At 36.0% G+C, this 72,089-nt stretch overlaps 3 protein-coding genes across 6 annotated transcripts; all 3 read left to right on the top strand.

The window, feature by feature from the left end:
- Nucleotides 1-16,653: 16,653 nt before the first annotated feature.
- On the top strand, nucleotides 16,654-29,551 carry LOC113708499 (oxoglutarate-dependent flavonoid 7-O-demethylase 1-like). Of its 4 annotated transcripts, none has more exons than XM_072064193.1 (4): nucleotides 16,654-16,908; nucleotides 17,408-17,655; nucleotides 19,411-19,735; nucleotides 29,176-29,551. In XM_072064193.1, exons 1-4 carry the CDS (start codon nucleotides 16,669-16,671, stop codon nucleotides 29,263-29,265), a joined length of 903 nt encoding a protein of 300 aa, XP_071920294.1. In that variant the 5' UTR covers nucleotides 16,654-16,668; the 3' UTR covers nucleotides 29,266-29,551. The 4 variants fall into 4 exon arrangements, with proteins under 4 accessions (XP_071920294.1, XP_027086752.1, XP_027086755.1 ...); XM_027230951.2 differs by lacking the exon at nucleotides 29,176-29,551 and adding an exon at nucleotides 20,579-20,994; XM_027230954.2 differs by lacking the exon at nucleotides 29,176-29,551 and adding an exon at nucleotides 20,544-20,994.
- A 10,217-nt stretch (nucleotides 29,552-39,768) lies between these two features.
- Nucleotides 39,769-45,709, top strand: LOC140013978 (uncharacterized). Its single transcript, XM_072064192.1, has 2 exons — nucleotides 39,769-40,148; nucleotides 44,149-45,709. Exon 2 carries the CDS (start codon nucleotides 44,149-44,151, stop codon nucleotides 45,139-45,141), a length of 993 nt encoding a protein of 330 aa, XP_071920293.1. The 5' UTR covers nucleotides 39,769-40,148; the 3' UTR covers nucleotides 45,142-45,709.
- Nucleotides 45,710-46,016: 307 nt separating this feature from the next.
- On the top strand, nucleotides 46,017-48,659 carry LOC140004429 (uncharacterized). Its single transcript, XM_072065297.1, has 2 exons — nucleotides 46,017-47,260; nucleotides 47,543-48,659. Exons 1-2 carry the CDS (start codon nucleotides 46,017-46,019, stop codon nucleotides 48,657-48,659), a joined length of 2,361 nt encoding a protein of 786 aa, XP_071921398.1.
- Nucleotides 48,660-72,089: the final 23,430 nt, after the last annotated feature.

The following is a 72,089-nucleotide window of genomic DNA, read 5'->3' as shown; positions in this document are numbered from 1 at the left end:
TCCTTTCTTATTGGGAAGCATCTTGAAGTTCGCTTCTTCAGTTACAACGTTCGCCTTGGCCTTCTCTGCTAACTTCTTGGCCTTACTCCTTGTCAGAGGTGCCGTATACTGCGTCTCTTGAGTGGTTGAGACATCAGCAACTAAACCTTCGAGAGAAAAGTTCACCTTCTTGAACTCCATTGAATTTTGAGACTGGTAAGTTGTTGGAAGAAAAGAGATGAGAGGCAGAGATAGTCCCACTGGGCGTGCCAGAAATTTGTAAGCACAAATTTTGTTGCCTGAAATAAAAGACAAGAAAACTTGCACAAATATCAAATTGATTAAATCAAATAAAAGCGGGTTACAATCTCTGAAAATTCTTGCATCAAAGAAATTAATCCTCTGATTCTTTTCTTCGAATAGCTTCAATTGAAGGGCCGAAAAGACTTGTTCTCCAATCGACAGGGTGCTTCCTACAATTTTGGTGTAGAAAACAATTGATTTGATGATGGCGTCAAACACTTGGAACTTCAAGTCTTCAACACCGATAACAGGAGGATTTGTTTGATTTGAATTGGACTTGGATTTGAGGAAGAAAACTCTTGAGAAAATTTGACAGAGTTTCTCCGAAAGTTAGGGATTTTCCTTATGTCCTTGCCTTGAGGGAAGACCTCTATTTATAGCCAAAATATGTAGGCTAGGTCTTTAGGAAAACCCTCCGAATCTTCCTGCATTTTGGATCACTTGTTCCTCAAGAAATCCATTTAACTTGGGCTTAAATAATGGGCCAACCCAAATAGTCCATTGAGAATTAATAAATCAATTAATTCACTCCAACTTAAGCGGACATTATGGATTTAATTTGATTTAATAGCCCCATATAATATTGGCCCAATTTGCCAGTCCAAAACATAATGGACTTCTATTAAATTTAATTTAATTTAATCAAGATCAATTCAATTTATTTAATTTTGACTAAATAAATTAAATAAATTTTCTTTATCTACAAACATATAACTAACAAAATTTCTCTATCCCTAAATCTACATCATCCTCATTTTCTCTAACATATAACAATTCTTTATATAAAAAAATTCTCCTCTTGTTCTCTAGCTTTCTCTCGCAAACAAAACATCTTCCTCTTGGAAGGACACCAGTTAGTCTCCCTTCCTCCCATGATTTTCTTTCTTTTTGTTTTGCGTGCGTGTAATAAAGTGTCTTTTAGGATTTTCTAGTTAGAGTACCATCTCTCCGAAGGTTCTCTAGTGATAGTTTTCTCCTCTTCTAGCATTACATTTGTCGTCTCTTAAGAATTCCTAGTGTGAGTTTTTCAGTTTTTCTATTTATTTTATTAGACATAAATTTTTTTCAGATTTAGTTGTCAGGTTTAAAATTTTTTTAGGTCTATTTCCTTAGATCTTGACATAGAATATGAGTTTGAAACACTTAATTAGCAGGTTTGGGAGTTGAAAGTATGCATAAATGTTCTTGGTCTACTCGTATTTTAGTTGACTTTTGAGATTACAGTGTAATTTTTTTATTAATTTTCTAGGTCTATAGTATCTATTCTTTAGATCTATTATATATGTATACGTCTAAAATAAGTTTTACCATTAGGCAAATAGATGAAATTATGATATTTTATCAAAAAACTGAAGAAATAATTTTGTATTCATAGCGTCTGATGCATCAATTTTTGAAGCACATCTATGAATATAATTCTAATTAGTAATGTATATGTAGATGATAAAATGTTATCTAATGCCATGGTTGAATGGAAGAACTTGTGGTGATTCAGGTTTTAAATCGTTAGCCAAACTCCGTTGGACCAATTGGGAGTTCTTTTCCAGTTGAGATTTCTATTTCTCTTCAGCTCCGTTTGGGGTTGCAGTGTTTTTGGTAAAAAAGTATTTTTAGGTATTAAAAGTACAATTAAAGTGTTTAGTGAATCTCATCCCATAAAAATTAGGAGTGGAACTTGTGGTGTTAAAAGTATTTTTAGCAAAAGGTCAAATTTGATGCTTTTAGAATAACTTTTGTGATTTAAAAATTAAAACATCAAATTTAATCATTTTATCATATATTATGAATCAAATAAAAAGATAAATGCTTCTAAAAATTTTTAAATTACACATTATCCAATATAATAAGTACTTATTGAACTATGTTTTCAAATAATAAATTTAAAAGTAGTTAAGCAATTAATAAGTACTTTTATTAAAAATCTTATTAGAAAAGAACTTTTCAATAAACTATTGCAACTCCAAAGGAGCCTTAGTCTAGCATGGATAATTGCATCGACTGCCCAAAAAAAAAGATAAAATAAAAGAAAGCAGCTAATAATTTTCTAAACAAGAAAGTCAAGACGAAATTCTCTTCGCACCCTCTATGGAAATCTTAAAATTAAGGTAGAATAAATAAGAGTTCAAAAACAAGGAACTTCAGAAAGAGAGAATCGCGACTTTGTGGGGCACCTCATATATTTGTGGCGTCCAAACAGAAGAGAGAATCACGAGTTTGTGGGGCACCCATATCTTCCATTTCTGGTTTCCACACAGATAAAGAATCTGCACCATACTTAGCTCATACCTTTCAATTCTCAATTTCATAGGATTACTATTTTGGCCCAATTTTCAAAGGTTCTCGTACAGTCCAATTATCAATCACCAGCCTCCTTGGGCTGTAGGTGGAGAGTTCAAACTCCACCTATAGCAAAAAAATTCAAACGAGGTGTTATAACACTCTCTTGATCTAGTCAGGTCTACATATTTATCAGCTCCTGATATTTAAGTCTCCTTAGGCTCTCCCTACCTGTAGATTAGGATAGAATAGGTTATACAACTGTTATTATTGTCCGAAAAAAAATCACCAGCTATAATTTAGTCCACACAGATAAAGAATCTGCACGGGACTTAGCTCATACTTTTCAATTCTCAATTTCAAAGGATTACTATTTTGCATTTTGATTTTGAACCCCCCCCAAAAAAAGGATTACTATTTTGGTCCAAATTTCAAGGTTCTGCCTAGTATAGTCCAATTATCAATCACCACCTATAATATAGTCCAATTTTAATCCATAACCAAAGAAGAGAAGGATTATTGCATAGCATACACAGGAAAAGAACCCGGCCGTCCAGAAACTCCACTGCGGTTGGAATTCAGGGGCACTTGGTTCGGTTTTTAGAATTGGAATTGTAATTTGTATCATTTACGAAATGGCTCCGTTTGAATTAGTTATTTTTTGATAATTTTTTTGAAATATTTTACTGTAGTAATTTATATGAAAATTTTTACTTTAAATGATTTGGTGATGTTTTTGGAATATATTTTGGGATATTTTTAAAATTTAAAAATTTTTAGAATATTTTTTTAAAATTAACACTACCACCCATCACCACCACTGACCCTTCCCTCCTCCTCTCTAAATTTCCTCCATCCTCCTTTCTCTCTTTCTTCCTTCTCCTCCCTCTTCCTTCTCCCTCTCTCCCCTCCTTTCCTTCCCTTATCCTCCTCGATCTCCTCCCCTCTCCTTTCCGGCCACACCCCACCTCTCCCCTTCTCTAATACATGGCCTCGATAGTGTGGCAAGAAAAGGGAGGGGAATGGGAAGGGGGAAGGGAGGATGGAAGGAGGAACAAGGGAGGAGGAAAGGGGAGGAAGGGAAAGAGAGGGAGGAGGAAGAGAGAGCGAGAAAAAATAAAATGTTGCTGAAAATTATTCATGGAGTCTAACTACTGCTAAAAATTTCCTATGGAAGCCAGACCCTTGTTCAACCTTGCTTCTGTTTCTTGACCTGCTCCTTCAAAGACTTAAAACAAGTAGTTTCAGCCATGATCAGGGGGTATTCAAGCAGCCAGAGTCAACCGCTTCATACCAACAACTATCAGGGACTCAAACATTGGAGTCCAAATTAAGTATTGATTTGGGAGAAAAATGAACTAGAGAAGGAAAGAATTAGTTCAAGAATGAGGAATGATCAGAACGAGAGAAGAAGAAAGAGATGCAGAGGGAAAGATTGACTACAAGAAAGGAATGACAACCAAACTCCTTTCCTAACTAGTTTCACTAACTGAAGGAAATTAAACCAAGTTATCTTAGTATTTAGTTTCCTAATTCTTCTAATTTCTTGTTTTGGTGTCTTGTTTGTTTAGTTTTCTTATTAGTTTAGGAATTAGTTTCCTTCATTCCGTTTGTTTGTTTATAACTATTTCGCTGCCATGCTATTTCTTTGAGTGTGTGATTTGTTTTGATTATTTATCCTATGGGTTATTTTCCTACAAAGTATTAGAGGTCTGGACTTTGATTCTAGGGCTTGTTCATGAAATTGAAGCATGGATCAATGTTATTCATCACGTTGTGATGTTTTTATTTTTGATGGTATGAATGATTTTGAGATTTGGAGTTGGATGATGAAAAAAAGAATTTCAAGCTATTGGAATTTGGGATTTTGTCTAAAAGTGGTTCACAGAACCTATAGAAGGTACGAATTATCAAGCAGTTTAAGAGTTAGAGAAGAATAAATAGTTAGATTGCAAGGCATTCCAATATCTCAACACCCAAGTCCAATTGTATGTAGCCAAAAAATTTATAGATGTAAATACAGCAATGGAGGTTTGGAAAATTTTGATGAATTTCTATTGTCATGGTGGAGAAGAATTTTGCGATGAGGTAGGAGAAAAATTTTTTTTTTTTTGATGGGTCAAAGAAAGAAGAAATTGCAGAAATTATGGGTACACATGAAGATGAAAAATTTGTGGCCAAAAAAGAAATTTCACATGTGGTTGAGAAAGAAAGTGAAGTCGTTGGTGATATGGAAAATGTAACTAAAGATTGCGATAAGATAGAAATTTTTTATTTCATTGTGGTTGATGAATTTTTTGAAGCGAAAGATGCGATTGTTAAAATTGATGCAATTGTTAGTGTGAAAAATTAAAGGAAGAATACGGTGATGTTAAAAACATTGGAGGTGGCAACTATGATTTTCTAGTGTTGGGAAATTTTCTTGGTGACGTGGAGTAATGAATGGAGTTTGGATGAACATGTTTAACTTTTTTGACATAAGTGATCAAGGTAAGAAATTGTTAAAAAAATATATGTTTGTACCACTATTACATGTAAAGATGAAACTAAAAATCAATCATAAGTTGGAGTTAAATGTTGTGTCTACTGCAACTGAGGTTTTCATAAAGATTCAAGTTCTAAATGACATTGGAGGTGAGTACAATAACGAGCATGGCTTAATGAAGGCAATAAAGGAAATTAAACCAAACTATCTTAGTACTTAGTTTTCTAATTCTTCTAGTTTCTTGTTTCGGTGTCTTGTTTGTTTATTTCCCATATTGGTTTAGGAGATTTCAAATCAGTTCCAAATAAGTTTCGATTTATAATTGTATTTGTCTAATAAGTTTAGCTATGCATGAATACTACTAGAATAGTAGATTATTACTTGAAAAATTGAGTCAAGTTTTGAGAGTAAATTTGAGGGAAAGTCTCATAGTTTAGATTCGTAAGCGAAAAGTTACAATTTGATATTGCTATGATTGAATTTTGAGTTAATAAATAGTTAAATGTTTGTTTGTGTATTTATTCTCCTTCTGTTCCCATATACTTTTATATGTGTTAAAATTGCTTTTGTTTCTTATTTGTGCCCTATTACCAAAAAAAAAAGTCTTCCCCACTTATCTAAATGGGGCCAATGGGTGATAGAAAAGGCCTAAGGCCTAGGTTGGCCACCTCTACGGGTGTCAATGGGTCGGGTTTGGATCCGAACTCGGCTTAGACCCGATAATTTTTTCCGAATATGGGTTAAGAAATAATTCTGATACCCGGATCCGTTTACTCTAACAAAAAATAGGTCGGATACGAATACAGGATTCCGATCCGGACACGAACAATATATTAATAATTATAATATATAAATATTTCTAAATACATTCTTTTACCAAATTAACAATTTAGTAATGATTTTGTAGATTGATTTGTGGTTAGTTTTGGATTGACTATTGAGATATTTGTGATTTAGTTTTATAATTTGATTTGTTTAATTTTGGAGATTGGATTTATGATTGGCTTTGGATTTAATTTTGGAATGTGTAATTTTGGAATTTTTTTTCCTGAGTAGACCTAGATTCGACCCACAGCCTGTCAAACCCGATTCCAAAACTCTAAGATCATGACCCGTTGGGTGTATGGGTCGAGTCTGGGTTTACTACATAAAAATGAGTTGAAGTCAAAATTTTCAATTTCGATCAGAACCCCGACCCGTTGACAAACCAAGCCACCTCCATTGCACTTGGGAGGGGTACCTGCCTAAGGTCTGTCTAAGTGGCAGGGGCTATGTAATAATTTGTGATAACAAGGGTTTCCATTCGCAAACAAAAAAATAGAAGAGATTTAAAAAAAAAACTCTTGCCAAGTCAACATACTACATGTCTTTGGACTTAAGCCATTATTAAAATCACAAAAATGATGTCCAATGATTCATTCAACCTTTTTTTTTTAGGGTAATGACATTCAACTTGAATATCCGATCTATGTGGCAATACAAAAAGACAATTTTATTATGATATATTCCAAATACACTTATCCAACCTCATCCAGTCCATGGACGAAATGAGCTAGACCTTTGAAGTATCACTTCTAAGAGCATTATCTCTTCGCATGTTTTTAAACTCGGACCGGATCTGCTGGTTTGATCGATCAAACCGAAAATCGACCAAGTTTCTAGTCTGAGTTATCCTAAAAAACTGGATAGATAGAAATTCGGTCAAATCAGGTAAAAAATCGGATTTGATTGAGTTTGACCGGAAAAGAAATTTGTGGCCGAAAAGAAATTTCACATGTGGTTGAGAAAGAAAGTGAAGTCGTTGGTGATATGGAAAATGTAACTAAAGATTGTGATAAGGTAGAAATTTTTGATTTCATTGTGGTTGATGAATTTTTTGAAGCGCAAGATGTGATTGTTAAAATTGATGCGATTGTTAGTGTGAAAAAATAAAAGGAAAAATATGGTGATGTTAAAAACATTGGAGGTGGCAACTATGATTTTCTAGTGCTACGAAATTTTCTTGGTGACGTGGAGTAATGAATGGAGTTTGGATGAACATGTTTAACTTTTTTGACATAAGTGATCAAGGTAAGAAATTGGTCAAAAAGTATAAGTTTTGACCACTATTACGTGTAAAGATGAAACTAAAAATCAATCATAAGTTGGAGTTAAATGTTGTGTCTACTGCAACTGAGTTTTTCATAGAGATTCAAGATCGAAATGACATTGGAGGTGAGCACAATAACGAGCATGGTTTAAGAAAGGCAATAAAGGAAATTAAACCAAACTATCTTAGTATTTAGTTTTCTAATTCTTCTAGTTTCTTGTTTCGGTGTCTTGTTTGTTTAGTTCCAATATTGGTTTAGGAGATTTCAAATCAGTTCTAAATAAGTTTCGGTTTATAATTGTATTTGTTTAATAAGTTTAGCAATGCATAAATACTACTAGAGTAGTAGATTATTACTTGAAAATTAAATCGAGTTTTGAGAGTAAATTTGAGGGAAAGTCTCATAGTTGAGATTCGTAAGCGAAAAGTTACAATTTGATATTGCTATGATTGAATTTTGAGTTAATAAATAGTTAAATGTTTGTTTGTATATTTATTCTCCTTCTCTTCCCATATACTTTTATATGTGTTAAAATTGCTTTTGTTTCTTATTTGTGCCCTATTATCAAAAAAAAAAAAAAGTCTTCCCCACTTATCAAAATGGGGTCAATGGGTGATAGAAAAGGCCCATGGCCTAGGTTGGCCACCTCTACGGGTTTCAATGGGTCGGGTTTGGATCCGAACTCGGCTTAGACCCAATAATTTTTTCCGAATATAGGTTAAGAAATAATTCCGATACCCGGATCCGTTTACTCTAACAAAAAATAGGTCGGATACGAAATATAAGATTCCGATCTGGACCCGAACAATATATTAATAATTATAAACTATAAATATTTTTAAATACATTCTTTTATCAAATTATCAATTTAGTAATGATTTTGTAGATTGATTTGTGGTTAGTTTTGGATTGACTATTGAGATATTTGTGATTTAGTTTTATAATTTGATTTGTTTAATTTTGGATATTGGATTTATGATTGGTTTTGAATTTAATTTTGGAATGTATAATTTTGGATTTTTTTCCCCGAGTAGACCTAGATCCGACCCACAGCTCGTCGAACCCGATTCCAAAACTCTAAAATCAAGACCCGTTGGGTATACGGGTCAGGTCTGAGTTTACTACATAAAAACGGGTTGGATTCAGAATTTTCAATTTCAATCAGAACCCCGACCGTTGACAAGCCTAGCCACCTCTATTGCACTTGGGAGTGCTACCTGCCAAAGGTCTGTCTAAGTGGCAGGGTCTATGTAATAATTTGTGATAGCGAGGGTTTTGACAGGTTGTCGAAGCCTGCACAATAATAAAATTAAACCTAATTACCAGTTAAAATGACCAACACCCAATTCCAAGTACTGGAGTAGGGACTCTAGGTGTGCAATGGGTTACTTGATTCACTTTGTTCCCGAAGAGTTTGCTTGATCTGATATACGCGAATGGAATGGTTATTTTTCCACAAATAATTATGAATTTGTAAACAGGGCAAGTAGGGTCGTATCCTCAGGGATTGGGTATATTTGTTTCTTAAGAAATTCAAAGTAACACAGGGGGTAATTTTGTAGGAACGACGACAATCAAATAAATTCAAATAAGAAAATAAAAATAAATAACTAACTAGAAATTAAACAACAATTCACTGAACTTAGAGTAACAATAATTAAAGGTCTAAATCAATTAAAACAAGGAAACAATTAAAAACAAAATAAAGTAGGCAACTAAAAGTCGAATGGCAATTCACTAAAATCAAGGTAATATTAATTAAAGATCTAGCCAAGAAATAAGTTCAGCAATAGTTCACCTAATTGATCATCGAAGCAAAGGCAATTCCAATTATTTATCAATAAATAGGTTATAACTACCAGACAAGCGATGGCAGTCAACCCCTCCTTATTGGGTCGGTGATTAAGGTACGCCTGTTAATTACTGCTCTAATTAGGAAATAATCCTAGGTACGCCCGTAAGATTTAATTCCCCAATTGCCTTACGTATTAGAGGAGCCCTATTCTAACCAAATAACGCACTACCAGTGTTATTTCAGATTAGCCTGCATATCCCCCTGACGCGAATCTAATCGTGCCAGTTGTCACTATTTCAAGACAATTAAACAATTACGGATTTAATGCCCTAATTGACAATAGGTTACCAAATCAATTAATTATTCGGATCCAAGACAATCAATTAATTAAATAACCATAAGCATAGCAATCAAGGAATACACGAATACCAATAAATAAAAGAAAAAAATTAAATTAAATCGATCTCACAATTTTAGGTGATCCAAAGCATCCGTTGTTTCCTATTAGAGTGAAGAGATTAGTTCATGTTCGATGAACAAAGCCCATATAAAATTGAAGAGAAAGCCGCGGCCATCAATTGGGAAATGCACAAATTCAATTCGGTCAAAGGAATAAAGCAAAGCAAAGCAAAGTTGCAGAGTGTGATACAATGTCTTCCTAATTGCTTCTGCCATCCGCAGGAGAACTCCACTAGCAAGAAACCAAGGAAAAGTCAACAATCCAAAAAGCTAAGCTAGTGCTCCTCTGCCATGCGTAAGAGAAGCCAAAAGAAATCCTTATCAAAAGTCTAAAAGGAAAAATCTGATGCTAAGCAAAAAAACACCCTTTTTCTTCTTGCACAATTTTCCCCTATAAAGTCCTGCTCCTTGCGGCGGCTCCTAGGGAAAAGAACCCTTCGGCCAAAATGATCGAAAAGGGCTTGTGGCCCTTTTTTCAAAAATACCCTTGCAAGCCTTCTATTTAATTTCTTTCTTGATAACTGTCAAAATAGCATTGATTGTGGTATTTTGATCTACTCTCTGAAATAAATATAAATTACGAAAAGTAAGTAGAATCCAACAATTAATCCACATCAAGTTAGGTAATAGAGGAAATTAATAATAAAATAAATGATAAAATTGCGCGTTACCAGGTTTCCATTCGCAAACAAAAAAATAGAAGAGATTAAAAAAAAAAACTCTTGCCAAGTCAGCATACTACATGTCTTTGGACTTAAGCCATTATTAAAATCACGAAAATGATATCCAATGACTCATTCAACTTTTTTTTTTTTTTAGGGTTGTGACATTCAACTTGAATATCCGATCTATGTGGCAATAGGAAAAGACAATTTCAGTTCCCAATCTTAGTTTAATATAGCCCAAATTATGATATATTCCTAAGACACTTGTCCAACCTCATCCAGTCCATGGACCAAATGAGCTAGACCTTTGAAGTATCACTTCTAAGAGCATTATCTCTTCGTGTGTTTTTCATATGTGTTGTTAAACTCGGACCGGACCTACTGGTTCGATCAATCAAACCGAAAATCGACCAAGTGTCTAGTTTGAGTTATCCTGAAAAATCGGATAGATAGCAATTCGGTCAAACCCGGTCAAAAATCGAATTTGACTTAGTTTGACCAGAAAAACTGGGTTGGTGTCAAAGTTTTTTTTTTTAAAGGTCAAAGCATTTTCAATATTATGTTTTGACCCCTAGATTGTTAAAAATTATTAATATACCTCAAATATTTCATACTTTATAAATGTTGTCCTAAAGTTTGGTGTTATTTTTCAATCAAGTCCATAATTTTAATTCTAAACTTGTTAATGTTCATTAAATAATATAAATTGCTACTTGATCATTCTAATTTCTTTGTATTTTCTTGTTAAATATATATGAATATACATTTATTAATATTAACATGTGTTTAAATATTTTACATACAATATTTAAATTTTTAAATAAGTTTTATTTATGGCGTTTTCTGATTTAACCCTGATGGAATACATTAACCCCTGACCCCTGAATTCAACCGAGTCGATACTCGGTTCAAGTCTGAAAACATAGTTTTTCATGTGTTGACATCCACATGATGGCATCTATTTGTGGAATTACATAGCGTTAAAAACTATTGAAGGTTTCCTATAGTTATTGATCCAATTGAATTAGTGAGGAGAAAATGTATTATTTGGTCTTGTGTGGACTTTGGAGCAAAATATTGAATTTTACCCTTTTATGCTTGCTCGCATGCGCATTCACACATACACACACATTTATTTATAAACACACTAGCCTCTCTCTTTTACCCTTTTATGCCTGCTGGCACGTACACATGCACATACACATGTTCGCATGAGTATTGAGTACGCAAAGAGAGAGATTGGTATATACTATTGCTTTGTATAAGGCATGAGAGTGGGAAGGGACAACTTTTAGCAAACGCAAAAGAATTGTTATGTTTCTAAAGATTGTAGCCTTTGTGTGTAGAATTAGTACTTGTGATTGCAGGGGATCGATCCTGTGACTTAAACTATTGATGCCAGTTAAGTAACTATCCATTCGCTATTGTCATTCGGAAATTACTTTACAATTATCCCTTTTTCCTCAAAACAAAAAATTCCTACATGAAAGTCTTTTGAAAGTTACAAACAAGTGCATTATGTCTTATACGAAGTATGGATACTAAACTATTGAACAACAGGTAATCTGTCTAGCTTATTTACAATAATAGTTAGACTTACAAACCTTTTGCTTTGGTATGAAAGCAATTCTTGATTATTTTGTGTCGTCAACTTGGCAGATTATAACCAATGGAGCTTACAAGAGTGCGGAGCATCGAGCAATTGTAAACTCACAAAAGGAAAGACTTTCTATTGTTACGTTTACTTTCCCAAAATTGGATGGTGATCTAGGTCCAGCAGCAAGTCTCATCACTCCTGAAAATCCAGCAAAGTTTAGCAGAGTCCCCATGGTGGACTATTTGAAAAGACTATTTTCTCCTGAATTAGATGGGAAATCATACATCGATACCATGCGAATTTAAGCGAAGATAATGTCTACTATGTTGTAGGTGTGAATGAAAGATGTGGTTATGTATATGCTCCTTAAAAAAACTGTTGTTTGGTGGCTATCTGATCTTTGTTGGATAAAATAGCTAATCACTGTCATAAAAAACAATTATCAATTTGTTGGAGTCTCTCTAAGCAAGATCTTGTTTGCCTATTCGTTTTTTCTCTTTTAGTTTCTTTTTCCTCTGTGAATTATCCAAAGACATATTAGTTCAATTTTCCAGTCCAATGGCTTCATTTCTTTGCACACAATAAAATACTAGTTGGTTTCCTCTTAGTCATTTTCCCGAGAAATGAGAGCCCTTTCCAATCTGATGCTATCTAGCGGCCAATCAATTTTTTTTGAGCAAATAATGAGGATTTTATTTGATTACTGTGTTCAAACTTGTACGTGCAACGTGGTCGTATCTAGAGATACCTATGTAAACAAAGAAACTAGAAAAATAAAAATAAAAAAGCTGCCAATTAAATTATTGAAATCGTGTTTGGGACAAGGGGTGGACATTTTCAAAGTCAACAGTCTATAGGTTGGTGACAAAATTCGGAAATTACGATTTAGATCAAGCCACAAATTTTTGGACCAGGGGCATGCACGGTATCACTAACAACTGTTCGGGACAGTGTAAGAATTTTTGGGTTGTAATTCAAAATAAACAGCTCATACATTCTTACAACAAATACGCAATTATTATGTATTGGATCCACATGAGCGGTAATAAAATATTACATTTCGATCGTAAAAATGTACAACCTATTCAATCCGAACTACAATCGATTTAAAAATCTTTACACCATTTCAGACAGTTGTCGCTGACAACCTCCCGTACTCCTGGTCCCAAAATTTTGATAGAGTAGTACCTAAATATTCGCGGTTGCACTGGCAACAAATCCTATGGTCCTGCCTGTCCCTCGCCGCCACCCCCCCCACCCCCCACACAAACAACAGCCGCCCACGCTGGGACTCTAGCTTTGTTTCAGTAGTGACACTGAGCACAAACTTCATCTGCTTAAGCGGATTCTGCCTCACCCAAATTTAATCTATAATGTGTGTGGGGTTCTTTGTAGCTTTAGCTGCGTATGCTGACTACGTTGGCCTTAGCTGCCTAGAGGTTTTAGAATATGGAAATATTGTCTGCATTCGAGAATTTCATGGTAGGAGAAAAATACTTCTTGATAAAGTAACTCAGAAAGGAAAAGTAAAAGATTCATTGGAATTCTCCAGTGCCATACATTTGCTTTGTAAGATGCAGTTTCATATGAGCGAAAAATATAGGATGATTTAGGTCCAAGGAAAAAAAGAGAAAACCAAAAAAGAAGCTCCTACGATTAAGTTATTAACCAAATTAACAGGTTCCAAATCAGGAAATTTAGCTATGTGCAGTTCACTTGCCTCTGAACAGTTTGTTTCTAAATCTAATCCTTAACTAATCATTTGAGTTTTGCTGTTAAAACAGCCAGAAAAGAACTGAGCATACAAAAATTAAAATATAGCATTTACGATTGGAGCATTGGTAACATGCATGGACATACAATTCTACCGACACGAGATTCTAAGCAACCAAGTATAAAGTTTCACGTTATTTCTATTAGAACCCAATTTTCAATTTGGCAATCATCCCTCGTCGTACTACTATAGCTACAGTATTCAAACAACTAATCTATCAAACCTTTTCTTACGTAGCAGCAATAAAATAAATGCAGACCTTGGCACAAATCCTTTTCCCCAAACTAGTTTTGCCCAAGTCATCTTCTTTCTTGCGCCACTAAGAAGCTTCATGGCAGTTTTTGTATGGAATATACCAGACAAACATTTCTCCCACACAATTTGATCCTCAAACCCCACCAAAGGTTCGAAACACGCAGGTATAGCTTCCTTTAGCCTCCTCAGTTCAGCTGTATCTTTCCTGCCTACAGGCCATCTCCACTTACCATCCACTTTAATTTCTGATACAGAAGCATTTGGTTTGCATCCAAAACTGTAAAGTAAGTTGCCTATTAATTGTTAATATAATGGCCCAAGGGGATGCCATGTATCAAACCAGAAATTGGTGTTAGTCCCATTCCCCATAATATGTCTAATAAAAGGTTGAGCCAAATCTCTAATCTGCAAAATTTTCCTCCAAACCTAGGATGCTTCATTTGAAACCTTCACAGACCATAAAAATTTGTTCCTTAACGCCCAAACAGTTATATGTGCACGGAAGTATTTTGTTATTTTCCAAGACAATAAATGAACTGACTTTATATTTAAAACCTTCAACAACTTTTTCCCTATCTACCACAAGACTTGACCATAATTTTATCTAAATCGACACACATAAGGTTAACTTAAAGTAATGACTAGGAATTAATGAAAATAAATATCGATAACTGTGGATGTACCATTGCCTATAGGTTCGATGATATACAACCACCTAACAAAACAAAGGGTTAAATAATCAAAGCCCCTAACTTTTAGTGTAATTTGCACTTTTTCCTTAACATCATCTTAATTTTGCACTTTGGCACTCCTGGTAATGGAATTACTAATTTTACCAGTGCTTCCATCTTTATTCAAAGGGGCTAGAATAGTTGGCTTGCAGTTCTAATACTTTCAAAGCCCCTAACAACCAATAAGGTACTATCTGTTCATGCCTCTGATGTATACGTGTCATTTTAGAAGCAAAACAACTCCTAGAATCAAGCCAACCTATGGGTAATAATGTTAAATTTAAAATTCTATCCTAAAACCAATCCATTTATAGTTGAAGTGCAAAATTCCAAACTGTATATATATACGCAGACTGGGAAAAGTCTCAAATTGGGTGAAGATTCTCTACTATTGATAGAGCAATTGTTGATGGTACATTTTGTTGATGATTGTACTACAAAATGTAACTATTAGCACAAATATTTAACCATTAAGACAATTGTTGATGATATACCAATCCATTTTAGTATGAACGTTCACAATTTTTGATTATGATAAAACTTTCTGTATTATTAGGTACGTTGTTAATATTTGTATTTCATTGTCTTAATGGTTAAATATTTGTGCTAATAGTTACATTTTGTAGTACAATTGACACTGATATTTTGTGACAGGTTGGGCACTGATGTGCTCTCTTTTTTGGAGATGGACTAATCCAATTTTGATACAAATTGATAAAGGAATACATCACTCCAGAGACGTACCATGAAGACTTTAAGGTTACATTTTGTAGTATAATTGACACTGATATTTTGTGACAGGTTGGGCACTGATGTGCTCTCTTTAGGCTGATGTTGTCTACTTTACTAATGAACAATCGCCAGCTCATCTGCGTAGCAAAGTATGTGGATCCTATTTTGTAAGTCATCAATTTTTGGAGATGGACTAATCCAATTTTGAATACATCACTCCAGAGACGTTCCTTGAAGACTTTAAGTCGCCGACATTTTATCAACAATTTTGTAGAAACATTTATAACCGTAGCTGGTGCTTTCTCTGATATTACTTTTTCAGATGACCAATACCAAAGAAATTCCATTTAGTTGTACTAAACAAGCTTATTATTCAAGTGTCATTGATATTGAAAGTGAACGATAAGCACTTTTTCAGTTGAGAGAAAACTCGATAAACAAAATCAAATCGTCAGCCATGGTGGATTGTGTTGCGCATAAGTCATGAAAGGAGTTAGCTATAACAAAAAAACTAGTCTTGTCGTAAAACAAATCAAAAAATTTGTGTGTATTTATATATGAATTAATCTTTTCTATACATACATATATATATATATATATGTATGTGTATATGTATGTATGTATGTACATATGTATGTATGTGTGTGTGTATGTGGATTGTGTTTTGTATAATTCATGAAAGGAGTTAGCCATGACAAAAATACTGACCTTGTCATAAAACAAATTAGAAAATTTACTTTATATATATATATTTATGTGGAGACGTACATTTTTCAACCTAAACCTCTCAATGAGCCTTCAGCTCCCCATTTGTTTTTCTCAGATTTTAATTTATTTCATTGATCAAAATATCATTAATGCTTTTTGTTTGGGTTAAATCTAAAAATATTGTTTTATTAGTTAAGTTTAGTTTCTAAAAGCAGAATATTCGAAATGTGACATATCAAAAATAGGAAAGAGTGCCAATAATTGTGAAATCTAAATTTCATTTTTTTTAATTAATCTTCCCAAAGTAGCATATGATCAGGTTTGAGGTTGGCTAATTTACCAAAAATTAGAATATACAATTAAACGTTATGAACATAATATTAAGGAAAATTTCCAAAATTCCTTTAGTCTTTTATTAACCTTAACAAAAGTAAGTATGTTTGTCCAAGAACTATAACATGTCACTAAGGAAACATCTTTCGAATATCTAAGTATATAAAGTGTGATTTGAATCTGTGGTACTAAAATTTTGTGTCATCTTTTACATTATCTCTAAAAATTTCGGGGGAGGGTTGGGTTGGGTGGTACGGGGGGAGGGAGTGTAAGCAAGAGATCTCGGGTTCGAGTCCTCCCGCTTACATCAAAAAAAAAAAAAAATCTCTAAAAATTTCAAAATGTAAAACCAAATTTTAGTAAAATAACTTTTACACATATGACACATATAAAGTGTGCCTTGATCACGAATTGATATCAATTGCAACTTGGGGCTACGTGTATATATATATATATATAGGTAGAGATTTACACAAACCACAAACATGGAATCTGGTATGATAAATTTGGGAAGCTCTCTAAAAGTACCCTATGTTCAGGAGTTGGCTAAGGAGAAATTTGCATCAGTTCCACCCCGATACATACGACCTGATCCAACCAAACTTCATGGGGTCTCCACAGAGGAAATCCCAGTAATTGACATGCAAAGGTTGCTTTCTGATGAATCAGTGAATCCAGAGCTTGAAAAGTTGCATTTTGCCTGCAAAGAATGGGGCTTCTTCCAGGTTTGTCATTTCGTATTTGTATATGCATATATTAGGTACTGTTGTTGACCTAATAATGGAGTCTGATTGTAATAGTATTTGCTCAAAATCTACTAGTCATTTCAATTTGGTTTTTACCACAACTTTAACTTACTTTCAAGGGAATAAAATAATTCTGAAATATTTATTATGTTAATAACTATGACTTTTCAGGACTGTAGGTAAATGATATATCTTGCCACAAGTTTTTTTTTTTTTCATATTGAAATGTTTCTTTTCTTGTAATTATCCAGAAATTTTATGTCAAAAGCAAGCATGCCAACCCTAATATATGAACTCATTTGACTAGAATGTAATAGGAGTGATCTCCTTTTCTTTCCTGCTTTTCCTAGGATCTTCTTTGAATTGTTATACAAGGGCAATCATCTAATTTAGATGGATATACATGCCTGCTGTTAAAATGGAGAAGTGTTATAATAGTCAGCACCAAATAATTAGTGACTGTACAATTTGTCACCAGCTGATTAATCATGGAGTGAGCTCTTCATTAGTGGACAAACTGAAACTAGAGATGCAAAAGTTTTTCAATTTGACGATTGAAGAGAAGAAGAGATTTGCCCAGGAACCGGGCGATGTAGAAGGATATGGACAGGTCTTTGTTGTATCTGAGGAACAAAAACTTGACTGGGCTGACATGTTTTTCATGGTCACTCTGCCAACTCACTTGAGAAAATCTCATTTACTTCCCAACCTTCCTCTTCCATTCAGGTACAAAAAAATTTGCACACACATTCATATCATTGTATTTAGGATGCATTTGATAAAATTAAAGTTTGAAAACTGAAATTTGAAATCTGAATCCATTAAGTTATTGAATTATTAAGTATTAAATCAAATACATTTGAGTGTATATCACATTCGATGATAAGTGAAAAGTTTATCACTTATTTTTTATAGCAAGTTTTGCTTAAAAAATTTAATAACATTTAATTAATTCAGATATTCAATTTTTGGTTATCAAATGTATCTGAATATATTAAAATCTAAATACATTAAGTTTAAATGATGAATATTGTCAAACACATGAGGACTATAGTAACATCACATACAGTATAACTTTTGAAAGTCATAAGCATCTAAAATTCTTTACACTTGTCTAAAATTTTAAAATTTTGTGGGTGAAAATACTTAAAAGCTAGGGATAAGATGATCATAGAAGCCCCCGCGTGAATGGTCCAGCGGCAGCGCCTCTCACCAGTGAACCTTGAGGTCACAAGTTCGAGTCTCCGCTCCGCTGGATTCCTCCGCGCACTTAACGTGTTCGGGCCGGGTTGGGGCGCCTGGTCCGGGCCGCAGGGGATTAGTCGGGCCCCGTAAGAATTGACCCGGACATCCCTGTGTCAACCAAAAAAAAAAAAAAAAAGGGATAAGATGATCATAGACTAGTAATAGGTTAAGAAAATAAGTGGTTAGTAGCAGTCTATAACTTTGCAAATCATCTCTCTCTCTCTCTCTCTCTCTCTCTCGTACAGGAAAATATACCCTCTCTTGCTTTTCTTAAAGGTACAATTTCAAAAACCTCCCCTCAAGTTTCAAATAATTTCATTGAGCTCCCTCGAGGTTATAAAAATAACATTTACCTCCTTTGCCCACATAAAATGATAATATTAGTTTTAACATTTTAATAAAACTCTCTTGTTAGATATACTTTTACAAAGAATGGTATTAATAATTATTTTTCTTTTCTTTTTCTATTCTTATTCCCCCGTTTTTATATTTTTGCCAATAAAACCATAAAATATAAACATTGACAGCATAAATGGTTTACTAGTGACATTTTTTTGACTTTGAATGTGATCTAATTTTTACTTGCTGATTGTTTCTCGTACCAAAAGCAACATTAACTCAAAAAAAAAGCCCAACATTGCTACCAAGCTATGATAGTTCCACCGATCCAAAATTCTACAAACTCTAAAAGAATTATGACGGTATTTTCTTTTTCAAATTAAAAAATACATACCCTGGTAAATCACCATTAAAAGTAGTTTATTATAGTGATAGAACTATTGTCATCTTTGCTTATCAAATAATAAATATGGTGTTAAAAACTTCACACTCTTGTTGTATATTTGTGTTAAATATATTATGATTGTTCTGGAAAGTAATTCAAACGTTATAAGTTGAGGGTATTGTAGGATATTCATTAAAATTTTTGACCAAGTCTAAGGTTTGGTTACCAAAAGTGTCAAATTAGGGGAGGTAGGTGTAATTTTTGAAACCTTAAGGGAGCTCAATGAAATTGTTAAAAATCTTAGGGAAGATTTATGAAATTATCCCTTTCTTAAATCTTACCTTCTTAATTGTCTTTATGAGGAAATTTAATAAGCCATGTCACCGTGAGATGATGATAAAACATCCATCCTTGCATGCATCAAAAATTAGTTAACATCTAAAGCATTGTGCATTGTTATTATATATTGGATATTCTTTACTTTTTATTTACATTTTTTTTTAACATTGTAGAGAAACTCTAGACCAGTACTCAAGGGAATTGAAAATCCTTGCCATCAAGGTCCTTGAGCAAATGACAAAAGCATTAGGAATGAAGCTTGAAGATATGACAATGCTTTTTCAAGAAGGGCTGCAATCAATGAGGATGAACAATTATCCACCGTGTCCCCAACCTGAGCTAGTGATGGGCCTTTGCCCCCACTCTGATGCTGATGGGCTTACCATAGTGCTTCAAGTCAATGACGTGGAAGGCCTCCAAATCAAAAAGGCTGCAGCTTGGGTTCCTGTTGTACCACTTCGTAATGCATTCATAGTCAATGTTGGAGACATTTTAGAGGTAATCATGCTCAAAATCCTTTCTCCCAAGATGCAATGTGAATATGAACAATCTCTTCAAATTGCTTTTCTGTTTATATAATTACAACATCTATCTAGTTTTTGGCCTCCCTTATGAGATATTTTCAAATTGGTTTCTACAATTATGAACATATATGGAAATTAGAATGTCCTTCCCATATTTTAATCTTTCCGATTATGATTAGTATGCCTACACTAGGTTGATGTGTAAGACTAATTATCAACTTGCACCGCCCAGAAAATGAGGCAAGGTCAAAGTGTAGCTTTCATCCCAAAATTTAACTTTTGACAAATTTGTGCCTAAACTTCTAACTTTGGCTACTTTGTCAAAGTTAAACGAATGTTGTTTATTGGTAGAATATTGACTACTTTAATAGAACACGTATCTTTATAAAGTCAAAAAAAGCATAAAATATATGGATGAAAAGGTCTTATATTGAAAAAACTAGGGCATAATAACTTCAAAATTAGTATTGTACATGCCCTTACACCCCACCCTCCAAATTATTGCTTACCTGTGATGTATGAGTGGTAAAATTCAAACCACTTTCCTTTCATCGTTTTGAAAAAAGTACTTACTCTTTTCCCCAACAAATTTGTTTTGATTTTCAAAAAGGAATTTACTTTTTGTCTTGATTTCAACGCTAATTACACAAGTTACTTACAAATCATGTCCTCGATCTATCAGGGTATTGCTTCTGAATTCTATCTCCAATGTTTTTGGGGCATAACAGTAGTTATAGGTGGACTCACAAGATTACCCTATTAACCATATCCTATTATTACAGTTGGGAATAATGTGACATTTTTAACTGAGATGTAGATTGTGACAAATGGGATTTATAAGAGTGTTGAGCATCGGGCAACTGTGAATTTGCACAAGGAAAGGCTTTCCATTGCAACGTTCTTTTCCCCAAAACTAGATGGTGACATGGGTCCAGCGCCAAGTCTTATCACCCCTGAAAATCCGGCAATTTTCAGAAGAATTAGTATGATTGACTATTTGAAAGCATTTTTTTCCCGTGAACTAGATAGGAAATCATTCGTTGATGCAATGAGGACCCAAATCAAAGACTTTTAGGCTTTTAGTCCCTTTATGATTTTCTCTTTGAAACTTATGTACGCTGTTGATATGATGTCCCATCTCCCTCCCCCTCCTTCCCCAACTTTCATTCACCAAATTGTATAATGGTTTAAGGATTAATATTATATGCACTAATACTACTGTATATGTTATTAGATTCTGATGCATGAAAATTAATATTAATTTAAATTTAAAATTCCAAAATTGCACAAATAGTATGTATTCAAGCCTAATACTGTATACATTATTAATGTATAAAAAATTAATCTATTTTTTAAATATGAAAGAGAATGATGAGTTATTATATGTGCTATCAATGACCACGTATTAGAAGTCATTCTTTATGCCAAATCTTGATAAGGGGAATAAAAAAAACCAAAAAAAAAAACTCTTTGTTGTTTTACCTTTTTCCTACAGTACGTATTTTAGGCACAATTATAAATCTTTGAATATATTGCTATTCCGTAAATTTTTTTCCATTTATTTCATATTCTATTCACCGGCACAGCTTCGCTCCTTCGAATCTGACCCCATCTACATTGCGGAAATTTAGCCAGTTGAAATGGCCGAATGCATGATGACGAAGGGTCAAGCAAAAACATAAGCTTAAAAGCCATGAGAAATTAACCACCCTGCCGCCCTCCATCCACTATCTTCCAAACCAAATAAAAAGAGAAAAATATAATTAGAATAACAATATGAATAGTTCAAAACATTAACCTATTGTCCATATGCTAGTAAGTCCACTAACAGTTAAGAAGCTTTCTTTTTCACTTTTTGGGAGATTGAGAAAAATAATGACCTGCCAACAACTTCCATTTTTGTTTTGATCAACGATGAATTTTTTTTTTATAAAATATCATTTTTCATTAAAATCTGCACTTGTTAAAACAGATGTAGTGGAACGGAAGAACAAACAAGACCAAGCAAGAACAAATTTGGGGGAAATCAGATTTTTCTATATGGATTCGGAATGTATCAGATATTTTGTATAGAATGGATATAAGGTATACATATACAACCAAATAATCAAAATGGACTGGACCCAAAAAATTAGGCCTAAAAATCAAGACCCAAACAAAAACGGATACGGTATCTAATATATACCGTAAGTTTAGCGGAGGTCGAAGATCTGATTCAAGGCATTTCAACAAATCTCCACCTTGACTTGAATCTTCTTGGAAACAGATCTAACAGACGCACTGATGAAGTGCCAGACATACTCAGAGTCTTCTTTTACCATCAAAATTGTCTCTAAGTACCATCAGAATACCCATAAGGGCTATCAGAAACTTAGGACATTTAGCAAGTCCAAACAATATTTGAACTTACTATGAGGAACCGGCTTGGTGAACATGTCAGCAGGATTGTCAGTAGTGCCAATTTTCTTCACCTTGATCCTTGTCTCAGATCTCAAGAAGTGATATCGGACATCAATGTGTTTAGTCCTCTCATGATGAACTTGATCCTTGGCTAGACATATTGCACTGAGACTATCACAATATATATTAGCCTGATCTTGATGTAGGCCAAGATCTCCAACCAGTTCCTTTAACCAAATTCCCTCTTTAGCAGCCTCCGTCAGTGCCATATACTCTGCCTCAGTAGTGGACAGAGTCACTGTAGGTTGTAGAGTTGCTTTTCAACTAACTACAAAATGCCCAAGAGTGAAAACATAACCAGTCATCGACCTCCTACTATCAACATCTCCAGCATTATCAGAATCTAAATAGCCTATAACCAAACACTCTGTATCACCTCCATAGATGAGACCAACATCAGACGTACCCTTCAAGTACCGAAAAATTGGCTTAACGACCAGCCAGTGCTCCTTCCCAGGATTAGCCATAAATCTGCTAACAACACTTACTGCATGTGCCAGATCAGGTCTAGTGCAGACCGTGACATATATCAAACTGTCCACTGCACTAGAATAGGGAACCTTAGCCATATACTCTATCTTGGCTTCTGACTGTGGTGCGAGTGTAACTGATAGTTGAGCATTCGCTGCACTCGGAGTATTCAAGGGTTTTGCAGTAGACATACCAAATCTGAATAATACCTTCTCAATATAGCTCTTCTGTGATAAGAAAAGATTCTTCTGACTTCTATCTCTGAAAATCTCCATTCCCAGAATTTTCTGTGCTGCACCCAAGTCTTTCATCTCAAACTCTACACTGAGAAAACTTTTCAACTTCTGTATATCAGCTTTGTTCCTCGCAGCTATAAGCATATCATATATATACAGAATCAAGTAGACCATCGAACAATCTTCAAGTTGTTGTGATATACACAACAATCATACTGACTTCTGTTGTAGTCGAGCTCAATCATGTAGCCGTCAAATCTTTTGTACCACTGCCTTGGGGATTGTTTTAATCCATACAAGGATTTCTTCAACTTGCATACATAATCTTCTTTTCCCGGAACATGGAATCCATCTGGCTGAGCCATATAAATCTTTTCATCTAACTCTCCATGTAAGAAAGTTATCTTCACGTCTAACTGCTCAAGTTCTAAGTCCTGATGTGCAACCATTGCTAGTAGCACCCTGATAGAATGGTGTCTGACCACTGGTGAGAAAATCTCATTGTAGTCTATTCCTTCTCTTTGAGTGAATTCTCTTGCAACAACACGTGCTTTATACTTGATGCTCTCAACTAGAGAAATTCCTTCCTTTCTTTTAAAGACCTATTTGCAAGTCACAACCTTTCTCTCTGCTGGCCGTTTAACTAATTTCCAAGTGTCGTTCTTGTGTAACGACTCCATTTCATCACCTATTGCAGCAAGCCATTGAGCTGACTCACTGCCTGAAATAGCTTCTCTATAGGTAGAGGGCTTAGGAGAATCCACCTCCTCAGCAACCTGAAATGCATAACCTACAAAATCCCAATACTTGCTGGGAGGTCGTACTCATACTCTCCTCGCACGATCATAAGCAATACCGTGCTACTGAGTTTCTGACGCAGTATGGGATATAGGTGCCAACCTTTCTGCTGATGCAGGTTCTGGAGACTCTACTTCTGCAGGAGCTTCAGTTTCAAAGGATAGCTGTTGATGATCACCAAATTGCTCCTGTGATTCAAAACCATTTTGAATGATTTGTAGCACTACCTGTTTATCAACACTTGCACCTTCTTCAATAACAGTCTTCACAGGGGGGTTAAGTATAGAGTTTTCATCAAAAATTACACTTCTGCTAAGTATAACTTTCTTTTCTAAGGGTGACCAGATTCTATATCCTTTAACCCCGTCTCCATATCCCAAAACACTCCCTTTTTAGCCCTTGGTTCTAGTTTGCCCTCACTGACATGATAATACGCAGTACAACCAAAAGCCTTCAAATTTGAGTAATCAGGGGACATACCAGACCACACTTTATAAGGTATCTTGTAGTCTATACCTGTATGAAGTGCACAATTGATCAAGAAGCAGGCTGTGCTCACTGCTTTCGCCCAGAACCTCCGTGGCAACTCAGCATTGAAGAGCATACACCGTGCTCTCTCTAGAAGTGTCTGATTCATGCGTTCTGCTACACCGTTTTGTTATGTGTGTGTCGAACTGTGTGATGCCGAGTAATTCCTTCATCTTTGCAGAACTCATTAAACTCTTTTGAACAGAATTCCAGACCATTATCAGTTCTCAGCCTTTTGATCTTCTTTCCAGTTTGATTCTCCACTAAGGCCTTCCACTGCTTGAAATTCTTGAAAGCTTCACATTTTTCCTTCATAATGATTACCCAAGTCATCCTTGAATAATCATCAATCATGGATAAAAAATACCGACAGCCTCCCAAAGACTCAACTCGTGAAGGACCCTAACAGTCAGAATGGATGTAATCAAGTGTGCCTTTTGTCCTGTGAATTGCCTTCCCAAACTTTCTGCGATGTAGTTTATCGAAAGTACAATGTTCACAGAATCCAAGATCGGTGACCTTGTGGCCTTCTAGAAGATCACGTTTAGACAAAATCTGCATCCCTCTTTCACTCATATGACCAAGCCTAATGTGCCACAGCTTGGTCATATCAGACCTGCGATCTTCAGAAGATGCATGTTTTCAGACTCGGACCGGACATCGACTCGGCCGAATTCAGGGGTCAGGGGTCAATGGGTTCAACCGGGGTCATTCAGAGGTCGAATCGAATGACGTCATATATACATCATATATATGTGTATATATATCTTTTTCCTGCAAATCAAATTTACAAAATATAACCAAGAACCAGTGATCCAAATCCATATCCAATTCACCAAATTGCACATGTTTAATTTGAACATCCTTAATTTGCTTCCAAAGATCATTAAGCAATTTTATGGAAGACTTTGTAGTACATACTAAGCTATACTTAGATTGATATGTATTCAGCTGCAATACATAAAGATAAGAGAAAACAAACAAGTAAAAGTCAGTTTAATACATTCTCACTACATTTACATAATTTGATGACATTTTCAGTTGCATGGTCAATCAACAGAGTCTTCTACATGGTTAATCAACCTTTGAGCTGGCTTAGCAGTCTACTTCCGTCCTACCTCAGTTAAGCCAAAAGAGAAAAAGAAAAACAAGAATGCAAAAAAAGAAAAGAAAAGAAAAGAAAGTGATAAGTGAATGCTAAATATCAATCTAGAACACTGATTTCAACTTTCAAGCAACATAAGAGGTAGTTTTTAACTTCAACGTCTAAAATCTAATTAATGTCTATTACTTGTGCCAAAAATTTTTTTAAAAAAAGTAGTTATCTAGTTTCTACAATTCCAACTAAAAGTAGCCATCTTGATTTCTGCATCTCTCAGGAAGCAACAATGGAGTTACCAAAAGAGGTGCATCCCAAAATTTTCAGTAACTTTGACATTTCCTCAAACGCATAGAAAGCAACAAAGGAAATCCATTATTTCAAATAAAAGAATTAAAGAAAAAGTCCCCAACAAAGCTCTTGCACGTGTTTTGCCTGAAATTTAGCAAATAGATTATGTGAAATTAAATTATTAAGTGCTTCCACATTACTGGTCATTTACACTTTTCCCTTTCTTCTTATACTTTAACGAATCTGTACATCAAAATTAGATAGCATTTACCCCAATAATGCAATTCTGACTTTTAAAGGATGTATTTATGTAGCACAAGCAAATTTATCTTCAAAAAGTGAACATTTTAGTTTGCACCAAATTAGCCAGTTGCAGAACATTAACTTACTTGATTAAACAAAGATCACTCCAACCCTTTTTTTCAACCAACCTTCCCAACTTCTGCAACTCTGCCGAGGATCGGATGGAGAACTGGAGAAGACAGCAGGAATTGATTTAGAATATATAGGGAGTTAGGTTTGGACTCTTTGGACAAAGCGTAGGAGAGGAGACTGGAAATTGGTGTATAAAGCTTGTACTCTCTAGTAGGAACTTACTTAGGGATTTCAGATGCGCCGTCGGCAATGGTGATAAAGATCGACGGCGGCAAGAAAGTGGAAACAAAGTGACAGAGATTTTAGAAATTTAGGACTGGACTGAAGTGAAATCCGGGGTGTCAAATTAGGAATTTGGCTTGGGATAACTAGTGCAAGCCTGAAAAGTCAACAAAAGACAAAAAAAATTTTTAAAACCCGGTTCTTGCCGGTTTTGACGATTCACGGTTCAACCTGATTTTTGACTGAGTTTGACCGAGTATTAAACAGAGGGATTTTTAGAAGAACTCGGACCAGATGAATGGCTGGTTCGCGGTTCAATCGGTCGAACCGAACGGTCCGGTCCGAGTTTAACAACACAGACAGCAGCAGTGACAGAACCTGTTAGCATAGAACCCTGTAAGATGTACAGGGTGCCATGCTTAACTCCTTTGAGAGCCATTAATTAATCTTTACTGATGCACAACTCTCCACTTCCTCCGCTGAACCTGAAACCCTTACTGTCAAGAGTATTAAGTGATATCAGATTCTTCGTCATTTTGGGAACGTGCTTGACTTCGTTCAGCGTGGCAACTTTTCCAGCATGTGTCCTGATCTTGATAGAACCAATCCCAACAGCCTTGCAGACAGCGCTATTAGCCATCATGACATTTTCGCCATCTATCTGCTCATACGTTGTAAACTATTCCCTATTTGGACATATATGATAAGATGCCCCAGAATCAAGAACCCACACATCAGAGTGATGTGTTGGTTCGTTTGCAATTAGAGCCAAATCTTCATCTGAATTTATCGCTTCCTTTTCTGCAACTGAAACAGAAGCATGTTGTTTTTCCTGCTGCTTTTTCTTCTTAGGGCAATCTGATTTCCAATGACCCTTTTCCTTGTAGTAGTTACAGATATCATCCGGCTTGGGACCTTTAGAGAACTGCTTCTTGTTTCCAGACTTCTTTTTTCCAAATTTTTCTTTACCACTGATGACCACTAACCCAGCCTGATTATCTGTAACATCACCAGCCGCCTTATGGCAAAACTCTCTACTATGCAGTGCTGATCTTACTTCTTCTAGAGTTACAGTATCTTTGCTGCCAAGAAACAACTGAACAAAATTCTCATACGATAACGGTAGAGACACTAACAGAATCAACGCGGCATCCTTATCCTCAATTTTAACATCAATATTACGCAACTCAAGAATAATCGTATTTAATTGATCTAAATGTTCTCGAAGAGGAGTACCTTCCTGCATACGCAGACCGAACAAACGTTGTTTTAGGAGCAACTTATTGGTTAAAGATTTTGTCATATAGAGACTTTCAAGTTTAACCCACAAACCCGCAACAGTTTCTTCACCGACGACCTCAATGATGACATCATCTGCCAGGCACAGCATGATTGTCGAGTGAGCTTTTTCCTCCAGACTCATTGACTCTTCATCAACGGAATCTGATTTCTTCTTCGTCAGCGGACTCCACAGACCCTACTTCTTTAATAGAGCCCGCATCTTGATCTGCCACAGACTGAAACTATTTCTCTCGGTGAACTTGTCGATCTTGATGTTCAATGCAAACATATTGTTGCAAGACCCGAGCCCTAGGATGAAACCTAGAGCTCTGATACCAGTTTGTTAAAACAGATGCAGCGGGACGGAAGAACAACCAAGAACAAGCAAGAACAAATTTGGAAAAAATCAGATTTTTTTTCTGTATGGGTTTGGAATGTATCAGATATTTTGTACAGAATGGATATAAGGTATACATATACAACAAAATAACCAAAACGGACTGGACCCAAAAAAATTAGACCCAAACTAAAACGGATACGGTATCTAATATATATCGTAAGTTTCGGGGGTCTCGAACCCCCACCGGGGGCAACGCTACCCACCGAACTCCTAACCGGGACGCGTCACCCCGGGACCCCCGACTTACTCAGCGGAGGTCGAAGATCTGATTCAAGACATTTCAACAGCACTAATGACAGAAATTATATCATCAAATAGACACAGATATCAAAGAACATATCTGAAGAAAGGATGCTACAGATCTGAAGAATAATAAAAATTATATTATAAAGGTCGAAATTTAAAAAATGAGATAAATTAATTATAGCTCTACGGACATCTATGCATGTTTCTAATCAACAAATCTGGTAATTAACTAGTTCAAGTCCATATATTATGATGAGATCTGCCGAATAGATTCACGAAATTCCAGATCTGATAATTAAAATTTTTAAAAACTCAAATTTAATTAAAAAATAAAAAAATTAGCAAAAACTCACTAGGAATGCTTAGGAGAGAATAAAACTCTCATTAAAAAATTTAGGAGAGAAGAAAATTTTCACTAAATAACCCTAAGGAGAGAAGAAACTCTCACTAGAAAATTTTGGGAGAGATTTTATTCACACAAATGAAAAGAAATTATAAAGAGAGCTTCCTCCATGGGAAAAGATTAGAAAAATCTGATCTCTCTTCCATAGAAGAGTTGAAGAAAATTTTAGTTAGAGAATGTTTTCTAGAGAGAAGGAAGAGAGAAGAAGGATGGCCTAAGATATTTTAGGTCAAAATGTTACTGATATTATCAAAGATGAAGTTGAACAATAACAAATCACCAATTCACTGTGACAAATGGTTACAATGAACTCAAATTTATTGAAATATCTTGATTCAATGTGCAATTTGAAAATAAAACAAATCAGTTACGATTTTAAATTCAATATAATATACATCTAAATTTATACTTTGACTTAGGTATGCTAAGTTCTCCTTATAGTTTATTTGTATGTTAGTCAATCCAATAACACTGCAAAAAATGAAACTAACAATGAAGTTTGTGCGCAAATATTTACTTTTCTTTTCTTTTGTTATGATACTAAACCGATATTTATGCTAGTTATACTTATATTCCTTCAAATGTTCTTGGTTCTGGTACATAGGGAAAGTCTTCAAGAGTACTCTATAGAGCTCAAAAGTCTTGCCTTGAAGATTCTCAACCTAATAGCAGAAGGATTAGGAATGAAGCATGAAGAAATTGAAGTGCTTTTTGAAGAAGGGTTGCAATCCATGAGGCTCAATTACTATCCTCCATGTCCTCAACCGGAGCTGGTCACAGGCCTCTGCCATCACTCTGATCCTATTGGCCTCACCATTTTACTTCAAATCAACGATGTACAAGGTCTCCAAATGAAGGAAAATGAAGCTTGGGTTCCTATTCTTCCTCTTCCTAATGCTTTTATAGTCAACGTTGGTGATATCCTAGAGGTACAGATTTGCATAAATATAAGGCTTTATTGAGAATTGCCCCATTAACAAGTGCATGCTTTTCAATTTGCTCCATCGTTTTTTATTCTAAGGGTCAGTCACACTTTGCTCTGCTAAAAATGTGCCAAGCTTTGGGGGTAGGCACACTTTTGACTTTACTATTACGAGCCTTAAAATTGCATACTTAGTAACTTGAAGACTAGTCAAAGATATAAATATTAACGTCATAAGAAAAAAAGTGAGTATAAGGATGTTAATGCCCTTTCATTTCTAAAATGATTAATAATTTATTATTATTGCCATTTTTTTGCTAAAAATTTTACATCTTCTCTATAGTATCTAATATACAAAAAAATTAAATTAATAAAACCAAAAAAAAAATCCTTTTCAATTTAATATCCTTAAAGACTTTTCAAATTCATGTTGAATTAATGTTCTTTTATCTTATACTTTGTTTTCAATTTATTGGATTTCAAATCTAATAGTAATAATAAATAATGTAGTAATAAAAGAAAGATAGTAATAACAATAAATAAATGTAGCAAAATTTTGAAATCACACTATAATATTAAGCTTGTTACTACTTAACAGAGTAATATTTTATTCTTTTAGTTTATGTAAATTGTTAGAAGAATGCTTTTGTTATATTTTGTTTGTCAGATTAGTCAACTATGAATTAGTTAACTAAATCTATAATAAGGACTAATATATATTATATCTAAACTTAGAGGAGAATAAATAGAGATTAAATAAAAAAACATCACTTTCTTCACAAGTCAAAGGGCATTGACAGTAAACTATATATAATTTCACCAACCAAAGAGCAATGTTGTCATAACACTCAATTTTCTTGACAAAGTTAAGATTTCAAACATTCACTAGATTTCTTGAGGTGTGAGGTGTATATTTTTAAGGTTTAAGATTTAAGGTGGTATCTCCAAAGCTCAGGGGAACAAAGTGGTGAATAAGCTTTGTTTTGATTGGATCTGTCCTCTCCCCAGTCTTCCAATATTTACCTTTTTTTCCAATATTAATATGCCACAACAATCCCATAAAATCCCAAATTGTCATGCGGAATGCACTTATTCTCCGACTACAACTAGCTTATGTACCAAATTTTTAGTAATTTAGTCATCAGAATCTTTTGCTAAGCTGTGACTGATAAAGCTATCGGAACTTCCAGTGTCCACCAATACGTTCACTACTACAATTCCTATAACCTGCTGTAGAGTAATAGTCTTTCTTTTGAGCCCATAAGACAAAGCATGAAATGCCATGTCTACCACAACCCCAAGATTACAAGTAACCTCATCTTGCTTCCCTTGGACATCTGCAAACTCAACTTCCTCCTCTTCATCTTCTACCATCAGATATTCATTTTACTTCGATGTCCTGCACCAAATTTGTTGGCACACTTGAAACAAAGATGATTATTCCTCCTATATTGGATGGTGAAATTTTCTATGTGATGTTAGCACTAGCATTCTGATTAGCAGAAGCTCCTTTTTCAACTCGATAATAAGCAAGCCTATATATATTAGTTCCAATACCATGGCCAATTTTGATTTTATATAATTCAAATCTGGAATCCACATTCTATCTACCCCCTTTTCTAATCTAGCTGCTTCAAATGCTACTATTGAAATCTCAGGTTTGAACATCTTGACTGTGCCTAATTTCTTCTGTGACAGCCCCACCTCCCTCTAAGATAAACCAAAGGGTTCGGTGGACCGCCTGTCCAACTCTCGCCAGGACTCACTCACTCACTACAGTCCTCAATTAAATTACAATGCACATCTCAAATATTACATCAAATACTCCACAAATTTACATATCACAAGCGAAGCGAATACTAGTTCCCAAGCGTGGAACGTACACATACATTCGTTCCAATTCCAAACATTCATACAATCCCCACTATTACACAAGATGAATCTAATCAAACTGTACAGGAGATATTCCATCCAATCCCACGAATAACTTAATACAAGTGCTTCCTTTGCCTCGAGCCCTGTGGGGAGAAAATATGTTTTGGGGTGAGCTAGAAACTCAGCGAGTGTTCAGTAAAAATCAATAATCAAGTACATTTCACAATAATGCATTTAGATGATGGCATGACTCAGTAATCAAATGTAGGTTTATTGCTCTTATGAGCCAGTGAACTTCTTGCACTTAGAACTCTAACACTCAAATAGATCAATTAACAATCAAATAGTAAGAGGGAGCCATCGGTGCTGCAAATAAATAGTGGTGGAGACGTTGATTCTAAGCACAAGACTTCCCAAGAACTCATTGGAGCCAAATCATTTCATGAACTCACATGCAAGCACATATGATATGCAATTAAGTAAGCAATGCAAGAAATCGTTCAAGAGTAACTTTGGAAACAGTTTTGGAATCACTCACCAACCACAATTCATGAATCTCATCCATCATAAACCATTGCCTTGCTCAAGTCCAAACCCTAGATCACAAATATCATGTCAAACAAAAGAAATTCTAAAAGCATCAAGTTCCTATCACCTTTTGGCATTTTAATCACAATTGAAGCTACACTTATCGGATTGAAACAAATCTTAAGGCGTTTCGAAGCCAAGACATATGCCAACATTTCTTATGAAGACCTCCAAAGCCAAATCCTACATTTTCATGAACAAAATCGAAATCTTAGAGAAAAAAGGAAACTGTCCGTGAAACAATGCTTATGGGCAAACAAGGATATTTCGGTCATTTCACAAGCTACAGTACTCCAAATGATCTGAAATTTTGCAGGTTGATAGCTAACTCATGTCTCTACAACTTTCATGTTTTGTCCAATAGCTGGTTCGGTCTAAAACATGGATAAATTTCCAGTTCAAGTTGAGGCCAGTAAAAATTGAAATTACTCTTCTAAACTAATCTTTGCATATAATCATCACTACCATCACTAATATCAATTAAGGCTAGAAATTCCACCTTAACACTAGAATAATTTCTACTAATCATATACAAGCCAAATCAAAGATGAAATACTTAGATAAAGTCTAGAAATTAGTGAATATCATCATCCTAACTTCCCAATCACAAGAACCTCCATAAAATAAATCAAGATCAACTTATCCAACAACTTAATCATAAGATTAAAGGATACAAAGGAGCTTTTAAGAGTTATACCTTCCAACACCTTGAAATCAAGCAAAGCAAAGCCCTTTCTTCTGAAAACACTCCACTCTTAGCTTGCTATCAGCTTAGATGTGAAGTTAATCGGAGTAGATTTTGGAAATTTAAAGAACCCTCTCAAGATTTGGTGAAGGAATCAAAGGAAAAGAATGGAGTTTCTCTCTTTATTTTTGCTCCTAAGAAGTTCGGTCTATTTGAAGATGAAGAAAAGTGGGTTTTGAACCACAAATGAAATCAAAAAGTGAAGACTTAACCATTAAAAAAAGCTGTACATGACAAAATCCGGCCGGATTCAAGGCAGTAGCAAGGTCACCTTTTTTTTTTTCGAACGGCCAAGCCAATCCGGCCAAGAACTGGCCGGATTTGCTAAGAACACTGTTCACCAGAATTTTTCCTTTTCTTCTTCTTTCGGGCGTCACAAACTCCCCTCCTTAAAAGAATGTCATCCTCGACATTTCAACTTGTACTAATCAGATCAAAATAATCCTTGAACGTTAGTCAAGTACTAAGAATCACTCCAATCCCACTTATCACTTTGTAACGGACCAACAGATGGCTAAACAAGTAATCAAAGAGAACATGCAAAAGGCTCGATTCAACCAACTAGCCCTGAGTTGGAAATAAAGTCCTTGATATTCGAAAAATTTAGGACATGGCTTAGCCTCAGGTCGGAAGTTTTACTCCTGGCGGTGCTGGACAATACAACAAGCTAGCACGACGGCTATACTTCACCAAAGAGTCTCAGTTAAGAAATTTGTCCCTGGTGGTGCTGGACAATACAACAAGTTAGCACAACGGTTATACTTCACCAAAGAGTCTCAGTTCAAGAATTTCATCCCTGGTAGTGCTGGACAACACAACTAGCATGTCTCGCCAGACAAATGGCGGTGCTTGATAACACAATAAGCAATGCCCCACCAGAGAGGTTCAGTTCAAGCGCTATAGAGGAGTAGGAGCCGGTCTACAACCACACATAAAACTTACAAGTTCAAAAGCAGGGTTAATCACTTCAATTCAAGGAGCACGGGTACGAATAAGAACTCACTCGGCTAGCCTATGCCCAGCACTTAACCGAACTCATATCCACATACAGATCATATACGAATCAAGCTACTTGTTCGTGCGTAAAAGAGATACCATATATTTACTCAAGTCATGTCCATTAAGTGTACGCAAGAGCACACTCGCCTAAACAAGTTCAAGTCTCAAGTAAGCTCAGCCTAGTCGGTCTCAGGCAGTTCAAGTATTTCAAATCTCAACACTTCCAAATCGAGTGGTGCAAACCTTAATCAAATAAGAAGACTAGAAGAAGGATGCAAAAATCAGAAGTTTTCTCAATAAATCCGGACACCACCATGAAAACCCTAACCAAAATCTTATTGGACAAGTTCTAGATAACATTCATCATTTCAATGTTCTCATTCGGTTAAGTCTCGAGTACAATACGAAATCTTCTGTACTTCAACCTGTACCATTACAACTTATCTTAAACTCACTTATGATTTCTATTCACATCATCAAACACTAGACCATGTTCCTTCCAAATTCACAAGCATTTCCTCAAGAAAAGTATCGAGTACTCAAGTATAAGAATCCAAAACTAAGAAATTGTACAACTCAAGCCGTACGCTAGTACCAGAATCGGTTGATGTACGCTTGGGAGCAACCAAGTCATTTCTTACGCTTACCATTTTCACGATTCACAACTTACGCTCCAAAAGAGTACTTAATCCTTTACACATTTTCACATTAGAACCATTACACTGTGTGACCCAAGTTCACTCCGCACAGAGACCATGCGAAGCGGCTCTGGATTTTATCCTCACAAGTAGTCGCTTAACTTTCAAATCAATCCCACAGTCCGGCACCCTAAACTTTTAGCCTAGGATACACTACAGAGATCTGAAACTTAAACTGTAATACCAACTGTGACAGCCCCACCTCCCCCTAAGGCGAACCAAAGGGTTCGGTGGACCGCCTGCCCAGCTCTCGCCAGAACTCACTCACTCATTACAATCCTCAATTAAATTACAATGCACATCTCAAATATTACATCAAATACTCCACAAATTTACATATCACAAGCGAAGCGAATACTAGTTCCCAAGCGTGGAACGTACACATACATTCGTTCCAATTCCAAACATTTATATAATCCCCACTATTATACAAGATGAATCTAATCAACTATACAGGAGATATTCCATCCAGTCCCACGAATAACTTAATACAAGTGCTTCTTTTGCCTCGAGCTCTGTGGGGAGAAAATATGTTTTGGGGTGAGCTAGGAGCTCAACGAGTGTTCAGTAAAAATCAATAATCAAGTACATTTCACAATAATGCATTTAGATGATGGCATGATTCAGTAATCAAATGTAGGTTTATTGCTCTTATGAGCCAGTGAACTCCTCGCATTTAGAACTCCAATGTTCAAACATATCAATTAACAATCAAATAGTAAGAGGGAGCCATTGGTGCTCCAAATAAATAGTGGTGGAGACGTGGGTTCTAAGCACAAGACTTCCCAAGAACTCATTGGATCCAAATCATTTCATGAACTCACATGCAAGCACACATGATATGCAATTGAGTAAGCAATGCAAGAAATCGTTCAAGAGTAACTTTGGAAACAGTTTTGGAATCACTCACCAATCATAGTTCATGAACCTCATCCATCATAAATCATTACCTTGCTCAAGTCCAAACCCTAGATCACAAATATCATGTCAAACAAAAGAAATTCTACAAGCATCAAATTCCTATCACCTTTTGGCATTTTAATCACAATTGAAGCTGTACTTATCGGATTGAAACGAATCTTAAGGCGTTTCGAAACCAAGACATATACCAACATTTCTTATGAAGACCTCCAAAGCCAAATCCTACATTTTCATGAACAAAATCGAAATTTTAGAGAAAAAAGGAAACTCTCCGTGAAACAGGCCATATGGGCAAACAAGGGTATTTCGATCATTTCACAAGCTACAGTACTCCAAATGATCTGAAATTTTGCAGGTAGATAGGTAACTCATGTCTCTACAACTTTCATGTTTTGTCCAACAGCTGGTTCGGTCTAAAACATGGATAAATTTCCAGTTCAAGTTGAGGCTAGAAACAAGGTAAAAATTGAAATTACTCTTCTAAACTAATCTTTGCATATAACCATCACTACCATCACTAATATCAATTAAGGCTAGAAATTCCACCTTAACACTAGAATAACTTCTACTAATCATATACAAGCTAAATCAAAGATGAAATACTTAGATAAAGTCTAGAAATTAGTGAATATCATCATCCCAACTTCCTAATCACAAGAACCTCCATAAAATAAATCAAGATCAACTTATCCAACAACTTAATCATAAGATTAAAGGATACAAAGGAGCTTCTAAGAGTTATACCTTCCAACACCTTGAAATCAAGCAAAGCAAAACCCTTTCTTCTCAAAACACTCTATCCTTAGTTTGCTATCACCTTAGACGTGAAGTTAATTGGAGTAGATTTTGGAAATTTAAAGAACCCTCTCAAGATTTGGTGAAGGAATCAAAGGAAAAGAATGGAGTTTCTCTCTTTATTTTTGCTCCCAAGAAGTTCAGTCAGTTTGAAGATGAAGAAATGTGGGTTTTGAACCACAAATGAAGTCAAAAAGTGAAGACTTAACCATTAAGGAAAGCTGTACACGACAGAATCCGGCCAGAATCTGGCCCGATATCGAGCTGAATAGGAGGCCGGATTCAAGGCAGTAGCTAGGTCACTTTTTTTCAAACGGCCAAGCCAATCCAGCCAAGAACTGGCCGGATATGCGGCCGGATTTGCTAAGAACACTGTTCACTAGAATTTTTCCTTTTCTTCTTCTTTCGGGCGTTACATTTTCTCTAAGCCTGCTAATGAAACTGGAGACAGAATATCGTTCACTAAGTCTTATTACTCCTGAGCAGCATCAAAGTTTTCAACTGTTCAAACTTCTCTTGGTGTTCTTCTAAATTACCAATCTTTTGTGACTTATTGAATTGCTCCAAATTTCCTCTGTCAACAAATGTGCGCACGATAGTTCTTTAATTCCTTCCAAGACACACTAGCTAGGTTTTTCACTATTGACCCCTAGGAACTAGTTATCTGTTATTCCCTCATGATACATGTCAATCACATTCATTCTATTTTCATAAAAATAATTTATAAAACAAGAATAATTTATGGCATTTTCTGACTCATTCCCTGAGATTATCCCCAAAGAACATGGGTAATTCAACCTTAAGAGTAACTGGGAAAAGGAATCCTACTCCAATTCTCCTTAGTAGTCGCTTCAGGCGCATTGGTGGACAGCAACTTCTGTTGCTTCTAGGAGGTGGGAATCCCACAATTTTCTTCTTCGCAGATCACTTTCTGATTGTCTTTACAAGACCTCACCTTCATAGAGGAGCTGAATTTCTGATGCATATTATGAATCATGGATTCCATCTTCTCATTGGACCGGACTGGCCGGTTGAACCGCGAACCGTCCATGACACCGGTCCAGTTCTGTATTAAAGTTGACTTTGTAAGAAAACTAGTCAAAACCGGTGAACCAGATCGAACCGGTGGTTTTCGATTTTTCAAGTTTCCCCTCAATATTTTTTTAAGTTTTGCAAAACACAACTACCAAGGATTGAAACCCAATGTAGTAACCATTGTACCATCATATCCTATAAGTCTTTTTTGATAATTCATTTATATAAAAACAAACATCCATGTTTCTTTGCTCCATTTTCCTACAAAATCTCATTCTCTCATGATTCAGTCTTTCTAATGTTCAACTCTCTCTCTCTCTCTCTCTCTCTCTCTCTCTCCCCTCTCTTCTTTTGTCATTCCCTTTTTAATCAACTCTCTCTAGTTTTAATTTATCGATGTTTGCTTCCATCTTTTAATTTTTTTTGTCCATTAAATTGAAAAAAATTTTAAAAAGAATTATTTTTCTTTAACCCTAAAGACTAATTATTAAACGCTACAACCACTCACATTTATCTCATTTTTTGTTTCTTATCAAGTTTGCATTTTTATTTTCGATTCTCCTGATTTCCTTTAAACTCCAAATTTCTCTTTTTGTTTAATTACAATCTCTAAATCCCAAAAACGTAAATTAAAATTAAAATCACAATATCTAAATTCCCATAGACGTAAATTTTGTATAATTTTAAAATATTGTGGTATCTTTGGGTTGGATTTAAGATTATTTTTTGGTAGATATAATTGAAATTAAGATAAAATGTATTTGTTTCAACTTATAATTTAAAAAATTTATTTTTGAAAATCCAAGTTATTCAAAAATATTAAACTTTTCATCATATAAAGTTTTAAATTACTCCATTGCATGTCTTATTTTGAGCATATATATATTTATATAAATTATTTTTTTAAAAATTCGTTAAACCAGGGTTGAACTGGTCCGATCGGGATTAAACAAGGATTGTATATTTTGAAATTACGGGGGGCTTTTCTATATATTAGGTTTACCAAAGGGGCTTTTTGTTTTTTTTTACCATCATTTATTTAATTGGAAGAAACAAACAGATCAACCAATTATGCAAGAGAACTACCACTATTAAAAGTATCAATCATTCTGTTCTTTTCTTTTTCCATATATAAAGAGGTATAAATGATTATAAAATTACTAACAAATGCTTTAAATAAATTACTAACATTTAATACAGAACCGTAAAAAAATATGAATCAACACTATATACCACACTCCTATATAGGAGAAGTATACAATTTAACCAACCACAAAACAAGAATCTAACAAATACATCCATCACAGTTAGCGGGGCCAGACGAAACATAATAACAGTTAAAATTCTGATATCAATTACGTTCTTCAACGGTAAACTTCTCATTCTTTTCTAGGAATCAAGCAGAACAAATGCAGGTCGTTCATGATGGATGATTTCTTGTTTAAGTTTACAATTAGTAGGAGTGTTGAATCAAAATACTAGAACCGAGGCTTTCACCATGATTTTCAGAGACTTTTAGGGTATAAAAAAATTTTTTAAAAAAATTACCCGTGAAAGAGAGAGAGAGAGAGCTGGAAGAGCTGGAAAATGTCGCTTCTTTGGAGCTGCAACCATGACAGAGAGGGAGAAAGCGTGTGTCGCAGGCCTCGCTAGCTGGAAGAAGCGTTGTTTTAATAGGAGAAGAAGAGGTGCTCTGTTTTGATTCAGTAAGTGGGTTGGGGGCCGCACCTGGATAAGGGATGAGGAATATAGCTATAGGGTTTGACAATAATGATATTTATTTTGCAACTAAGTCCCTTTATTTTGATTTTATTATTTTTTAACAAGTAACTTAATCTCTTTATAGTTTTGCGCTTTTTAAATATAATTTCAGCCCCTTGTACTTAAAAAATTTATCTTTTCTAACCCAACTTATGGTTCTTTTCAACCTAATTGCACATTTAATTGAACTTTTTATTTTTAAAAAATACACTTTATACCTATGTTACATGGACTTGCCATTCGTTCCCAGCGCCAATAACGAGGGAGGATACAAAATTTTTGTAAAGTTACATGCTAGTGACCCTTTGGAGGTTACTAGCATATTCATTGGATAAAAAATATGGCTTTTTTTTTCCCCTTTTGATACCTATTGTAAAGTTACCAGAAGCCAGTCAATTATGGGTGACTATAATACTTCACCATGCTCTCTTCCACTTGTATAATAAAATTATACCTTCCAACTAATGCCAATTTCCAAGACCAGCCATTACTTTAACTGTGCTTAAGCATAATGCTAATTTCTAAGATGCACCATTAATTCAGTCTTAACAAGGCATTGATTGTGCTCATCCATGAAATAATATGATAATTAATATGTGCTTTTATTTTATTATTCATTTGATATATTAAATCCAACTATTATATGTTAACAATTGTAGACACCAAATTTTTGTCAAATTTTGTGTTTTCTCGAATATTTTCTATTTAATGAGCAAATTATTTTCTTGCATTTTTTTAAGTATATTTTATCTCTTTTTGTAGATTTATTTAAAAAAAAAACAACTAAATCCATTTGGCAAAGATCCCTTGGTTCCCTCCTTATTCTCGGGGGACAGACAAAAGGAACGGCGCTTTTGGGGGCTCAAAAAGACAGAAAAACGACTCCCTCAATTCACTGTCTCGAGACACACACACGAGGGAAAAATCAAACAAGCAAAGAAAGAAAAAAACTAACTCCACTCTGACTCTTCACTAGGGCTCTCCCTCTCACAACAGAAGACAAAAAAAACACTCCACTCTTTCTCGACAAAAAAAAAAAAACTCTCGGCTCTCTCCCTCAAAAGGGCAAGAAAAGAAAAAAAGAGAACAAAAAACACTCCAAGCCAATACATCTCTCGGACTTTTCTTTGTTCCCAACAGACAAAGCCATAAAAGAAGCAAGGGAATTAGCGGTCAGACCATTGGAATTCAGGAATCTCGCCACAAAAGCTCAACCAAGTGATTGCAATATCTTAGAGGTATTTTTTTTTCTTTTTTTTTCAGTTTTGTTTTTCACATTAAATTCATATTTAGTTGCTTATTTTCTCCTGCTTTTGCTACTTTGCATTGTTGTTGTGGTATTGCTGAAATTTGGGAAATGGCATGAACCAGATAAAGGAAAAGGAAATGTTTCTTGTGAATGCATGTTAATTGTTTGAAAAAATACCAAAAAGAATTCTAGGGGCTGTTTTGCTTTATTTTATCCATTTTATGTTGTTTTCTTGTCAAAATAAAATCATATTTGTATTGTAGGAGATGTAAGAGTGTTGTGGTATAATTTTTATGATTTTTGGTGAAGGGTATGTTGTTTTGAAAAATCAAAACTGGACTGATTTCTTGTCATTTTGGCCACTTTCGAGTCCTTTTTTGTTAAAACTAAGCCCAAAAATGGAACCTACGCGAAAAATCGAGTGAGGGGATGTATTTTGAGGATTTTTGGTGACCAGAGAGGTCACCGGCGGCGGCGCCACCGGCGACCACCATGGCCGCGCCTGGGAAGAAGAAGAGACGGAACGAACGAGGAAGAAAGAAAAGAAAGAAGAAGAAGAAAGAAAATGGTTTGGGCTAATGTTTTTTCTTCGGTTGGGCCAGGAGTTAGTTTTAGTTGGGTTTCGGAAATGGGCTTTGGTTTATTTTTTCCTTTGGGTTTCGGATGGGCTAGGAGGCTGGAGCCCATGTATTTCTGGGTTGGGTTTGAGTGATAAAATGACGGGCTTGCCTGCTCGTTTCTCTGGATTTTCGGTTGGGCTTAGGTAGTATCCGGCCCAAATAAATAAAAACAACGGCCCGATGGCCTTTCTTCTCCCAAATCAGAAACCGAATTTTGCACTTTGGCCCCTAATCTTTGGAGTATTTTCACTACGGCCCAGAATATTTTAGATTCCTTTCATCTAGGTCCTTAAATTAATTGCACTTTAGTCCCTAAATTTTAACTTTTATTTAATTTTGACATCTGAACTTTGAAAATATAATTTTTATCCTCGAAAGTTTTTCAATTTTTGCAATTCGGTCCCTGATGAATTTTGACTCTCTTTATTATGATTGTTTCTTTTCTTTAATAGCTAATTATGCTACTTTTGAATATACTTAATTTGGAATTTTTAGATTTACTTAAATTTCTTTACGTCTGATATATTAGTGTGAATTTAGTACTTGTATTATTATTTTCTTTTTCAATTAAATTGGTGTCATGATCCTTTTGTTCATTGTGAGTATAAATAGGATAATTTGACTCCATTTAGTCAGCACTTCAAACGGGAGGTACCCCTATTTTATTATTTCAATATCAATTACATGCTCTTATGTGCTCCTATTTGTTCCTATGTGTTTATATATTTTTATATGCTTTATTTATTTGATTTAAATATTCATTCAAATTTTCTTATATATGTTTTAGTTAATTTTTATAATGATTCGAATGGCATTTAAATACCTCAAAATGTAATACATAGGATAATTAGATTTGTTTTATTATATTTTTCCCTTCTAGATTGTAGTTAGGCGCTCCCCGATGTAATAGATAGGTTGCGTGTTTATGTGGCTTATGTGTTATGTGTTTTATTCGCTTTTCTTAGGATTTTGGCATCTAGATATTATGTTTACGTGTTATGTGCTACGTGCTCTTATGTGTTTATTTGTTTTAATTTATGTTTTATTTGTTTCACTATGAATTGTTAATGCATGACGTCACCACACTAGTCCAACGCTAGTTGTGGTTTCTCCCTCCGCTTACTTGCTAGTCCAACGCTAGTAAGGATTTTTAGAAATGGATTAGTCCAACGCTAGACCCTTTAGGTCATCTTGCGCTAGATTCATCTTTGTATGCTATTCACTACATTCTCATGCATATTTTCATTTTTAGGATCTTTTCTCATTTGTATGATATTCCCTATTATATTATCCCCTACCCGCTATAGGTGCTAATCATGTCATTTAGAATTGCATCTCATTTAAGCTAGTTCATTTGCTTGTTCATGTTAGGGTAATTATTTTTCAAACATGGGAAATGGGTGATTATAACTTTCTAGTTTAAATACCCTATTAATCCATGTATAAGAAAATTATGTCACGAGTTTTTTCGCCTCCCGTACCCTTTATGTTGCATTCCCTTTTTCTTTGATCACTTATATATATGTATATAATTTAATTTCTTTTATTTTATTTTATTTTATTTTATTTTTTTTCATTTGCATCCTCGTGACACCTTCAAGGATTCATTTTGGCCTTCGCAATAAACGTGATTGGTTCAATTAAACCCTTGAATGAACATTTTGTCCCTTTCGATATTTTATTTTTGCATTCATGTAGAAAACATTCAAATATGATAAAATTAAGGGTTAGATTAGGAAAATTTTGGGCTAAACCTCGCAACTAGTTTAGACTAGATTGAAAGGGTGCCTTAGGTTTGAGTTAATCGAACCTTTGCCTTCCCTTTCTTCAACCGTGACTCCCGAATCCATTTTCTCTTGTTTTTCAAAGACCTGGAGTTGTCGAAAAGGGTTTTATTTTATTTTATTTAAATACACTTTTTGAGTGACTTGGTACACCAAAACTCAATACCAAGTGGCGACTCCTCTTTTTTTTTAAAAAAAAACCCTTTTTGACTAAATTTTGGACCCAAATCGTCGCATTTTTCAAAGTCCCATTCTAGGTCCTTTTTCATTTATTATTAATAAATCACATTCTTTTATAAAACCTTTTTTATTTTTCATCACGAAAATGGGGCGCGACAACTTGGCGACTCCACTGGGGGCGTAAGAGAGTCCAAGCACTTGGTTTAGTCGTTTTTTCTCGTTTTAACCCTTATATTTATCATATTTGGATGTTTTAGGTTGCATATTTCTCTTTTAGGATATTTTGCATTTCACCCTCGTATTCGTTTATCGTTCCTCGTATATGTGATGAATGATTTATTTATTTACTTTTGTTTATTTACTTATATGTATCGCGCTTTGCATTTGGGGGTGGGGAATATTACCCTAGAGCCTCGCATTGGTTCTCGATCCCTCCCCTCCAAACCGAGAACTGGCATACGTGCATACGTTTTATTTTTTATCCCTTATTTATTTTTCTTTTAGTGGCTTGTCACGCCACTCTTCCCTGTTAGGATTAGGCGACCCACTTGGACGTGTGATCGCGACACGACGTGTGCGTAGCATGATCCGAGGGGTCACTCAATCTTCCATTTTAAGCTTTGGGTTGATAGCCTTTAGCTTTTAGTCGAAGATTGAGGATTTTTGATAGATTCACTTGGACATGTGGCCGTGGCACGACGTGCGCGTAGCAATGTCTGAGGAATCTCTCGAGCCACCGACAAAGAACTTTGGGGTTGATGACCTTTGGTTTCCAAGTCTGAAGGCTTGGGGACCTAAAACCTATCGAGTTTAGATGCATTAGTAAGCCAATACCTTATGCATCCATGATAGTTTACCTAAGGTAGAGTCTGTCTTACCCTATTAGGAATACTATTCACGAGGGGAGGGATCCAATCCCTCTTTTCTTTTTATTGTTTTATCTCTGTGTATTACTTTGCTACAATGTGTTATGTGAATTTATCTGATTGAACTAACTTTTCTTGATTTTTGTCTCCACTGCATTGACAAACCTTAGAAATAAGAGTCCTGACGTGGTATTCGTTAAGGCAGACCACCCTTTGTAAATAGCACGTTTAAATTTTGGTTTATCGCATTAATACTATATATATATATATGCATGTCATTCTAGGCCTACCCCGGCATCTAAATGGGGTACCCTTAGACCATGTTTCAATTATCGTATTGCATATTTATGCGTTTAATAAACCGACATCATGCATTAACCCTAGAGGGAATGCCATTTAGGGGATCCCATTTTAGGAATATACTAGCCTTGTTTTCCTTGGGTAACTAACCCTCTATGGGATATTCATGTTTAAATTCTTGTAAAACTGGAGAAGTGAGGCCTGTAGGTAAGGTATTTAATCGAGATTACATGCTTTAGATGGACAGACCTCAACAAATCAGTCAGCTGTTGACAGTTCCAATGGAGGTTCGAAGATGGCTAGGGCTTCTTTCATTTAGTGAGATCAATCAGGTTGCCTCCTACCTTGGACCAATTGGGGATTTCAAAGACATTGAATCAGATGGGTATTTGGTAGAAGCTTTAATTCAATTGTGGGATTCCGATGGTTCAACATTTCGGATAGGAAACAAGGAGTTGACTCCGACCATTGAAGAGGTAGCCGGTCTTCTGAATTTGCCAGTAAAGGGTACAGCAGTGATATTTCCGATTGCTTCTGGCAAGATTGAATTCTGTCATTTTGCTGGATTAAAAGAGTCTGTAGTGCAAGGATCAGATCAGAGCATAGATGTAAAATTTTTGTTTGACAGATTCGCAATGAAAGATGGGTTTGATAAGTATTCGAAGGATTTTTCATTTACATCTAAGGTAACATGGGAATGTAAGAGGCCGCTGGTGTATGGACTTGTGATGGCGGGGATTTATTTGTTTCCTAGAAAAGATAAGAAAATTGGTTTCAAAATCACTAAACTCCTGTCTAACTTGTTTTTTGGAATTAAGGATCGACAAGCCTCTATAGTATCGACTGTGTTAGCTGACATTTTTGTTGCGTGTACCAACTGCCAAAGGGGGTCAAAGTTCTTTTATGGATCAAATCGAATTTTGCATATATGGGCCATGGAACATTTTCGAAGACAGTTGCCTGCTCTTGATGGTCTGCCATTGATTGGGTATAATTGGATCTCTACCCATCATAAGAGAGTTGACCAAAGTAATTTGCCAAGAAGTGCATCGGAATGGCTGGACTTTTTGAGGGTATTGTCAGATCAAAAGATTAGATGGGTACTAGACTGGACCGACTGTTTTAACCATGTTCTACGCGCCAAGTCATCAGATTTGATACCGTTATTGGGAACTCAAGGCATCATGGCATACACTCCGAAAAGGTTTCTCAGACAGTTAGGACGCATTTAAGGAGTACCACTCACACCTGACTTGACCGATTTCACCATCAGTTTTGGCAAGGGGATCTGTCCAGACAAAATTCCGATGAAAGTATCAATTGTCGAAGCTTGGGAAACGCTGTCCGATGATGAGGATATCGCTTATGTTCCGCAACTTAAACAGATGGCTTTGGTTACCCCTCAATACGAGGAGTGGCTCAGAGAATCTGGTGCTAGGCAACCATTGATGGAACAGTCCGAGGAAGTCAAGAAACTAATGGCAATCATTGAGGCGAAAGACACAGAAAATGCACAATTAAGGCAATCTGTGGAAGTGAATAAGGGTCTGGCAGAGAAGAATAAAAGACTGTGTGAAGAAATGCAAGAAAGACACCAGGAATTGAAGAGAAAGTGTGGCAAGTTGTATGATCAAACTGAACGCATGCAGAATCCCTATTCCAGAGAGCCAAAAGATGCTGTGATAGATAGATTGAAAAAGTTTAATGATCTTGTACGAAATCAACTTCGAGAAATGATGTAGATGATGTATGATATTTTGAAATCCATCAATGAAATGATCCTTATCTGTTGCAAAGTTATTTTTCGAAACACAGGTTTGATAAACAGGTCTCACTTCAAAGGTGTTGCATCATGTTAGGCCTACCCTTGGCAGAAAAAAAGCTCCCCCATAGGACATGCATCCGAATTATTTAGATATCTACTAACTCATGTTTCTTTTCTTTTCTTTCTTTTTTTCTTTTTCTTGAATAAATCACAGCAATTTGACAGAAAATCCAACCCTAAATGAGTTTCTTTTCTCCACTATCAGGTATGTTTCACAATTGCTACCCAAAGAAGCCCCATCATCACCAGGTTCCGAAGTAGACCTTGAGATAGTCTGTAAACATGAGTTCAGCGCCTGAAGCTTCGGAAAGATCTGCTATGGTTACATCACCGGACTTCACAGCATTAGGAGCTCAGTTAAGTGAGGTACTTGCCAAGTTCAATGAGTTAAGTGCTGAAATGGCCGCACAAAGGCGTGTAATTGATCAGCTGGTCGCCAGCAACAATGGTGGTGATGTCCCAAACGACCAAGAACCTATCGATAATCACCCAACTGCACAAGACTATCAACCACCCCACACATCCAATACTCAAACACCTTTCTTTCCTCCTTTCGCTAACCCTGTTGAAAATACCTTTGCCCGATTAAATTCAGACTTTTCCTATATGCATCCGAATTATGTATTGGTGAACCCAACCAATAGTCAAATCCCTCAAACTCATCCACAAACCATTCTGAACATTCCTCCCAACCCTCAGGGACCGCACCACCACCTTCCGGAGCCTTTTGTACTGGATACGGCATCTCAAGGGAAGGCGGCAATGGAAGAACAACATACACCCGTTGATAAAGATTTGTTAAGAAGGTTGGATCGATTCGATGACTTTATGAAAAAGAATCAAGGGTTGAGCAGGCATGGTGGTTTAGATTACGATGAATTGTGTCTTTTCCCGAATATTCAGCTACCGTTGGGATTCAAAACCCCTAAATTTTGCAAGTATGATGGAACTGGAAATCCAAAGACGCACCTCAAGATGTTTGCCAACAAGTTAGGTAAGCCTGTGGATGATGAGAATTTGCCTATGCGTCTATTTTCGGAAAGTTTGGAGGGAGATGCTCTAAATTGGTATTCAAATTTGAAGTCTGGAGAAGTCAAGACCTGGTTGGATCTATCAACTGCTTTTGTGAAGCAGTATGAATTTAACTGTGAGTTGGCACCAACACGAACCACGCTAGAGGGTACGAAAAAAAAGCCGTCGGAAGATCACAAGACCTACGCAAAACGGTGGAGAAAGTTAGCTGCCAAAGTGGAGCCTCCTATGACTGAGGAGGAGATTGTTCGCACTTTCATCAAGGCTCACGATCCACCCTATTTTGAAGAGATCTTCCGCATGACTGGAAGTCCATTTGCTGCTATCATTAACAAATTGGAGGAGTATGATGAATTTGTAAAAGCAGGAAAGATTGTTAATGTTTCTGCATTAAAGTTGCAATTGGATGCTTTACAAAATCAAAACAACAATGGGAAAAAACCCCAATTCAAGAAGAAAGAAGGTGATACTGCTTTTATATGGGATCAAGGCCCGTCTTTCAGACCCAGAAACCATCCCACCTATTCTTTTCCGTACCCGTATTACACCAATCCTCAACCAGTCTACCACACCACTACCCAATTCCATCATTCTCGACCAAATCATTTGAATACCTCGCCCTTACCTCCAACTCCACAACCTGTTTTTCAAAATCACTCTCGTCCCATTTACCATTCCAGACCAACCCTGCAAAACAATAACCCTCCTCAAAATCCTTTGCAAACCAGTGGAATTCAAACTCAGAAGTAATTTCGAGCCTTCACCAACTTGGGCAGACCTATTGATCAGTTGTATGAGCAATTAAAAGCAGTTGGGAAAATTGGCACTGTTCCTCTCAAAATCTATCCCAGAGGTCCTCCTACCGGTTATGATCCGCATGCAATCTGTGCTTATCATTCTGGAAGTCCAGGTCATACCACTGGCAATTGTTGGGCTTTAAAACATAAAATTCAGGACATGATTGACTCTGGAGACATTCTTCTCAGAAGAAAGGGAGAACAAGGACCGAATGTTAGTAAGAATCCTTTACCTAAGCATGGGAGCACTGTAGGGGTTATCATCCCGGATGAAGATTTTGTCGACCCCAATCAGTACATTGTAGATGAAATCGAAGTGTTTGGCGTGATAGAGACTGACCATGCAGAGATAAGGAAAATGTTGTCTGTTGAAGAGTCCATAACTAAGGATAATGCTGAGGAAAAGTTAAAATCTTTTGTGTTTGAGAAAGAGGAACCGTTTATGATACAAGGAGGGCCTTCCGAGACTGACAATTCTGAAGTTCCTTTTATTTTGGATTTACCCTCTTTTGAATGGGATATATCAGAGCCTGCCATTCTCGAATTTCCAGAGCAAATGCCTGTTAATAACTTGCAAGAGGTACCGTGGAACTACGAGGAGTCTAGTCTGTTAATTGGAGACAAACATTGTTTGAAGGAGGAGGTATCTAATATTACTAGGCCTGGAAAATTTATGGGAAACCCCGAAATCGATGTTCAAACCAAGGCCAAGATTAAATCCCTGACGCCCAAGTCTCTTGTCTCTGAAAAGGAAGCTGTGGATTTTCTAAAGATGCTGAAGAGAAGCGAGTACAAAACAGTGGAGCAGTTGGATGGGATGCCTGCTCAGATCTCTTTTTTGAATCTTCTCTTGACCTCTGAATTACACAGAGAAGCATTGCTCAAAATCTTGAACGAAGCCCATGTCCCTAAAGATATTCCTGTGGATAAGTTTTCTAACATTGTGGGTAATGTACTTGCCGCTAATTATATCGCCTTCTCCGATGATGATCTGACTGCAAAAGGGATTGGACATAACAGAGCCTTATATATATATCAGTTCGCTGCAAAGGAAAGATGCTGCCGAGGGTTTTGGTGGATAATGGGTCGGCGCTGAATATCTGTCCATGGAACACTCTCACTAAACTTGGATTTCTTGATGTTAAACTCCGTCCGTCCGCAACCGTAGTTAGGGGGTTCGATGGTTCAAGAAGGGAATCCATGGGTGAAACAGAGTTGGTATTAGAGATATGCCCTGCTCAATTTCAAGTTACTTGCCAAGTAATGGACTTCTCCAGTGTTTACAACATTTTACTTGGAAGACCTTTGATACATGCTTCCAATTCAGTGCCATCTTCTCTGCATCAAATGCTGAGATTTATTGTGAATGATCAGCTCATTACTGTGTTTGCTGAGGATGACTGTACCATGATCGTTGATGCAAAGTTTAAGGGTGAAAACAGAAAAAGGACTCCAATCTCGTCTCATCACGTTGCTGACATCGTCTCTGTGGGATGGGCATCCAGGGATAAGTCGCTGACTCAATCAGATTTGCCAGAGGCCAGTATTATGATAGCGAGAGAGATGATCCGAGGCGGATATGAAATAGGAAGAGGTCTTGGGCGAGAATTGCAAGGAATTTTGGAGCCGATAGAGATCCCGACGCAAAAGGATACATTTGGACTAGGATTTCATCCAACTGCTAAGGACAGAAGGGAAATGCAAGCTCGAAAACAAGCTGAAAAGAAGGGCAAGCAAACTGTCTTAAATATCCCTCCGTTATACCACACTTTTCCTCATCCATCAGAGGTAATTATGCCAGAAACGAAGAATCCTGTGGAGGAGATTGAAGTGGACCTGTCTCAGCTATTTGTCGGGGTTACTTGTGAGGAGGGGCCATCAGAGAATGCAGAATTTTTGCCAATTACCGAAGGAGCTATTCAGAATTGGACTGCTGATTATCTTCCCTCTCGAAGGGAATTTCGGTAAATTTAAGGGGATTGTCTTTTGTCTAGATCACATCCAGATAGGACAGTAGTCTGGATCTTTTGTTAAAAGAAATTGATTTCATCTTTTAAACCTTTATTCTTGTTTCAATTAATATAACTTGCTTTGTTCAAGAAAATTGCTGAAACGAAAATAAAGGTTTGGGTTAAATATGTCTTTAAATAGCAATCATGGCTGTATATTCATCTTTTTGTGAAGTCTCGATGCATTTTGAATTTAATGAAATGAAAGACTTCTCCAGTATTTGCTATTTATTTATTACTTATGTTCTATTCTATTTTCAGATGGCCACAAATAAAATCCTTTGACCCCTTGGATGTCACCATTTTGGAATTCGATGGCTGCAATCTCGATATCTTTCATGAACTTGAAATCATGCAATCTGAAATTCAAAGCGAGAGCGATACTGATGAAGAATTTGAGTCTATTTCAAGGGATTTAAAACAGTATGAAGAGAAACCCAAACCCAACTTAGAAGAAACAGAAATCATCAATATTGGCACTAAGACGAAGGTTAAAGAAGTTAAAATCAGCATTCATTTGAATAGGAAACAAAAGAAGGAAATGATTGAATTCTTAATGTTTTTTCAAGATGTGTTCGCATGGTCATACGATGATATGCCAGGGATCTCTACAGACATAGTGGTTCACAGGTTGCCAACCGATCCAAATTTTTTACCTGTAAAGCAGAAGCCACGTAAATTCAAACCAGAAATGAGTCTCAAAATAAAGGAACAAATTGTGAAGCAGCTCAATGCTAAGATAATCATGGTGTCTCATTATTCCATCTGGTTATCGAATCCTGTGCCAGTGCCTAAGAAATCTGGGGAGGTGCGAGTATGTGTTGATTACAGAGATCTGAATAAGGCCAGTCCGAAAGATGATTTTTCTTTGCCAAACATTCATATTCTTTTGGACAATACTGCTGGACACGAAATTGAATCTTTTGGTGATTGTTTTGCTGGGTATCATCAAATTTTGATGGCAGAAGAAGACAGAGAGAAAACCTCTTTTATCACCCCATGGGGAACCTTTTGTTATAGAGTGATGCCTTTCGGGTTGAAAAACGCTGGAGCTACCTATCAGAGGACCATGACTACCCTGTTCCATGATATGATTCACAAAGAGATGGAGGTCTATGTGGATGATATCATAATTAAATCCAAGAAGGTTGAGGACTATTTGGTTGATTTAAAGAAGCTGTTTGAAAGATTGAGGAAATATAATTTGAAGTTGAACCCTGCGAAATGTGCTTTTGGAGCTCCGACTGGTAAGTTATTGGGTTTTATTGTCAGCAAAAAGGGTATAGAGATAGATCCTGCGAAAATAAAAGCAATTCGAGATATGCCCATTCCGAAAAGTCAAAAAGATGTGAAAAGTTTTCTTGGAAAGATCAATTTCATTGGTCGATTCATTGCACAGTTAACCTCTACCTGTGAGCCTTTATTCAAATTGTTGAAAAAGAATGCGCCAATGGATTGGAATGAAAATTGTCAGCAGGTTTTTGATAAGATCAAGAATTATTTGTTAAATCCTCCGGTCTTAGTGCCACCTCAGCCAGGGAGACCTCTGATTATGTATTTGTCTGTTCTTGATGAGGCTGTCGGATGCGTTCTGGGACAGCATGATGAGTCTGGAAGAAAGGAGCAAGCCATCTACTATCTGAGCAAGAAATTTACAGCATATGAGGCCAACTATTCTTTCCTCGAGAGAAGTTGTTGTGCTTTAGCATGGGCAGCTCAGAAGTTGAGACATTATTTGCTCGGTTATACCACTTACTTGATTTCCCGTTCTGATCCTCTAAAATACCTATTGGAAAATTCGATGCCCACGGGACGTATGGCTAAGTGGCAAATGATCCTTTCCGAGTTCGATATTGTCTTAACAACACAAAAGGCAGTCAAGGGTCAAGCCATAGCAGATCATTTGGCAGAAAATTCAAGAGATAATGATTACCAGCCGTTGCATACCTACTTTCCTGATGAAGAAATTCTGTTCATTGGAGCAGTTGAGGACATGAGTGAGCAGTATCCTGGATGGAGGTTATTTTTCGATGGTGCGTCAAACTCTTTTGGAGCTGGAATTGGAGCAGTTTTAGTGTCGCCTGAAGGGAAACATTATCCTGCTACAGCCAAATTACGATTTCCTTGTACCAACAACATGGCTGAGTATGAAGCTTGTATTTTTGGATTGAAAATGGCATTGGACATGGAGATCAAGGACCTGATAGCATTCAGTGATTCTGATTTACTTGTGCACCAGACGCTTAAACAGTGGGTAACTCGGGATTCAAAAATTATGTTGTATCATTGTAACTTGCTTAGTTTGGCCAGCAAATTCAGGAATTTGGAACTCAGACATATTCCCCGCACTCGTAATGCATTTGCTGATACTTTAGCTACTCTGTCTTCGATGATCCAACATCCAGATGAGCTGGTGATTGAACCTATACAGATCCAACTTCAGAATAGGCCAGCGCATTGTCTGGTTACAGAAAGGGTCACGGATGGTCGCTCCTGGTACAAGGATATTAAGGAATTCATGAAAACGGGATCCTACCCTCCTGATACTGATTCTGTTGCAAAAAATTTCTTACGCAGAATGTCATCAAGATTCTTCTTGAATGGAGAAGTGCTATACAAGAAAACATCTGATTTGGGCCTTCTGAGATGCATCAATGAAGAGGAAGCCGATTATATGATGAAAGAAGTGCATAGTGGGGTTTGTGGGCCACACATGAATGGGCATCTACTGGCTAAGAAAATCATGAGAACAGGATATTTTTGGCTTACCATGGAGCATGACTGTGTAGATTTCGTTAGAAAGTGTGTTAAGTGTCAAATGCATGGTGATGTTATACGTGCTCCTCCTACAGAATTGCATAGTATGACTGCTCCATGACCATGTTCGATTTGGGGAATGGATGTGATCGGAACTATTGATCCTCCTGCTTCAAATGGGCATCGATTCATTTTAGTGGCGATTGAATATTTCACCAAATAGGTTGAGACCGCGTCCTATAAGCATGTTACTAAGAAAGTGGTGTCGGATTTCTTGAGAAATAATATCATCTGTCATTTTGGGGTACCAGAGACGCTGATCACTGATAATGCCAAAAACCTCAACAATGATATGGTGGATGGATTATGTGAACAGTTCAAGATCAGACATCGAAATTCTGCTATTTATAGGTCTCAAATGAATGGAGCCGTTGAAGCTGCAAATAAAAATTTGAAAAAGATTATCCGTAAGATAACTGAAGCACACCGGGATTGGCATGAGAAGCTGCCTTATGCACTAATGGCATACAGAACTACCATCAGAACTTCTACTGGTGCAACTCCCTACTCTCTTATGTATGGAATGGAAGCAGTACTACCTGCAGAAGTTGAAATTCCTTCCTTGCACATTCTGATGGAAGCTCAGATAGAAGAAGTTGAATGGATCAGAGAACGTCAAGAGCAGTTGTTTCTGATTGATGAAAAGAGGTTGAATGCCGTGTGTCATGGACAATGTTATCAGCAACGAATGGCTTGGGCTTACAACAAAAAAGTCAAACCCCGCTTATTTGAAGTTGGAGATAAGGTTTTGAAACGGATTCTTCCAATGCAAGATGAGGCTAAAGGGAAGTTTGCTCCCAATTGGCAAGGACCATTCATTATTAAAAAGGTGCTATCCGGAGGAGCGCTTATTCTTATGGAAATGGACGGTCAAGTTTTTCCCCAACCAATCAATGCAGACATGTGCAAAAAGTTTTTTATTTGAAAAAAAAAAAATACTGCAAGAGGCGGATTTCAGGCATATTTCCTCTCATTTTTCCATTTCGATATTCTATCCCTAATTTTTCTTCTTTCCTTTTGACTTTTCATAACCATTTTCTTTTTCGCTTGGCTGTTCTTTAAGATCACTAACCCCATACTGGGGCAATTTGTTTTCAAAAAAAAAAATCGAAAAAAAAGAAAATAGAGATTCTGTCAGAATTAAACTGGGGCAAATTTTTATCTCTCTCTCACCCTAGATTGGGGTAAGTTTTGAAAGAATGCTATCTCAAAGGATTGCAAACTCATCATATGATCCGCTGTCAAGCCTTTCAAGCCTTAACCTTTCCTTTGCTACTCTATCCGATCCTAATCGCAAGAACCAAAATTGCCAAATTTCATCTTTTGCAGTATTTGAAAAAAAAATTTTAATCAACTAGCAAATGATGTTAATACAAACTTTTCTGAAACATGTCAGAGAAGATTGTCTCACTGATGCTACTCATTATCAAAGTATGACTGCATTGATATAGTTGGGGTTAAAATTGCCTTGTCTATGTCTCTAGGTGAAAACCTGAAAGGGCACCTTCTAAAAAAAAAACAAAACAAAACAAAAAAAAAACAAAAACGAAAAAAAAGAGAGAGAAAAAAAAAATGAAAAGGGTGGGGGTAACCTTAGTGAAAACCCGAAAGGGCGCTGAGGTAGGGGTTTGGAATACAAGAGGATTAACAACAAAGAAGAAGATGTTGAGGTCTGAAAGCTGGTGACTGTGTTGATTTGGGTCTCTTTCATACTGTTGTTCTTTTACCGACAATGAATTCCAAAATGGATGACGTCGAAGGGGTCAGTTGGAGCATTTTTCCTCATCAAAGGCCGTCCTCTAAATATGAATCCAACTTTTGATCATGGGACCTATATTCAAAAAAAAAAAAACAAAAATCACTAATTTTGTTTTACTATTCTATTTGCTATTTCATTTGTTTATTGTGTATCATTGTTTATTTCATATTAGCATTATTGCATGATGAATACTACCTTTTGCAATTGTTTATGTTCCCCATTTACTGCGTCTCATTCAAAAGACAATCCCCTATAATTTATCCCAAAGGGGTCCTGAGATTGAGGATCTTATGGTAACAAAGTCTGGATGACTGACATTTGACGGTTACAAAGATTCTGAAGAGGTTGTCGACCGGACCTAAAGAAGCAGTTTGGCGATATTGAAACTCATGTTTACATGACTCTCAAGGCAAAGGGATCACATGGTGGTGGCAATCTTTTCATCATAGTCACTTCTTTTCTTTTTTTTTCCCTTTTACAGGAAAGATTATGTGACAGACTACTGGCTTAGTTGAGCATGATTCACACTGGGGCAAATGGCAAGTTTCGATGTACATTCCCAAAGAAAGAAACAGAAGTCATTATTCCCTTTCTTTTAAAGTTAAAAAAAAAATCATCAATCAAGAAAGTTGTAAGTCCGCCAAGTAAGTTTGTCTTGATTTATTACTACTTGAGCAACATGCATTTTAATCTTTCAGTTTGATGGTATTGAACTTGCATTTTCATTTCTTTTAGTGTTTAATTGGGCTTGGGTCAATCCCACCAATCTGTTTAAAAAAAAAAAAATCAAATCAGAATATCATATTTAAATTTCTGTTGGTGAGTCTCAGCGTCCACCACGCACCCTTCTATCTCCCCTTCTTGACAAATTTAATTTTCTGCTGGAGCGTAATCGCGTCCCTCCGCGCATCTTTTTCAAAAATACAAATTTAATTTCCTGTTGGTGAGTCTCAGCATCCACCGCACACCCTTCTATCCCCCTTCTTGACAAGTTAAATTCCTGTTCGTGAGTCTCAGCGTCCACCGCGCACCCTTCTATCCCCCTTCTTGGAGCGTAATCACGTCCCTCCGCGTATCTTTTTCAAAAAGACAAGTTAAATTCCTGTTGGTGAGTCTCAGCGTCCACCGCGCACCCTTCTATCCCCCTTCTTGACAAGTTAAATTTCTGTTGGTGAGTCTCAGCGTCCACCGCGCACCCTTCTATCCCCCTTCTTGGAGCGTAATCGCGTCCCTCCGCGTATCTTTTTCAAAAATACAAATTTAATTTTCTGTTGGTGAGTCTCAGCGTCCACCGCGCACCCTTCTATCCCCCTTCTTGGAGCGTAATCGCGTCCCTCCACGCATCTTTTTCAAAAATACAAATTTAATTTTCTGTTGGTGAGTCTCAGCGTCCACCGCGCACCCTTCTATCCCTCTTCTTGACAAGTTAAATTCCTGTTGGTGAGCCTCAGAGTCCACCGCGCTCCCTTCTATCCCCCTTCTTGGAGCGTAACCGCGTCCCTCCGCGTATCTTTTTCTAGTTATGATAAATTACTTTTCTTGACTGTTTTAGTTAATAATTGTGCTTTCTCATTCATTTTATGTTTCATGTTTAGAAGTTCTAAGAAGCTCAAACTTTTTCAACTTTGCAAAGATCGCAGTTGGTCAATGCACTTGTTTCATTGTGGTTCACTTGATTTCGAACTACGTTTGACCTGATTCCCATGGTGGGATACGTAGGCAACTCTACATGAGTTCGGTCACATGTTTTACAATTTCATTACATCTTTTGTTCACTAATTTCAGCCAAGTGTTGCTTTTCTTTATTTTAGCTCAGGTGCGGCTAGAAGAGACAGGTAAGCAATTTGGTGTCTACATCTTTGTCTTGAGTTTCTTTGAAACTCTTGACAAAGAGGGGCAAGCTGTAGACACCAAATTTTTGTCAAATTTTGTGTTTTCTCGAATATTTTCTATTTAATGAGCAATTTATTTTCTTGCATTTTTTTAAGTATATTTTGTCTCATTTTTGTAGATTTATTTTAAAAAAAAACAACTAAATCCATTTGGCAAAGATCCCTTGGTTCCCTCCTTATTCTCGGGGGACAGACAAAAGAAACGGCGCTTTTGGGGGCTCAAAAAGACCAAAAAACGACTCCCTCAATTCACTCTCTCGAGACACACACACAAGGGAAAAATCAAACAAGCAAAGAAAGAAAAAAACTAACTCCACTCTGACTCTTCACTGGGGCTCTCCCTCTCACAACAGAAGACAAAAAAAACACTCCACTCTTTCTCGACAAAAAAAAAAAACTCTCGGCTCTCTCCCTCAAAAAGGCAAGAAAAGAAAAAAAGAGAACAAAAAACACTCCAAGCCAATACATCTCTCGGACTTTTCTTTGTTCCCAACAGACAAAGCCATAAAAGAAGCAAGGGAATTAGCAGTCAGACCATTGGAATTCAGGAATCTCGCCACAAAGCTCAACCAAGTGATTGCAATATCTTAGAGGTTTTTTTTTTCTTTTTTTTTTTCAGTTTTGTTTTTCACATTAAATTCATATTTAGTTGCTTATTTTCTCCTGCTTTTGCTACTTTGCATTGTTGTTGTGGTATTGCTGAAATTTGGGAAATGGCATGAACCAGATAAAGGAAAAGGAAATGTTTCTTGTGAATGCATGTTAATTGTTTGAAAAAATACCAAAAAGAATTCTAGGGGCTGTTTTGCTTTATTTTGTCCATTTTATGTTGTTTTCTTGTCAAAATAAAATCATATTTGTATTGTAGGAGATGTAAGAGTGTTGTGGTATAATTTTTATGATTTTTGGTGAAGGGTATGTTGTTTTGAAAAATCAAAACTGGACTGATTTCTTGTCATTTTGGCCACTTTCGAGTCCTTTTTTGTTAAAACTAAGCCCAAAAATAGAACCTACGTGAAAAATCGAGTGAGGGGGTGTATTTTGAGGATTTTTGGTGACCGGAGAGGTCACCGGCGGTGGCGGCGCCACTGGCGACCACCATGGCCGCCAGCTGAAGCTTCAGCTTCAGCTCGCCTGGGAAGAAGAAGAGACGGAACGAACGGGGAAGAAAGAAAAGAAAGAAGAAGAAGAAAGAAAAAAGAAAAAAAAAGAAAGAAAATGGTTTGGGCTAATGTTTTTTCTTCGGTTGGGCCAGGAGTTAGTTTTGGTTGGGTTTCGGAAATGGGCTCTGGTTTATTTTTTCCTTTGGGTTTCGGATGGGCTAGGAGGCTGGAGCCCATGTATTTCTAGGTCGGGTTTGAGTGATAAAATGACGGGCTGGCCTGCTCGTTTCTATGGATTTGCGGTTGGGCTTAGGTAGTATCCGACCCAAATAAATAAAAACAACGGCCCGATGGCCTTTCTTCTCCCAAATCAGAAACCGAATTTTGCACTTTGGCCCCTGATCTTTGGAGTATTTTCACTACGGCCCAGAATATTTTAGATTCCTTTCATCTAGGTCGTTAAATTAATTGCACTTTAGTCCCTAAATTTTATCTTTTATTTAATTTTGACATCTGAACTTTGAAAAATATAATTTTTATCCCCGAAAGTTTTTCAATTTTTGCAATTCGGTCCCTGATGAATTTTGACTCTCTTTATTATGATTGTTTCTTTTCTTTAATAGCTAATTATGCTACTTTTAAATATGCTTAATTTGGAATTTTTAGATTTACTTAAATTTCTTTACGTCTGATATATTAGTGTGAATTTAGTAGTTGTATTATTATTTTCTTTTTCAATTAAATTGGTGCCATGATCCTTTTGTTCATTGTGAGTATAAATAGGATAATTTGACTCCATTTAGTCACCACTTCAAACGGGAGGTACCCCTATTTTATTATTTCAATGTCAATTACGTGCTCTTATGTGCTCCTATTTGTTCCTATGTGTTTATATATTTTTATATGCTTTATTTATTTGATTTAAATATTCATTCAAATTTTCTTATATATGTTTTAGTTAATTTTTATAATGATTCGAAAGGCAGTTAAATACCTCAAAATGTAATAGATAGGATAATTAGATTTGTTTTATTATATTTTTCCCTTCTAGATTGTAGTTAGGCGCTCCCCGATGTAATAGATAGGTTGCGTGTTTATGTGGCTTATGTGTTATGTGTTTTATTCGCTTTTCTTAGGATTTTGGCATCTAGATATTATGTTTACGTGTTATGTGCTACGTGCTCTTATGTGTTTATTTGTTTTAATTTATGTTTTATTTGTTTCACTATGAATTGTTAATGCATGACGTCACCACACTAGTCCAACGCTAGTTGTGGTTTCTCCCTCCGCTTACTTGCTAGTCCAACGCTAGTAAGGATTTTTAGAAATGGGTTAGTCCAACGCTAGACCCTTTAGGTCATCTTACGCTAGATTCATCTTTGTATGCTATTCATTACATTTTCATGCATATTTTCATTTTTAGGATCTTTTCTCATTTGCATGATATTCCCTATTATATTATCCCCTACCCGCTATAGGTGCTAATCATGTCATTTAGAATTGCATCTCATTTAAGCTAGTTCATTTGCTTGTTCATGTTAGGGTAATTATTTTTCAAACATGAGAAATGGGTGATTATAACTTTCCAGTTTAAATACCCTATTAATCCATGTATAAGAAAATTATGTCACGAGTTTTTTCGCCTCCCGTACCCTTTATGTTGCATTCCCTTTTTCTTTGATCACTTATATATATGTATATAATTTAATTTAATTTAATTTAATTTATTTTCTTTTCTTTTTTTTATCATTTGCATCCTCATGACACCTTCAAGGATTCATTTTGGCCTTCGCAATAAACGTGATTGGTTCAATTAAACCCTTGAATGAACATTTTGTCCCTTTCGATATTTTATTTTTGCATTCATGTAGAAAACATTCAAATATGATAAAATTAAGGGTTAGATTAGGAAAATTTTGGGCTAAACCTCGCAACTAGCTTAGACTACGTTGAAAGGGTGCCTTAGGTTTGAGTTAATCGAACCTTTGCCTTCCCTTTCTTCAACCGTGACTCCCGAATCCATTTTCTCTTGTTTTTCAAAGACCTGGAGTTGTCGAAAAGGGTTTTATTTTATTTTATTTAAATACACTTTTTGGGTGACTTGGTACACCAAAACTCAATACCAAGTGGCGACTCCTCTTTTTTTTTTTAAAAAACCATTTTTGACTAAATTTTGGACCCAAATCGTCGCATTTTTCAAAGTCCCATTCTAGGTCCTTTTTCATTTATTATTAATAAATCACATTCTTTTATAAAACCTTTTTTATTTTTCATCACGAAAAATGGGGCGCGACAACAATATTTAAAAATATTTTTATATAAAAAAATGTCTTTATTTAATGAAAACCAGCTACATTACCATGTACTTTCTCTTTGATCTCACTAATACCAATTGCTAGCTAGCTTTTATGGGTGCTACTGCATGAGTTAATGATATCGTTAAAATGTTAGCCGAGTTTTTCAAAAATGATTTAGTGTATGTTGAGTTTAAACAAACAACTCAAAAAAAAAAGATGAAAACACAATTGTAATATATTAAAGAAATTTTTGTTTAATTATTTGGCTACTCACTATAATGGATTTTGATGTTTCAAACTAAAATATTGACTAAAGTTAATTGATTTCAATTAAAGATGATGGCTGGACTTTTTAAAAAACAAAAAGTGGTCATTGGACTTTTTATAAAGAAAATCACAAAATAACTAGAACTTTAACAAACTTTCTATGTTTGATACTGATAAACTAATCAAATTTAAGATATTTATATTAAAAAATGCATTGAATAGTGGTCCATATTTTGAATCTTATTCCAAACGGAAATTAATTAAACATTTAAACAAATTTTATTTGGTTGTGTATGAAAAAGAATTCAATTATCTATCTTGTTCAAGAAAATTCAGCTTTTCATTTTTTTGGTTAAAATGTTAATGACATTCAAAAAATTTAAAATTCAATTCTATACAAAATTTGGAAAAGATTAAATATAAGATAAATTTAGAAAAAAACTGAAATAGGACAAATACTGAAATTCTATGTTACATAGACTCGAGTATAAGTACTAGATATAGGTACATTTTTAGGTGTCAGATTCGGATACATATCTCTGAAATCCCTTCCAAAATACAAAATAGGGCAAATATATATTTGAATTATGCAGTGTATAATTTACTATCAAGATTAAAATACATATGAAGCGGTGTATCATTAACTAATGCATAACTGTTACCAAAATCGCAATGTGTAACTTTATAATCAATATCGCAAGCAATGTATAACTCTATGATCATTGATCACAAAGAATCATTAAGCTCGTAAATTCTTAAACAATACGTAATTCTATCATCAACATCATATAGAATCATTAAGCAATTTGTAATTCCATTAAAATGATTAACTCAATCATTAAGAAAAGTGCATAATTAATTATATTATTCAAGATCATAATTGATTATACAACTCTTCATGCACATTTATAAGTTTTTTCATGCACATACATATTATGAGTATACAATAATATATTATAGTGAATTGTAGAAACGTGTATAATGAATTATATTATGCAGTCTCTTATAATAATCATAATAATTCATGTATTATTAGTAAACTTACATGCACATGATACCAATATAAGAGAATACAATAATATACTAACATAGTAGGCGGAACGGATCTTCTGTCTCACACCCTGTGTCACATCCTGTCCCACTCCTTAGAATCTCGCCAAGTATCCCTTAATAAACCAAACCCTCAAACAACCCAACTCGGACCATATTAAATTAATTAATCGATTAACCGGACAGAAAACTTAAACCCATTCAATCTCTATAATCAAACCGATTAAAATAAAAACTCTTTAACCAAAATCATAATTTATCAAGAAAAAAAACCCTAAAACTGAAACAACCTCTGTCCTCTCTTCATCATCTTCACCATTCTTTATAACCAAACCGATTAAAATCAAATTGAAGAAAAAAGATACAATGGCAAAGCAGGAGCAGCAGCAATGGAATGCTTGTAGTAATGGTAGTGGGGGAGCGATTGATAATAGCAGTTGTATTAGCAGAAACAGCTGCAATGGCAATAGCAATAGCAATGGGGGTTTGCAATTGCAGTCTTTTTTCAAATCCATATTTTCCAAGACTAACGACGAAAACAGCTTCAGAGAACCGAGGAGTAAGAGCTTCTTTGTCACAGGACGTAGGATAGCGTGTGATGATATGATATCCATTTAATATGACTTTATAATTTGCACAGTCCCAAATTCCCAATAAGCACCGGTTCCCAAACTCATTAAAATTTCCTGGCAAGAATTCGGTGAGACGTTGTGTACAGCTTTATTGAAGAAAAGGCAAAGGATGTAGTTAAAGATGTAATTAAGCTTCAACGGGTTTTGAAGTGGAGATTGCCCATGAGAAATATGGGGAACGTAAAACCTTGGCGATGCTCAAAAACAAAGTGGATCATTTCTACTTTCATTAGTGGCTTGAAGAAAGAAATCAAGCCAATGGTTAAGATGCTCAGACAAGAAACATAATAGTTGTTCAAACTCCAGGAATATTCAATTAAGCCGCAAACGAAACAATTAAAAACAGAAAAAAAAATGTAGCTTAATGCGAACTCTTTATTTCTGAGTTTTCTGAGTACAGTGAACGATTTTCAATTTTCCAATACACACTTTTTGTAGCCTCTACAACTTATGGATACAGAGAGGTATAAGCATAATCACATGGAGTAGCTAGATTGAGTGGTTCAGATGATGCGAAAACAAAGAGGCATAAGCCCCATTAGCTATCTTTTTGAGCTCATCATGTCTACCTTTCTCAACAATCACGCCATTTCTCAGAAATGCAATGGTGTCACTCCCTCTAATTGCTGTCAATCTGTGAGTCACAACAATTGCTGTTTTGCTTACCATCACTTGGTTTAGTGCAGCTTGAACTGCTTTTTCTGACTCTGCATCTAGAGAACTTGTTGCCTCATCTAGTAATAGGATTTTTGGGTCCTTCACTATTGCCCGTGCAATGGCAATCCGTTGCTTTTGTCCACCGGATAATTGAGCTCCACATTCCCCTACATGAGTATTATAGCCCTGAGGTAATGCTGATATGAAGTTGTGTGCATTTGCTAATTTTGCAGCTGCAACAATTTCATCTTCTGTTGTATCTTCTTGCTTGCTATATGTTATGTTGCGACGAATGGTATCTTTGAAGAGTATGGGCTCTTGGCTCACCAAAGCTATCTGTTGTCGCAGCCATTTCAGGTTGTAGTTTCGGATATCAATGGCATCCAATGATATACATCCTGATTTAACATCATACAATCTTTCTACTAGACTTATTAATGTTGACTTGCCATTCCCACTTTCTCCAACAAAAACAACAGTCTGCAAACTCAAATTCCATTGCATCATATGTAAATTGGATAATAAGTGCCAAATAAATGAATATAGATTGAATGGTAACTTGAACCATTTTCAATGTAAAAGGGCGCTAAAATAATAGCAAAACAGTGTTGCAGCATCATCCCATGTTTCATATCCTTGGTTGAAACTTCCTCAGTATTGATTTGACTTATGTGGTTAAATTCCAATTAGTGCTGAGATTAACTGAATTAAACATAGTCCAATCCTGTTAATCCTTTTCAATAAGAGCGGGTTTAACAGAAATTTGTAGTGTACAACTCTGATACAATCCAAGTCCAGTTGGAGCCTAAAACCAACAAGAGTTAATAGAGTCCAGTGGATTGAAGCAGGTCTGACAACTATACACGTCTGTTGATTTTTCCAACAGCCGTAATGTTTGACTGTGGCATAATTCTTTCGTCCAACATCGCAGCTGACAACAGGCTTCGTTGGAGAGCCTATAAATAGAAGGGGTTTATGAAGGAATCAAGTGCACCACTCAAGAGAGCATTATATGGGCTATTAGTTTCTTAGGTCATCTAGTTTATTTAGTCAAATATTTTAGCTTCTCTTGTTTTGAGTTTAGCAATATTTCCTAAACCTTTTGTAAGTGCTATTTTGACTTAGGAACCACTTTCCTACAGCTTTTGTATTTCTTTTTCATAGTAGAAATATTGTTCCTCCCTCGCCCGTAGACGTAGGTCAATTTGATCGAACAACGTAAATTTCTATGTCATTTATTTTGCTTTGTTATTTGTCTTTATTGGGTTACCACAACCCTTTTATAGGGTCAGTTTTACCGCCTAATTATTATATGGCTGGTGTCTATCGCCTAATCATTATATAGTCAGTTATACCGCCTATTTTGTTCTAACTTTAGTTTGTTTATTCGTGGGCCAATCCTAACAAACTGGTATCAGAGCTGGTTGATATATTTTCCAAGACAGGTTCATCTCGTGGGGCCCATTCATCTCGTGGGGCCCGTCCATCCTGTGGGACCCACTCATCCTGTGAGGTCCGTTTATCCTTCGAACGCGTTCACCTTGTGGAGTCCATTCATCCCGTGGGACCCGCTCACCCTGTGGGACCCACTCACGAGACTTGCATATTTGTTTGACTAGTTTTTTCGAGACAAGTTTCAGGTTACAGATTTTGTGACAACAATGACGATAACAAAGACGGTTGTCGAAAAATTCAACAGGAATACCAACTTCGGGATGTGGCAGCTCAAGATGGAGGCCATTCTTGTTCAAGATGGAGTTGTTTTGGCAATACAAGGAGTTGAGAACAAGCCAGAAGATGTAAAGGATGCGGATTTCACCGATATGGATAAGAAGGCCAGATCCAGCATAATCTTAAATCTCTCTGATGAGGTATTGCATGAGATAGCAATGGAGACTTCGGCCAAAACTATGTGGGATAAATTAAAAACCTTGCATATGAAAAAGACAGTCGAGAATCGAGTATATCTGAAGCAGAGTTTGTATATGCTTCGGATGTCTGATGGTACATCTATACTCTCCTAACTTGATAAATTTGATTTAATTATTATGGATTTGAAAAATATAGATTCAAAAATTGATGATAAAGACAAGCCCTATTACTTTTGTGTTTCCTTCTCCAATCCTTTAAGTATTTCCGTAATACTATGATTTATGGAAAGGAAACAATTTCGTATCGGGAAATTAAATCTACATTAAAATCTAAAGAGCAGATAGATAGGGATATTACTGGAAAAACTAGTGGGAGTCAAACCGATGGCTTGTTTGTTCGGGGTAGATTTGAAAAGAGAAACACAGAAAATAAAAATAGATTCAAGTCCAGACATAAAAATGAAGTGTGCAACTATTGCAAAAAGAAGGGTCATGTTATCTCTGATTGCTTTAAATTGAAAAATAAAGAAAAGCAAAAAGGAAAATTTGTTGAGAAAAATACTGAATCCGCTGAAGCTAGTATAGCAGCTGATGAGAATGATGGAACCATTTTTTGTGCAACGAAAAATAATTTTAGGTCTAACAGTGCGTGGATTTTAGATTTGGGTTGTTCGTATCATATGTGTCCCACTAGGGACTGGTTTTCAACATATGAATTAACTGAAGGTGGAGTTGTTTTAATGGGCAACAACGCTACTTGTAAAGTTGTTGGCAAAAACACAATTTGGATTAAAATGTACGATGGTATTGTGAGGACGCTCACGGATGTTAGACATGTTCCAAATTTGAAGAAAAATCTCATCTCTTTAGGCACTCTTGAGTCTATTGGGTGCAGGTATTCAAGTGGAAATGGAGTTCTCAAAATCACTCGAGGTGCTCTTGTTGTTATGAAGGCACACAGATCTGGTATTTTATATATTTTACAAGGATATACTGTTGCAGGTACTGCTGCTGTTTCTACATCAACTTTGTCCGATTCCGATTTCACCAAATTATGGCACATGAGATTGTGGCACATGAGCGAGAAAGGCTTATCTATTTATGCAAACGAGGTCTTCTTAGTAGTCAAAGTATTGGAAAGATGAGATTCTGTGAACATTGCATTTTTGGAAAGCAGAAAAGAGTTAGCTTCCAGTTGCCAGCAGTTCACAGAACAAAAGGAACTTTGGACTACATTCATTCAGACCTCTGGGGGCCTTCTCGTGCTCCTTCTAAAGGTGGTGCCAGGTACATGTTGACTTTCATTGATGATTATTCAAAGAAAGTTTGGGTATATTTTCTTAAACATAAAAATGATATTTTCCTAACTTTCAAACAATGGAAAGTTTTGATTGAGAAACAAACGGAAAAACATATTAAGTGGTTGAGAACAGATAATGGTATGAAATTTTGTGAAGGTGAATTTAATGAATTTTGTAAGAATGAAGGCATTGTTCGGCATCGCACTGTCAGAATGATGACTCAACAAAACAGTGTAGACGAACGTATAAATAGAACGCTTTTGAAGAGAGCAAGATATATGATCTCCAATGCAGGGTTGACAAACGACTTTTGGGCAAAGGCAATCAATATGGCATGTTATATTGTCAACCGTTCTCCTTCTGCATTTCTTGATTTCAAAACTCCTGAGGAAGTTTGGTCAGGTACTCCTGCTGATTATTCCAATTTAAAAGTTTTTGGATGTTCAGCATACATGCATGTGAATGATGAAAAATTGGAGTCTAGAGTTAAAAAGTGCATTTTTCTTGAGTATACTTATAGGGTGAAAGGATACAGATCATGGTGTTCTGATTTCAAATTTTCAAAATTTATAATCAATAGAAATGTTACTTTTGATGAATTGTCTATATTATCTTCCAAGAAGGAGTTTTCTAGTCCTTGTACTACTGATAGTACACAGAAGCAGGTGGAGCTTGATATTGGCAGTTTCGATCCTTCTCAGTCCAAATCTTCTATTCAGCAAGAGCCAGTAGATGCACCTGAATCTACTGTTGAAGATAGTTCAGAAGAAAAGGAATATTCCATAGCCAGAAATAGAACAAGGAGAGACATTCGACCACCACAAAGATATGTAAATTTAGTTGCATATGCTTTGTCTGTTGCACAAGAAACTGATGTAGTTGTGAGCCTTCCACCTATTTAGAAGCAATTTCTTGTGATGATTTGCAAAGTGGTTGATTGCGATGAATGAAGAAATTGAATCTCTTCATCAAAATGAAACTTGGGTTCTTGTAAAGCCGCCGTCAAATAAGAAAATAGTTGGTTGCAAATGGGTTTTCAAGAAAAAGGAAGGTATTCCAGGGGTTGAAGATGCAAGGTATAAAGCATGATTAGTTGTAAAGGGCTATAGTCAGGTACAAGGTGTTGATTTTAATGAAGTTTTTTCACCTGTTGTTAAACATAGCTCTATTCGTGTTTTGCTTGTTTTAGTTGCCATGTATGATTTGGAGTTAGAACAGCTTGATGTTAAGACAGCTTTCTTGCATGGCGAACTTGAAGAACAAATTTATATGAAACAACCCTAGGGTTTTGAAATTGAAGGTAAGAAAGACCATGTTTGCTTATTGAAGAAATCCTTATATGGATTGAAACAGTTTCCAAGACAGTGGTATAAGAGTTTTGATTCCTTTATGTTGGGTCATGGTTATTTAAAAAGCATGTATGATAGTTGTGTTTACTTCCGGAAGTTAAATGATGATTCTTTCATGTACTTATTGTTATATATTGATGACATGCTCATTGCTGTCAAGAATTTGTCAGAAATTCACACTTTGAAACTGCAGTTAAATAGTGAATTTGAAATAAAAGATTTGGGAGCAACTAAGAAAATTCTTGGCATGGATATTAATCGAGATCGAGGAGTAGGGAAGTTGTTTTTGACCCAGAAAAATTACCTTGAGAAAGTCTTGGAGCGTTTTGGCATGAAAAATGCTAAACCAGTATCTACTCCTCTTGCTAGCCATTTTCGGCTATCGGCTGCTTAATCACCACAATCAGATGAACAAGAAGATTATATGGCACGGGTTCTTTATTCCAGTGCAGTCGGCAGTGTTATGTATGCAATAATTTGTATTCGTCCAAATATCTCACATGCAGTCAGTGTTGTTAGCAGATATATGTCTTGTCCTGATAAAGCACATTGGCAGGCTGTAAAGTGGATTCTTAGATACTTGCAAGGTATTTCAAATGCATGTTTGGAGTTTGGAAGAAATAATAACACTTTGACTGATTTTGTAGATTCAGACTACGCTGGGGATCTTGATAGAAGAAGATCACTTTCAGACTATGTATTTTGCATTGGCGGTTGTGCTATTAGTTGAAAAGTTACTCTACAACCTATCGTAGCTTTGTCTACTACAGAAGCAGAATATATGGTTGTGACCGAAACAATCAAAGAAGCCTTGTGTTTGAAGAGTTTATTTAGCGAGTTTAGTCTACATCAAGGTGTTACTATTATTCACTGTGATAATCAAAGTACTATACACTTGACTAAAGATCAGATGTATCATGAGAGGACGAAACACATTGATGTGAAGTATCACTTCATTCGGAATATCATTGCTGAAGAAAAGGTCCTTATTCAGAAAATCAATACCAAGGACAATCCAACTGACATGTTTATGAAACCTCTTCCAGTTTACAAGTTTAAGCAGTGCTTGGGCTTGGTTGGTGTTCGTTGTATGTGATTTGGCCCATTGGAGTTTATGTGAAGAAGGTAGAGCAATTTTACTATTGTCGATGGTAGGACTAGAAATTATGCCAAGGTAGAGATTTGTTGATTTTTCCAACGGGCGTAATGTTTGACCGTGGCAGAATTCTTTCGTCTCACATTGTAGCAGATAGCAGGAAGGCTTCGTTGGAGAGCCTATAAATAGAAGGGGTTTATGAAGGAATCAAGTGCACCACTCAAGAGAGTATTATATGGGCTATTAGTTTCTTGAGTCATCTAAGCCATTTAGTCAAATATTTTAGACTCTCTTGTTTTGAGTTTAAGAATATTTCTTAAACCTTTTATAAGTGCCATTTTGGCCTATGAACCACTTTCCTACGGTTTTTGTATTTTTTCTTCATAGTAGAAATATTGTTCCTACCTCGCCCGTGGACGTAGATCAATTTGATCGAACCACGTAAATTTCTGTATCTTTTATTTTGCTTTGTTATTTGTCTTTATTGGGTTGTCACAACCCTTTTATATGGTTGATTTTACGGCCTAATTATTATATGGCTGGTATCTACCGCCTAATCATTATATGGTCGGTTATACCGCCTATTTTGTTCTAACTTTAGTTTATTTATTCCTGGGTCAGTCCTAACAATATCAGATGATCTACTGCGCATGAATTCAAAGGTACTAGCAGGAATTAAGAAAGAGATTCAGTGAAACAAACTTCGTACCTTTCCAGGAGAAATGTTCAAGGACACATCTTTCAGAATTTGTACATTTGGCCGACATGGATAACTGAAGCTAACATTTTGGAATTCAAGGTCACCTCTTAGATTTTTCGGTGTCATGCCCGTTGTGCTCCTAGAACCATTTGTCTCTTTGCTGTCAAAAATGTTATACAATGAACTAGCCAAAGCAGAGACTTTATTTGCATCTAATGTCGTACCATTGGCTTGTGCTATTCCTGCTGCTGAGGCTATGAAAGCCAAGTAAACCTGCAATCACAGGCCAGAGCTCCGAATTTTACACTTAAACTTCAATGAGAAAAAGAAAGTATAATTGCGCTACCCACCTTGAAAAGTTCTGCCAGAGTTGCTTACTTTTGTTCAACAAGAACGGAACCAATGTAGAAACACAGGGCACTTGTGAAAAAGTATCCAAATTGAGAAATGCCAAAGTTGATACTTATAATTCCTAGTCGGATCCAGTGTGTCATTTTGGTGCCAGATTTTTTCCGATATAACTCCATCACCTTATCTTCTGCACAAATTGATGCGACTGTTCTTATATTTCCAATGGCATCACTTGCAACTTGACTTTGCTCAGTATAAATAAGCTGAAAACAAGTGAAAATTTTGTTAAGTTGGTATGCTGTACAATCCTTATTCATGCTGCACTGTGAATACAAATATCATCTGATCAACCTCAGCATCTGCAGCAAATCTTTTGAGGAATTTTGTTTGAATGAAGCTTAGCATTGCCAACGTGGTACACAATGCGATAAGTATCAATGCCAACATGCAGTTCTCCATTAAAGCTATGAACAATCCAGCAAAAACTGTTGATATATTTTGGATAAGGAGGGACAAGCCATCTTTCAGAAGGCTCTGCAACATTGCAGCATTGCAAGAGAGCCTTGCACCAACCGAACCACTGAGATTAAGCAATAAAAGAAGAAAATTTAGAAAAGTTCTCTACAACTTTGAAAAACGAGTAAGCAACTAAGCAATTTTCCTTGAATTTGAAGGATCATCAAACCAGCAAATTTCTCGATGAACAATCTTGTCAAATGATAGCAATGAAATTTGCTTTATCAGCTTACCACTTGCAGCTCCAAATGAATAGTTTTGGGATAATACTGCTAAGAATGTGATACTGCCTATAAACACATACATTTGTGCCCAATAACTTGAATCTTTTTCTTGCTGACTAGGAGGTTCATAAAAAATTGTTATAGCTGTTGCGCATAGGAACCCATATACTGGAAATGCTATACCATGAACTATTGCAGAAAATGTTCCAATCAGTAAAATTGGGACAACATCTTTGCATTGGTTAGCAAGCCACTTAATTGAAAAGGTTGAATGCTTTTGAAATTTGTGTTCCTTTTTTATTTCATTTTCTCTGCAACTAACCTGAGTACTAATACCAGTATATTTTCTAGAAGAATGATTAGTACTTGATAAACTTGCTCTCGTAATACTCTCAGTGGATGACAACAGACCCTCAAAATTTTCCATTGTCTCAGTGATGTACTTTCTTGTTTCTCCATTCATCCGTTTGGAATTCTCAACTTGATTTTTCCCTTGTGAGCTAACTAGTTTGGAATAGTGCCCATCTTGATTTCTGATTAATTCAGCATGAGTTCCTAAATAGAAGACATGAAAGAGTTAGTAATGTTATCAGATAAATATTTTGACATAGTTACCTTGCTCCACAATTTTTCCCTGATGCATAACTGCAATACTGTCAACGTTTCAACACTTGATAAACTGTGAGTAACGAAGATTTCATCATAGATTGCTTTTTCAGTTTTTGTGTCCAATGCACTTGTTATTTCATCAAGAAGGAAAACTGTAGGTCCTTTAGAATTATCCTAGCAATAGTAATTCTCTGCTTTTGCCCACCAGAGAGTTGAGCTCCGAGCTTGCCTACCACGGTGTCTAGACCCTGATAAAAATCTTACATGATATATTTCCATGTCCGGTGATATAAAATCAAATATCCAGTAACTTATATCAACATTAAGAGTGATCTAGTCAAATCTTTTCTGTATTATTTTGTAATATTTACACCAACAGAAGCTTGTTCATCTCATCATGTATTTACAAAAAATTAAGGGAGGAATAAAGAAACAAAAGTGTTCACCAGTGGTAAGTCTTTGATGAAGGCTGCAGCAGAAGAAGACTGAAGGGCTTTGTTGATTTCATCTTCTGTGGCATTTTCCTTTCCATATGCTATGTTCTCTCTTATTGTTGTGGCAAATAATACTGGTTCCTGACTGACTAAACCTATCTTTTCCCTTAGCCACCTGAGCTGTAATCTCTTCACACTGACACCATCTATTTGTACTTCACCAGCATCTGGATCGTAAAACCTTTCTAGTAAACTGATCACTGTTGACTTCCCACATCCGCTTTTCCCAACTAAGGCTACATGCTTACCACTTGAGATGTGTAAAGATAGACCAGAGAATACTTCCACAGCTTGCCTTGCAGGATATCTGAAGTCGACATCTTTTAGATGAATTTCACCCCGATGTTTTCCAGTACAATCCCAGTCGAATCAATAGCATTGATTTTTGGCTTTCTTTTGATTGTCTTGAACAAGTTACTTGCAGCAGCTTTTCCTGATGATAATGCGTTTAAACACGACGAAGATTGTAAAAATGCCCTAGTGCAAGAAGTCAGAAAAACTTAGTTAGGGAGGTAATAATGTCCAATGGAAACAGTAGATACCGTTAGATAAATTGCAAACCTCTCTCTTCCAGGTAGAATGTTTATTTTCACTGATTAGATAGGAGTATTTGTGGCAAAAATATCCTACCTAAAAAATTAATTGGAATTTGCATGTAAAACTAATGAAATTTTCCCATAAGAATAATGCTGAACTTACATTCCACCATACACCAGTGCAACTATAATGCTGATAACCTGTCCACCTGTGTAACCTTTCTCCAGGATTAATTTAGATCCATACCAAATGGTTAGTCCATAACCACCAAAAAGTGTTAGGTTCATGAGTAAAGACTTGTGTCCCACATTGATCCAAGAGATGGAGACAGAGCGGTTAATATGTAAGTAAGGGCCCAAAACCTAACAGCTTAAGCTTTTGGATCAGAGTTGGGTTCCTGATTTACATATTGGCCTCTTTAGTAAACTCTCTCGAGGTGTTTCTTCCTAACAAACTGGTATCAGAGCTTCAGGTTGTGAGACTGGTTACTCATGGGCAAGTGGACTCTTTTCCGAGTTGGACTGGTGAAAATTTTCTTCTTGATGATGGACCGAAGTGCCAACAAGTTTGGTTGGTGTTGGACCAGGTGTGCCATAGGTTTGGCAGGGGGTCCGGTTGATGTTAGACTAAGGAGTCAAGGGTTAGCAAGGGACCAAAATGTAATTTGGATGTTGTAGAAGAGTGGGTCCATGTTTGGGAGAAGAGGTGACCTTGGTGATAAAGGTGAGCTTGCATTGAGTATTAAAGTGGGCTCGAAAAAAGGGCTTGTAAATTTGAGTTTAATGTGGGGGTTACTCATGAAGGGGAAGATTTGTTAGGTTCATGAGTAAAGGGTTGTGTCCCACATTGATCCGAGAGATGGAGACAGAGCGGTTAATATGTAAGTAAGGGCCAAAAACCTAACAACTTAAGCTTTTGGATTAGAGTTGGATTCCTGACTTACATATTGGCCTCTTTAGTGGACTCTCTCAAGGTGTTTCTCCCTGACAAAAAGA

Source organism: Coffea arabica, chromosome 9c (genome assembly GCF_036785885.1).
Source record: "Coffea arabica cultivar ET-39 chromosome 9c, Coffea Arabica ET-39 HiFi, whole genome shotgun sequence".
In the NCBI taxonomy this organism is placed as follows: Eukaryota; Viridiplantae; Streptophyta; class Magnoliopsida; order Gentianales; family Rubiaceae; genus Coffea; species Coffea arabica.
Note: the sequence above shows the minus strand (reverse complement) of the source record. Positions and strands in the feature narration are given on the sequence as shown.

Coding starts and splice junctions, on each gene's coding strand:
- LOC140013978 (XM_072064192.1), top strand. CDS start 44,149: ATGGACAGACCTCAACAAATCAGTCAGCTGTTGACAGTTCCAATGGAG.
- LOC113708499 (XM_027230951.2), top strand. CDS start 16,669: ATGGAATCTGGTATGATAAATTTGGGAAGCTCTCTAAAAGTACCCTAT. Junction 16,909..17,407: donor AAGAATGGGGCTTCTTCCAG/GTTTGTCATTTC, acceptor ATTTGTCACCAG/CTGATTAATCATGGAGTGAG. Junction 17,656..19,410: donor AACCTTCCTCTTCCATTCAG/GTACAAAAAAAT, acceptor TTAACATTGTAG/AGAAACTCTAGACCAGTACT.
- LOC140004429 (XM_072065297.1), top strand. CDS start 46,017: ATGAGTTCAGCGCCTGAAGCTTCGGAAAGATCTGCTATGGTTACATCA. Junction 47,261..47,542: donor TTTATATGGGATCAAGGCCC/GTCTTTCAGACC, acceptor CAACTTGGGCAG/ACCTATTGATCAGTTGTATG.